General features: G+C 34.3%; 1 protein-coding gene and 1 pseudogene across 1 annotated transcript; both read right to left on the minus strand.

The window, feature by feature from the left end:
* Positions 1 to 11309: 11309 nt before the first annotated feature.
* On the minus strand, positions 11310 to 26808 carry LOC126704700 (sodium transporter HKT1-like; annotated as a pseudogene).
* Positions 26809 to 28984: 2176 nt separating this feature from the next.
* On the minus strand, positions 28985 to 33239 carry LOC126705754 (sodium transporter HKT1-like). The gene is made up of 3 exons (XM_050404934.1): positions 32104 to 33239; positions 30361 to 30594; positions 28985 to 29403 (listed from the first exon to the last, which is right to left on the minus strand). The coding sequence occupies exons 1-3, from the start codon at positions 33222 to 33224 to the stop codon at positions 29205 to 29207; spliced, it is 1554 nt and encodes a 517-aa protein (XP_050260891.1). The 5' UTR covers positions 33225 to 33239; the 3' UTR covers positions 28985 to 29204.
* Between the last annotated feature and the right edge of the window lie 38850 nt (positions 33240 to 72089).

The following is a 72089-nucleotide window of genomic DNA, read 5'->3' on the forward strand; positions in this document are numbered from 1 at the left end:
TATCAAGAATTACGAAATTAGAATTTCTAGTCTAATTTCACGCACATTTATGTGTATTTGCGTAGGGTTTCTTTTCTCACAACCCTAGACATATATAAAGATTATTTTAAGGGCTGTCACAGATGATGCAACTTGATGCAAAGTGAATATTCATGCATATTGTGACTGGAGACAATTTGCCCTAGTTCATTATATTCTCTATAGAAGCTATCGTGTCTTTGTGCCAAGGGTTTTGTAATCAAGGAGTTTCTTGATCTTCATTGTTGGATGAATTGAAGAACTTTGCAGCCAACATCTTCCTCAAGTTGGTGTGTTAGTCACGTACTAGGATCCGTGCATGGTTAGTCATGTACTGGGAGCCGTGCATGGAAAGGAGAGATTGTTGCTACATTACAAGTCCAATTAGGTATTGGAGTAAGGGCTCAATTGTAGGGTGATAATAGGTATTGAGATTCCTTTTACTTGTAATCGCTTGTTTAGATAATAGTAGATTCTCGGGAGTAGTGACCTTAAATTCACCCAGTGGAGTTTTGCTTCGGTGGTTTTCCTCATTTGTAAACAAATCACTTGTGTCAAATTTATTTTCCACTGTATTTAACTTAGTTTGTAATTTGTTTGTGCTACCACACTTATTGCATGAAATTGAATCTAATTAATTCACTTGGCTAATTAATTTATTAATTTCCCAAAAGGGTCAATACATTCTTGGTCTATCAAGTGGTATCAAAGCATACACACTCTGATTAGGTTTAATCTTTACTGTGTGATCCATTGACCATTGTTTGTCATGGATAGAGGACAATCTCTTATTATACCTCATTTATTTGATAGCACTAATTATGCATATTGGAAAGTACGCGTGAGAGCTTTCTTGCAGTCTTTAGATGAGAAGGTGTGGCAAGCTATGGAAATTGGCTGGACTAAGCCAAAGGAAGCATCGACTGATTGAGATGATACCAAGATCAAAACGGTAAACTTCAACAATAGAGCATTGAATGCATTATTTAGTGCGGTGACCAATGAGGAGTTCAAGAAGATATCCTCAACTAAAACTGCTAAGGAAGCATAGACTATCCTCCAAATAACCTATGAAGGGACTAAGGCTGTCAAGGATTCAAAGGACCAAAGGCTTACTGTTAGGACATATGTGATTCACCTGTTAGGAACATATGTCACTATTTTATATAATTGACTTATCTTTTGACAAAACATACTTTACTTGTATTTGGGTAGATTTAGGATGAATAAATCATGTTTTAAGATCACGTGTTGAAGCCTTCAAGTTTGTCTAAGAAAACAAGCTAAAAGTGCAAAATTACTAAAGCTCGACAGCTAGCATGTGTCAAGGTTTAAAAAGCTGTTTGATTCCCGTGGCTCGACAGCTAACTCGACAGATTCTCGACAACTTTTATCTGTCAAGGTTTACAAAAACATAATTTCTGTTATGTTTTTCTTGGAATCTGTGAATGTGTCTTTAGGCCTTCTTTTCTCCTAACCCTAGACATATAAAATAATTGCTTTAAGGGCCGTCAAAGAGTTCACAAGTTGCACAAGTATTGAGCAAACTCTGTTCAAGCAAATTGTGACCGGAAACGAAATTCTTACCTTAGTTCATCTCTTTCTCTTGAAGAAGTTGCTGTGTATGTGCACCGTAGGGTTTTGTGAACAAACATCTTCTTGATCTTTATCTTGTGGATGAATTGAAGAACTTTGCAGCCAACAACCTTTTTAGTTGGTGATTGAAGTCGCGTACTGGGATTCACGCAATTGGTTAGTCACATACTTGGGAGCCGTGCATCAAAAGGGGAAACTATCACTACAAAATAAGTCCAATTGGGTATTGGGGTAAGGGTTCAACTGTAGGTTGGTAAGGTACTTAGGATTCCTTACTTATAACCGCTTGTTGTAATAATAGTGAAGTTTCGAGAGTAGTAACCTGAAAATCACCTGGTGGGGTTTTTACCATTAGGTTTTCCCCATTCGTAAACAAATCACCGTGTTATTTATTTTCCACTATATAATTAGGTTATTGGCAATTTGTTTATGCTACCACGCATTTGTATGTTAATTAACTTAATTAATTCACTTAACTAAATTAATTGGTTAATTTATCACAAGGGGTCAATTTGTTTTTGACCTATCACTTACTACTAGCTTTGAGGAGATAAAAATGGCGGCAGATGAGTCATTTGATTGTGAGAGACTGCGCACCCGGCCCCTTTTTATGGAATGTTGGGCCAAACCCACATGAATGGGTGGAGTCGTGTTATTGCCTCTCAAAATGGAGGTTTGACTAATTATGTTTTCCCCCTTAGATTAAGAGTTTTACAATGAAGTTGCCACTTATTTAATTATTGGAAAAACAAGAAAACCATAATTGAAAAATTCCTCATTTTATTAATTTGAAATTGAATTTACATTGATCGTAAAAAAATTACGTGGCTTTAGTCCTAGATACAATCTAAGATAAAGTACATAACTTTGTTTTCTAGTTACAATCTAAAAATCGAAAATTACATGAATAAGTATTTGATCTACTAACCCTTGATCTAAACTCGAAGGCTATGTCACAAGGTGGGAAGGTGTTAAGCACCCACCTTGCCTGGTGAAACCGGTCTTCTAGACTATAGTGGCCAACATTCATATCACATCATCCAATATGATATCAATCAATTTGCATGTTGAATTTAAAGTGTGTGCATGTGATGACCCTAATTCAATTTATTAAGCATTGCATTTGGATTGAAAAATAAATTCTAGTGAATGTGTGTGTATAGTGATATCCTAAATTCAAGAATTTCAAAGAATTATTAAACAAACATGTTTTTCATATTTTTGATATGGATTTAAGATTAAATCTAGTGATATGCATGAACATGTGATGAACAACCAAGAACATGTGAAGAACACATAAAAACAATTAAAAACATTCAAGCATATTCAAGAGAATTATCATACTTTAATCTTAAATTCTTATCGTGGAAACATAAACAAACAGTTAGGGAAGAATATTATACCTTCATGCAAGATCCATATGGTGGAGGAGGGGACTCTTGATGGAGATTTTAAGGGTGGAGAAAAAGAAGAGTTAGGAGAGAGAGAGTGAGTCGCACTCAATACCTTGAGTCTCAGGAAGACCAAGATATGACAAAACTACTCAACTTCACTAGAACTCAAGAGAAGAGAAGAGAGGGGGGGGGGGTTTGTGTGCCTTGGAATGAAGGAGAGAGGGAGTTTATATAGTAGTGGTGGAGGAAATATGAATAGAAAACCATTTAATGAGGATTGAAAAAGAATCATGAACCTAGACCTCATTTTAGCTTTTGGGGAAATCTGGTGCATTAAATGTGGAGATTGATGAGAGTGAAGAGCAAGCAAAGTTCGGTTTTCTAGTAGCTGCTGTAACAGCCTGTAGAGCCAACTTCAAAAAATCATATCTGACTCAATTCGAATAAGAATTGTCTCATTCTTGTACTCAAATTGAAGCCCCGAATGTCTAGTTTCTGGAAAAATTAACCTCATTCATAGATTAAAAATATTCTGAGAGATATCGATGAAATGGTGAGCAGAGGTCATTTATTAGAAAATGGTTTCAGCACAATTAACATTAATAGATCCCAAATTAGCTCCCAATTAACATTAAATGGCTCCAATCACTCCCATTTTAGACTTAATTGGTTCCAAATTTACTCTAATTAAAAGATAATTTCACAAATTATTCATTGAATAGTTAATGTTTAACTATCTAGTTAATTAGGTGTATGCAACCCTACCATAAAATGTAGTCCTAACCAATCAAATTATGACACATCATCAATCTTAAATTGATTATACTTATAACCAATTGAAATCAATTGTTCATAATCACATATAGTCGGACTCAATTTGTGATATTGTATCTCAGCTATTAAAACTTGATTTGATGATAACTTTCAATCTGATGGTCCGATTAGGGCTCATGACTAGTCGATTTGATCATTACAATATCAAGATCATTTTGGTGAAATGAGATTAAGGATCTAATGACTAGAATCAAGATGCATATTTCTAAGGTGAAATTACCCTTTTACCCTTCATGTGAGGTTAAATGCGGGTTGCAAAATAGGTTGTCAACATTGATGAGTTCTATGCCAAGTTAAAGGACATAGTCAACTCAGCCTTTAATCTTGGGAAAGTCATTCCCGAACCTAAGGTTGTAAGAAATGTGCTAAGGTCTCTGCCTGAAAGATTTCATGCCAAGATCACTGCCATTGAAGAATCAAAGGATATTGAATCCATTCCTTTGATGGAGCTAGTTGGCAACTTGCAAACCTATGAATTGGGCTTGACTAGAATCGGGAAAGGAAGCAAAAGCAAGAGCAAGGCACTGAAGGCCAAAAGCAATGAGACTGATGAGTCTTCTGATGATAAAGATTCCAAAATGAAATCTTACATCACTAGGCAATTCAAGAAGTTCATGAAAAATGCCAATGCGGAAGAATTTGATAAGGACTGTAAGCAATCCAGTTCTTCTCATTTCAAGAGCCAAGACAGAGGAAAGAAGGATGTTAAGGATAGCGGTCAGTACACTATTCCCTCCGGACCAAAGTGCTTGAGATGTCAAGGTTTTGTACACATGAAACAAGAATGTCCAACATATCTCAAGTCAGTTGGAAAAAAGAAAGGCTTTTGTTGCTACCTTGAGTGACACCGAGCTAGAGATTGAGTCAGTTTACAGTGATGACAATAAAATTTTAAATGCCTTCACTACTACAGTTGATCCTACTGAAGGGGTTACAAAAATAGTAGATGATGAAGAGAACTTGGTAAATTCTAAATTTGAGAAAATGGATGATCAAGATGACATCCATATAACTTATGCAAAATTGTACAAGGTTTCTAAGAAACATGATAAACTGTATAGGATGGCTACCAAGAAGCTAAGTGATGTTGAGCTAAATTGAGAGGAGCTCTCTACGAAGGTTGATGAAGCAAATCAAACTATTGGAGTTTTGCGGTTTGAGAACAACTTCCTTGCTGAAAGGACAAAGAAGCTTGAAGCTGAACTGTTCCAGGTTAGAGTTCAACTGGAGAGGACTTCTAATGCAAAGCTCGATAAGGTGCTAAGCTTTCAGAAAGTTGCTTCTGATAAAACTGGTTTGGGGTATAATTTCTCTTCTCCTAATATTGCCTTATCTAGTACAAATGTGTTTGTCTCACCTGCTAATAATATTAATTCTGAGAACAATGAATGTAAAATTGAAATAGCTAGTGAGAATGTAGACAAGGGCAAATCTATTCTAGGAGCACCCCTAAAGGTTGAAAAGAAAGAGACTAAAAACCCTAGGACTAAGAAGGTTAATAACAAAAAGTCTCAATCGAAGAAGCCGCATTTTAGGGCATAATCGTCCAAATTGCTACAAGTGGTTAGCCACTCAACAAAACAATAGTATGCTCTCATCTGGAAACTAGAATCAGTTTCCATCTTCTTTTGCTCCCCTTGGAGATCTTCTTAATGCCCTAATATTCCTTTCGAACTTGAATGGTTTTAACTCTTCCCCCTCACCTCTGAAACAAAGGTTTGGTCAAAGGAAAGGTTCTTCCAAAGTGTGGAAGGAAAAAGGCTCAAAGTGTTTTAGTCACTCTCTCTCTCTCTCTCTCTCTCTTTCTCTCTCTCCTCTTACGGTTATGCATTACTTGTATGTTTTGCTTTCTTGTTTTTGAGTCAGTCTAGTTTTATGCTTTGTTTTGTTTAACATGTTTTTATTTGTTTTTTTTTTCAGATTTGCTTTATTTTGTTTTTCATTAAAAAAATTGAAAAATAAGAAAAATACAAAAACAGTGTGTGTTTGTGTACGTTGTTACTTGTGTACCTTGGATGGCCATTGTAACAAAGTTTCTAAACTTTGTATCTCTTGTAACTTAGATGAACATTTTAATGCCCAACTAAGCAAGTGAGCTTTGTGGCTCGTGTTTGTGATGAGCACGATTAAGTAATCTTTTATACTTAACACTCAAATCACTCTTTTTGACGGGAAGGACTAAAAAAACCTAAGAGAAATGCATAAATAACCACCTCGCTACTAAAGCCCGCCAATCATGAATAACATCTATATTCTTCGGCATAGGAAAATTGATGTTTAAGCTTACATAATTGGGTATTTCTTTTCTCTCTCCTGTATGCTCATGCATGATATGCTCAAAAAGAAAAATATGCAAAGAAAAACAAAAGCGAAAGGATTCAAAATATTTTTAAATATGGTTGCAAGCGTTTTTCTAGGAGATGTGGGAGTTATAATATGTACCTCGAATGTGATAGTTCCCATCAAGTAGTTATGATTGTGTGTGAGTATATTTGATTTTCTTATATCTCAAATCGTCATAATATGAGACACTTATGCACTCGTGCTATGTTTTCACACACAACACGCAAATTCTTTGCTACTTTTGATACATATGCAGGTACAATATGATTTGGCCATCACAACAAATACATGTGTTAATATATGCTCATTAAATTGTCATAACTGTTTTTGAAATATGAAATTGGTTAGACTTGTTTAGTTTGTGTGTGTGTGTTTTGGATCATGATTGCTTTGCATTTTTTTTTTCTTTGTTGAGAGATGTTTTTGAGAGCTTAACATGTTGATTGGATCTATGTTTGAGTAGCTTGCTTGTTGCATTCATCTCTATATGTTTTTCCTCTCTTGAAAAACTCCATTTCTTCAAGCTCGACAGATTCTCGACAGATTTGCATCTATCGAGCCCTCTTTCTTCTTTTCTCGACAGAACTTAGCGCAATTTCGATCCATCAAGCTTTCTGGATTTTGTCTTGATGGCTTTTCGATAGCTTATCGATCCATCAAAAAACTTTCTGTCGGGCCAATAGATTCTCGACAGCTTCTTGATCCATCGAAGTATTTTTGCCGTCAACAAATCCTTAACAGTACCTTGACAGATTCATTTCTGTCGAGATTTAGTGCTTGACAAATCTCGATAGCTCTTCGATCCATCAAGTTATGTTTTTCTATATATAGCTGAGGCGCAATCCGGTTTTCATTTTCTCACTTCTCCTATTGCTACCTAAACCACTAACATCTTATTGCTACTATTAGAACCGCAAGCTGGTTCAATAGGGTCAAGGGAATGTACTTATTTTTTTTCTTGAGACCTCTCCTCCATTTTAAGCACTAAGGTTGATAGGATGACCAATGGACTAGGGATGGAAATTTATATTCGACCTGTGGATACCCGACCCGACCTGGCCTTAATGGGTTAGATTTTACCCGGTCTGATAAATTATAGGGTCAAGTATGGGTTTTTTTTTTTTTTTAAATAACCGAAGTGGGTCTGGGTCGAGTTCGGGTTTTTGCAAAAACCAAGCCTGAACCCGGACCTAGACCCAACCCGACCCGTTTATATATATAAAAGTTTAAAATACTAAAATACCCCTATATATATATATATAAGTGTTAAAAAAAACCCCTAATCTCATTTCACACAACACAATCCCTCAGCCCCAACCGCCTGCTACTCACTTTCTCCTCTCCTACTCTCACTCGGTCACTCCCTCTCACTCACCCCCAACCTCCGATTTGTCACTGCCGGCCTGATTAGCCTAAAGCTGTTCATCGTCAGCCATCACTTGCACCTCCAACTGCCTCGCTTCCTCCATGTATCTCCACTGGACCACCTCGAATTTGGGCAACTCTTGAATTCGGGCGAACACATTCTCGAAAATAAAACTGCAACTTGTGGTTGTGTGTGTTTAACTGGTTTGGATCTGCACTTGTTGGTTTGTTCATTTTTTTTGTTGGGATTTGATTGATTTTGGACTTGGTACTTTGATTCTGAGCTCTCTCTTGCCATGTCCACAGTGGGTTTTTGTCATGGGTTTGGTTTTAATTGAAATGAAATGAATTTTCTCCCTTTTGTTTCTTTATTTTTAGAATCAATATAATTTTTTTCTTGTTTGTACTTATGGGTTCTCTCCCTCTCTTATGGCTCTATTTATGCTTATGGATTCTTATCATCCATTGCCAAGTGCAGAGCAGTGGGGTGTGAACAATGGATTTATTGCTGAAGAGTGTTGTTAGGGAAATGTTAACAAGCATTGGGGTGTATGTAGAATCTAGCAAACACATTTTCAAAAACAATGAATCTGGGCAACTGTTTTTTTTTTTTTTTTTTTTTTTTTTTTTTTTTTTTTAAATTATTGGGCCACGGCATAGCCATCAGGTAAATTTTTTTTTTTTGGGGATTGGGCCACGATTTAGGCCCAAATCGTGGCATGGCTAATGGGGCTCGCGGGTACCTGACGGGCCAGGTTTGTGGTTAAGAAAAAAATCCGTTTAATAAACGAGTCGAGTTCGAGTTTTTGGGGCAGACCCGCGGGTTGGGTCCCAGTATGAAAAAACCCGGCCTGTTGCCATTCCTACAAGGGACCAAGTAAAGGATTTGATAATTTACTAAAATTTTATTATTTATTTATGTTCAACAATAAATAGGTTTATGTCCTTAATTAGTATTTAGATTTTAATCTAACTTTTAGGTTACCACTTAGCTATGCGTGTGAGTATATTTTGTAGGAAAGAAAAAAAAATAGAAACTCAAAAATAATAATAATAACTAGTCACTAACCCATACGATGCACGGGATAGTTTTTCAAAAATTATATATATTTACTTTAAGCATGCTACAAAAGTATAATTACATTTGAAATATAATCAAACATTAAAGGAAAATTAAACAATTGTATACAATTACTGCAAAATATGTAGATGAAAAAAAAATTGTAATAAATGAATGCTTCCTCTATTCAAAACCTGATAGGCAAGTATATCATTTTTTATTTAATATATATATTTCTTATACTCTGTAATCTAGAATATTAGATGATACTTATATTCTACATGAGCACAAAGAAGTTAAAATATAAGAGACATGTTGATGAACATTATGGTTGTTTGTACTGGGTTCATACATAATTTAACATGAAAACCATATTGTAAGAGGTCAATCATAAAAGCTTTAAATATACAATGACAATTACTATATTTAAACTCTACTCATATGCAAATAATAAACTATAATAGGCCAACATTACTGGTTAGCAAATAATTTTAGATCTAAAACTGTTTATTTTGTATATGTTTGTACTTTGTAGCAATGGTCAACCACATAACAGATCAATTAAACCATTTTAAGCAGCCATTAAAACAAAATAATTTATCAAACTTCTATATACAAAGATTAATTTTAACCATAGAAAATTAATCATCATTCTAAACATCTTTCTATGTAAAATTTTCTCACTTTAAATATAGATTTGCAACACATGCAATAATTCTAAAATTGAAAATCCATCATCAAATTGAAATTTAAATTGCCCATGAATCATATAATTCGTACCTTGAATGTTTAAACATGAACATGACTTTCCACCCTCCTTGTATTTTGTCTTATTGACGAAGATGATTCACTCCTCCAAGTCTTGCTTTATCAACCGGCCTGAACAAAAAATAAAATAAAAATTCATATATATAAGACCACAAAAAATAAAAATTACATAGAGTTTTACACACAGCCACCTTGAAGATTCAAGACAAAGTGACATTAACAAAGCCTTACCAGTTAGAGCGAATGCTTCAAATACTAAAAAAGAATATTACTCTTGGTTCCTGAAATATATATGTATTAAACCATCAACATCTCATTATATTTTCAATTATATATATATGTGTGTGTGTGTGTGTGTGTGTGTGTGTGTGTACATGTTAAGTTGTTAACCATCAAAATAACAAAAAATTGTTTACCAAAAATCGGAGAAGCCATAATCTTGGTATATGAAAAAGATAGTGAAGCAAAAAGCATAGAAACCCCAAACATAGTGTAAACACAACTGCAATAAAACAAACTGCAAATTTAATATTTATTGCACATCATCTCACTTAATTGTGACTACAAAGCACGATTAAATATTTCATAGCTATATACTTATGTCAACTATGAGTCTTTAATGAACACCAAAAATAAGCAATAGGAATACTCTTCTATAATCAATTATTAAAAATAAATGAAGATTATATAATCAATTATTTCAGCATTAGTTTTGCTGAAAGAGTGTAAACTCTAAACCCAAATTCAAGTTGTAGTATCGACTTAAACAACCATGTAGAGTAAGGCAACGTGATTGGCTCTTTGTTCCTAACCTCAATCTTCTCCTCCTCCTCATGCATGGCTGTGAGGTTTTTCACTTTTTCTTTCTCTTCATCCATAGATTTGGAAAGAGTCGCTGAACTTTTTCTATAACTTTCGTCATCTTCAAACCCTAGTACCACACTCAGCGCAAAGAAAATTTAGAAAAGATAGGAATTCTTAAAACCGATTTTATAGTAAAATCAAAATTTTTGTTTTTTATTTATTTATTTCAGTAATGCTAATATGGAAAATTGTGGAGAGGTTAGAAGATTCGGTTATATATATATAGATGATGATGATAATAATAATAATAATGGTATTGCACATCATTGTACAATGGGCTTAACATTACATATATAATAGTCATTTGATAGGTCCACTCCCCTTTCCAACTTCTTGGACTCTTCTACTACAATGTCAATTTAATGGGTTACGTAAATAGGCAACTACCTAAGGTTCCCAATGAAAAAAGGCCCTCAAATTGTTACCAATAGAGATATTTTTGTATTGATAGAAGTATTAATTAAGCTCCAAATATTTACCAATAAATAACAAGTATTTTTTTAATCAAAGAATTAACTAGTTATAAAGAAAAATCTTTTCATTGGATGTGGCAATGATTATTTGTTTTTCTCAATTTTAGAGTGTAGAATTCATATAATCTTCCACACACAAATTTTGAAAGAACTCTTTAATCTTTCACTAGTAAATAAATTTATACTCAAATTTTATTTAGAGATCAAATATATAATTTTGTTAAATTTTACAATCATAATTGTTTAGTATCAGGTTGTTTCACTTAATAAATAGTGTTTATTTTGGTTGTATTGTCATTGAGTAATATGATAGAATCATTGTAATTTTTAATTTTGTATCTAAAAATGTAGATCTTAAATTATAAAAAAAAAAAAAAAGTTAAAATAAATCTTATATTAATATTCAAAATATAAAAATAGACTCCACTTAAAGTAGTTGCCTTAGACTCTACAATGCCTTGAGCCGGCCTATTCTAAAATGAAAGATTTTTCTCCATCAAATGAAATTTGTAAAAGATTTAGTTAAGTACAAAATACATAGTCAACTAAACTTGCTTGTGCATAAAGATTTAAAAGATTTAGTTAAGACCTCAGTTAGGACAGGTTCCAGGCTTGACCACCTTTCATACTGAATTTTTTAAGCCTTCCAAAGAACATGACAATGATGAGGATGAATTTCCCCTTGGTACTCCACCTTCCCACGAATCCATACCATGTGTCTACACAGAGGCTATCTGGTTTCAATTGCTGTTTGCAGCTGTATCCAGTGGTAAACCCAACATTCCCGTATGCACTAAACGTTACCAGAGAACCTTAGTTATTATTATTTGAACATTAATACAAGTGATCAACCAAACATGCAATTGAACTTCATATATGGTTTGCTACTACTAATTTTTAGGCCATTTGTTTACTAAAGATTCCCTTTTTTTTTTTTTTTTTTTTTTTTTAAATTTATATTTCCGTCAAACTCTGTCACATCAATAAGTAGGTATTGAAAAAAAAAATCTAATATAAAATATATCCCAAAATTATTGTTTTGGAATTTACTTTGTGTCACATCCGAATGATTTGGCATGCGCGCATAAGATCAGAAGATATGATTTTTTTTTTTTAGAGATACAGAAGATATGATTTTATTTAAGAGAAAAGTAAAGAAAGTGGGAAAAGAAGCTTACCTTATAACTTCTATGGTGACGTTCAAAACATTAAAGTTGAGTTGTCTTCTTTCATTTTCTCTCTGTGATACATATGAGAATAATGAAAATCGCTAAATAGGAGAGTTGGGAGAAAATTATACACTCTAAAAAAAGTCTTCTTTCGATTTTGGCTTTGTTTCCCATTTTCTGGGATCTCCTCATGCACATGAACTTTTGGTGGAATGAACGTACTATATGGTGGGAGATACCTGTAAAGAGAAAAGTAGACTTAATAAAGTTCATTCTAGCTGACTTGGTATGGTTGTGTGAAGAAAATTATTTTTTTCATAATGAATAGTCATCGAAGATATCCATGACATGCCTACTCTAAGAATATTAGTTTATTAAATATTTAAAAAAAAATTTTGGAAAATAATAATACAATTGATTTTTTTTTTTTAACAAATTTTATATTTCTCATAAAAATAGTTTTAAAACTTTCTTAAAGTAACCTGTTAACAAAAGTTATAAAAACAACCGTTAATAGGACACTTTTACTTAAGCATTTTGACCTTATAATTAAGTAGAAATAAGGGTAACAATGGCCTTAATTATGAAAATGTTCATTGTTCCTTAATTATTCCTACTATTCCCATAATGCATATTGGAATCACTTTGGAAACCTATGGCATGGATAACAATTGTGGGGTCAAAACTCAAAAGAACAATTGCACAATTTATGCTTGGGGAACCTTGACCCAAAAAACAACAAACATAATCCTTTTTGTTTTACTTGAGATGGAGGGTATCATTTCTTATGAATAACTATTCCTTATAATAGAAATACATGACATCTAGCATGCAATTGACACCTTTTCAATAATCTTAACTATCATTTTGCTGTGCAATCTTTGAAGAAAGAACTAAGAAGAGTTAAAAATAGTAGAGGAAGAACAAAGTTGATAAAAAAAGAAAAAAGAAGACAAAGTATGTGAGAGAATGAAGCCATATTTTGTTAGAGAGAGAGAAAGATAGAGTACGGTTGTGGGTCTTGGGGCTTTTAGGAAATTATAATTCTATAGCTATTAATCAGGTTAAAGAATAACTATTAAATCCATTTACTAAAGGGATGATTATTCTTCATTTAAAAAATACTTATTATTTATGAATAATTATTACTTATGAATAATTATTTCTTGTAATAGAAACATAATAGTTATTACATTACAAGATCTATTACAGTATACTAAACATGCCCTTAGTATACTCATTATATCTTACTATGAGAGGAGATAGGATGTATTTATTGTATTCCCAAAATATAATTACTACAATTTTTTGTAAAATTGTGATTTACAACTATGTATTTTGTTGGCTTTAATTTCATGTCAAATTTGATTGTAATTTTGTTCAATCATTTCCCTATATTTTTGTGGGATTTAATGTAAGGGTTATGTGTGAGAATTTGGTGAAGAATCTGTGAAGAAGTGGTTTTTGTGACTAGACTCGCGACTGATGACCCATGAAACAAACCACGTGAGAAACACATGCTGAAATCTGAAGAGTCATTGATAGGCTAGTTTTTGCGAGTGACTCGTGACTTAGGCCAAGTCGTGAGTGACTCATGAAGCCTGCTGCCTATTACTTTTTTAGTGTGACTTTTCCCATTCTTTACCAACACTATATAACTCTCATTACCACAAAATGTAAGAAAAATAAGGAGTATTTTCTAAATAAACTTTTGAGAGAGAAACCCACTTGAGAGCTAGAGATTGTTTTACCCACAATTTTCTACATCATTTCTCTAAAGTTTCCATCTACTCTCACCTCTCCATTTACACATCCTTGAGAGGTTCTTAACCTAAACACTTACCTCACCCATTCTGAGTGTTGAGAGAAGTTTTGGTGCCTTTGGAAAGTATTGGAAGAAGCCATTGAGTGGCGAATGCAACCGGGTGAAATTGCGGGATCTAGATAACTAGTGAAGACAAGACTCCAAGAATTCCATTGGTAGCAAGAGTTTGGAGAGCTCAAGTACATTGGGTAGAATAGACTTGGAGGGTCTTTTTGATATTCGTGTATTTCAACTTATTCACTAGTGGATCAATTTGGAGGGCTGCGAAGAGGTTTTTTGCCAAGTACTTCGATTTCCTCTTCGATAACACGTCTTAGTGTTATCTTGTGTTTGCATATCTTTTCCCTACTATTTAAGCTTTACATTTATTGCTTATTGTGCGTGCTTTATTCTTGTTCCGCACTTAGATAAGTTAGAGTAAAAACAATTAAACTTTAATTTAAAATTGGAGGTCTAGATAAGTATTATTGTTTTCACACTAATTGAGCTTTCATTTTTTATTTATTTTTCTTAAAATAACTACAAAATTTATTTGAGGGTTAAGTATTTGGAGTACTTTATCTTCTAATAAAACTTTCTTCACTTTATTTAATTTTTGTTCTGTGCTGGTCACAAAAAAAAAAAAAAAAAAAAAAAAAAAAAAGGGAGAAAAAACGTACTGTTAGGTTCTAAAGTTTAGGATTTTATGTATTTAGAACTCTAATGTGTATTGTTGGCAAACCATGATCAAAACAATGTGTTTAGAAGTGTTTAAGTCTAGCTCAAAGTTGTGATTTTATGTAAAGTTGGAATCGAGTTAAAGCAGGAAGCATTGTGCCTTTCGGCCTGGCTCGATCGATTGAAAGACAGGCTCAATCGATTGAAACTCGAGCAGAATGCTTTTCTGCAGATTCGTCCAACTCAGCCCTAGTTGTTTTAAAACGTTTTTAGGGTTTCTTATTTGTCCTAAGTATAAAAGGCAAACCCTAGCCACGTTTTAGTGTTGCTCATATTTGCGGTTTGTGTAAATCTCTTATGAGATCTAGAGGAGCTTTCCTTTACACAAACTTAGGGTTTTCAAGGAGAAGATTTATCTACGTCTTGATGATCAATTCAGTTGCTGCCATTGAAGTTTAAAGAAAATACAAGCGGGTGTACTTGTATCTGGTGGTGAATCCAAGAAAGAAGGAGTCTGTGGATTTGGAGCTTGCATGTGGTCGTGTCAGTAAGTTCTACTGGTTGGTAGCAATAAGAAGTCGAGCGTGGGAGCTTGTAAGTCTTATTATATGAACTTCGATTCTTTCAAGATAGTGGATTCAAGTTTCCCTTGAGGATAGCTATGTCAAATCCTCCCCAGGTTTTTATCGGTTTGGTTTCCTGGTTGATCATATCTTGTGTCATTTATTTTCCGCTGCTTTGCATGATTTGATCTTTTATATTGTGATAACCTAGACTTGTTTAATTAGACTAAGTAACAACTTGGCTAATTACCTAGGTTTAATCAATTGTTTAAAGGGTCTAAAAACTGTCAAGTGGTATCAGAGCAGGTTGCTCTTTTGTTGTTGATTTTTTGATCACTGAGCTGATCCTTGACCCCTGTTGTCATGGAATACGGACACTCTCTAGTTATTCCTCCTCATTTTGATGAGAATAATTATGCTTACTGGAAAGTAAGGATGAAAGCATTCCTGAAATCTATTGATGAGAGGGTGTGGAACTCCGTTGAATACGGATGGGAGAAGCCCACTGCTCCTGTTAGTGAGTGGGAAACTTCTCAAAAAGAAGCAGCTTCGTTTAATAGCAAGGCTCTGATGATGAATCTTTTGATGAATTCTATGTTAAATTGAATGATATTGTTAATTCTGCTTTTAACTTGGGTGAAATCTATGATCAACCTAAAATTGTTAGGAAGATTCTTAGATCTTTGACTGAAAACTTTAGACCCAAGGTGACTACCATTACTGAAAGCAAAGATGTGGACTCCATCCCTGTTGATGAACTTGTAGGATCTTTTCAATCTTATGAGTTGGATCTACCCAAAACTACCAAATCCAAATCAATAGCTCTTAAGTCAGTTGATGATGTTGAAGGTGGTGGATTTGATGATGAGCTCTCTGCTACAGAGATTGCCTATCTTGCCAAGAACTTTAGAAACTTTCTCAGGAATAGCAATAGAAAGGCAAGAGGCACAAACACTGCTGAACCTAGAAATTTTAGAAAGCATGATCCCACTAAGGTTAACAATAATGATAAACCTAGAGAAAGAGTAGGTCAATCTTCAAATAACTCCTTGGGCTCTCAGTGTTTTGGATGTCAAGGGTATGGACACATGAAATCTGAATGTCCAACCTATTTGAAGTCTAACGGTAAGGCTATGGCTATAACCCTTAGTGATGGTGAAGTTTCTGATCATGAGTCTGATTGTGATGAGGATGGAAACTTCATTGCTTTCACCGCTACTGCTGTAGTTGATGAGAGTATATCTGTTGAAGAGAACCCTTCTGATGGGGAACTCTCTGAAGATGCAGATCTTCAAGAAGCCTATAACAAATTTTGCAAAGTTGCTGTAAAGGATGCTATGAATGTTGAACTTGGCCTGAAGAAAATTGAATCTCTTGAACTGGATAAGAAAAATTTGCTTGTTAAACTATTTGATGCTAATGATCTTTTGAACAATGTGAAAACTGAAAATATGCTTTTGCTTGATAAAGTCAAATCTTTGGAACTTGATTTATTTGTTGCTAGATCTGCTAGTTCTAAACTTGATCAAATGCTGAGTGTTCAAAAGTCATCTTCTGACAAAACTGGATTAGGTTATGTTGATAGCATCTTTGTGTTCGCTCCTCATTCCACAAAGTTTGTTCCTTCATCTTCTTCCTCTGAACCTTTAGTGAGTGAGATAGTGAGTGAAACTGTCAAACCCCCTGTGAGTGAGGTTGTTAAACCCTTAGAAGGTTCATCATCTAGGAAGATTAGGGTTGATCCGAAAGAGTCTAAGCCTAAGAAGCCTACCCTATCTAAGGACAAGACACATGATAAGTCTGCATAGGTTTGTCACTTTTGTGGAAAGCCTGGACACATCCGTCCAAATTGCTACAAGTTGCAAGCTGCTAAGAGAGCAAACAAACCAAAAGTACCTGTGCTTCAAGCACTTGATCCTATGGTACTTATTGATGATTTGGTAAAAGTTTTAAACCTTTATTCCAATCCTGGAGTTGGTAATCATTCTCAAGTGAAAAAGAACTCCAATGCTCGTGGTGCATCTAAAAGGTTTTGGATGCAAAAGACTCAACCTAACTGAGTCTTTCTGACATGGTCCTTGTGCTTCATTTGCTCTACCCTTTGTGACCATTGTTCTTCGGTTTTGTTTTGTTTTGTTTTTTTTTTTTTCTAGGATTTGCATAGCATAACATTCATGCATTTCATTCTAGGTGTTTTTTTTTTTTAATTAAAATAAATAATAATAAAAAAGGAAGAAAAAGGAAGCACATTTTGTTTTGCACCATTCTTCTTGGTTTTTGAGAACAAGGTTGGTCAATTTATTTTCACATAACATGTCTTTTGTACCTTGTTTAGCCTTGATGGGCTTATTTATTGCATTTTACTAGTTGAAACTTTGTAGTGCATGTTGTGTGAGAAAGATGTTTATGGTTTTTGATTATTATGTCTTAATCTTGAAGTCACATGTTTTTAAATGTTGGACTTGAACTTTTAGAGAAAGGCATAAATAACCATCTCACCACTGTTCACTAGCCAATCATGAACACCTTAGTGCATATCATAAGATTTTGTACTCGAGAAAGTGTAGCACATGCAAAAAAAAAAAAATAATAAGGTGAAGTCTCGGGTTAAATTGCTTAATTCTTAAAATCAAAATTGGTGAGTACTATTAGGCTTGATGTCAAACTCACATAACATAAAATTGGAATGTATATTATGAGGCATAAATACAAGAAACTTACATGATTGCAAGCTTATGATCTAGGAGATGTGGGAGTTATATGATGTAACTCTTTAGGTGATAGTCTCTTTTAAATTTTTTGTGATGAATTTTGTAGAGATTGTGATTGATTGCTATTCACATATCACCTCAATGTATCTCAAGCTTTTGCTAGTTGCACACACTACACGAGTTACTCTTTGCTAAACATTGTACATGTTATTGTGTGTGTTTATGGTCTGACCAATCAAGTTTTGCAAATATTTTGAATTATGTGCAAACTTAATTTGTTGCTTGAAAATTTGTGGAGAATGCAAGAAATTTTGTTTTTGGGAATTTTGGGCTTAAAATCCTTGATTTGAAAATCATATCATCCCATACTTATGCATTTTTGTTCTTAAATTTCAATGCTTTGAGTTAAATCCACTTGTTTTTCAAAAATTGTGGTTTTCCTCAAAAATATGGTGAGTCTCTGCCTAATTTGATCGGTCCATTCTGTTTTTCGATCGATCGAAAATTTTTAAATTTGAGAGAGAGAGTCTCTGTCTATTTCGATCGATCGAGGCTGATTTTCGACCGATCGAAACTTGTGAATTAGGTTTTTAAAAAGACAGAATTGGACCTTTTCAAAGTTACTTTTCAAATAGTTTTCAGCTTTTCTCTCTCTCCGCGTTGGCTCTAGCCTCCACCATCCAATTTTTGTCATTTTCCTTCAAGATTTTTGCAAGGTTTTTGTCTTTGGAGGCCGGTAAGTCCCTTTTGCCCTTCCTTTTCAAGTTTATTTCTTAATTTCATGCATTATCATGGGTATTTTCGACACTTTCAACATATTGGGGTTTTTGATGATTTGAACCTATTTTTGTGAAATTGATCAATGGGTTTTTGTGCTATGATGCTATAATGATGTTCCCTATAGTTTAATTCGATCAATTTTGTGGTTTTTGAAAAATTGGAAATTCTAGGGTTTTGAATTTGATCCGAATTGGAGATTTTGTCTAATTGGGTTAAATTGATGAAATTGGCTTATCACATTGATGTATTTGGTCATTATTTTTGTTATTATATCATGTGTAATGATCAATTCATCAATATTTTTCAAATTGATCAAGTGGTTTTCCAAATTTTGGGGTTTTTGTGTTAAAACCTTAATGTTCAAGCCAATTTTGTAATTTGAACCTTTTGGACTTAATTCACTGCATTAGAACATGCATCACGTCATTCAAACTTGTTCATGCATTATATAGATTTTTATTCTATATTCTGTTTTTGTGCTAACTTGCAGTCTGCCATTAGTTTTGGTTTTGGTTTTGGTTTTGTGTTTTTGTTCTTTTGCTCTGTGTTTTGATCCTTATCTTAGCACCATGCCTAGGAAAACTAGAGCCAATAGGACCCCTTCCACTTCTTCTGTGTCTCCCTCTAGGGTTGAGGAGTTTAGGAATGATAAGTGTCGTGAGGTCTATGAGACTTTGAACCGTAAGCGTAAGATATGGTTTGAGCGAGCTGTTGTGTTAGATGAGCTTGATCCGGCCATTAGGGCCAATTTTGAGTCTAGAGGTTGGTTGCCTCTCTTAGAGATAGATCATCTACCCCTGACCGCCCTGATTAGAGAGTTCTTCTCGAACCTCTCTTGCCACGTCTATGATTCCAACACCCTTATTAGGAGTTGGATACGAGGTGTAGAGTTCACCATTACCCCTTGGGTAGTGGCTGAGGCTCTTGGGGTGCCAGTTGTTCGGGATGCTGACTATCCCTATGATGAGTCACCCTCATTAGACGTTATCATGTCTTACATCACTGGGTCATCTATTCAGTGGGGTTCTAATCCTCGGATCACGTCCGCTGAACTTACCGAGACGGCATATCTCTTCTTTAGGATAGCGTGTCATTCCTTGTGGCCTATCTCTCACTTCCACACCATCCCTTTAAAGCGATGTGTGTTTTTGTATGCCTTTGTTTCTAGAGCGTTTATCAGTTTTCCTCACTTGTTTCTTCGTTCTTTGAACGAGGTTCATAGGAGTTCTGCCATAGGGCATGCACTGATTCATCCTATTTTCATTCATAGAATTTTGCTCTTCCTAGGTCTAGATGGTTTTCCGTCTAGTGAGCCTGTTCATGTGATTGCTCCTATAGGTGCCACCTTTCTTCGTCAGAGGGTTGCTCAGTTGAGAGTTGCTCTTTCTCGTCCTAGAGGTGCGTCATCTAGTGGTGTTCCCCATCCTTCCTCTTCTACAGGTACAACTGCTGTTGAGACTTCAGGTGCTGCTGCTGATGCCGATGTTCCTCCACCGACTGCTTCGGATGATTCAGACATTCGTCGCATGTTGAATCATGTCTTGACCGTTCAGGCGGCTCAAGGACAAATTTTGGTGGACGTGCTTGATGAGATATGTGCCTTGCATGCAGAGTTGGCACAGTTTAGATCACCTCCCTTTTGATGATGGATATCTTGTTTGCCCTTTGGCATTCCGTCACAAAAAGGGGGAGTACTTTGTAGGGTTTTTTGTTTGGAGTTTATTTGTTTTTTATTGGAGCTTGTGGAGTTTTAGATTGTATCTAGGTGCTTCATTTTGTACTCATGCATTTTTAGCTCTTACATTGTTTTTGTTGGGATATTCTTGTTAGGGGGAGTTTTATGTTTTGTTGGTACTTTATTTGTTTCTTGTTTCAAACTGCTTATTGATTTATATTTATGAGTTATTCATTGATATATGTCTTTATTTGTGTGTTGTTTGAAATCAAGAAGTTATTTTGTTACTTGTATTATTTTCACACATGCGGTTATGCATTTTGTTTAGTGTTTCAGGAAATATACAGGTTGATTCAATTGAGCTGCTATCTACACTTGTAACTGATGGATAGTAGTTAGGATTGAATTTGTTTTATGAGCATTATTTTGTAAAGGGCTTTTTATTTTGTAAACTTTGAGTTTCTAGTTGTGTTTTGTCACGGATTGCCAAAGGGGGAGTTTGTTAGGTTCTAAAGTTTAGGATTTTATGTATTTAGAACTCTAATGTGTATTGTTGGCAAACCATGATCAAAACAATGTGTTTAGAAGTGTTTAAGTCTAGCTTAAAGTTGTGATTTTATGTAAAGTTGGAATCGAGTTAAAGCAGGAAGCATTGTGCCTTTCGGCTTGGCTCGATTGATCAAAAGACAGGCTTAATCGATCGAAAGACAAGCTCAATCGATCGAAAGACAAGCTCAATCGATCGAAACTCGGGCAGAATGCTTTTCTGCAGATTCGTCCAACTCAGCCCTAGTTGTTTTAAAACATTTTTAGGGTTTCTTATTTGTAAGTATAAAAGACAAACCCTAGCCACGTTTTAGTGTTGCTCATATTTGTGGTTTGTGTAAATCTCTTGTGAGATCTAGAGGAGTTTTTCTTTACACAAAATTAGGGTTTTCAAGAAGAAGATTTATCTACGTCTTGATGATCAATTCAGTTGCTACCATTGAAGTTTAAAGAAAACACAAGCGGGCGTGCTTGTATCTGGTGGTGAATCCAAGAAAGAAGGAGTCTGTGGATTCGGAGCTTGCACATGGTCGTGTCAGTAAGTTCTACTGGTTGGTAGCAATAAGAAGTCGAGCGTGGGGGCTTGTAAGTCTTATTGTATGAACTTCGATTCTTTCAAGATAGTGGATTCAAGTTTACCTTGAGGATAGTTAGGTCAAATCCTCCCCAGGTTTTTACCGGTTTGGTTTCCTGGGTGATCATATCTTGTGTCATTTATTTTCCGTTGCTTTGTATGATTTGATTTTTTATATTGTGATAACCTAGACTTGTTTAATTGGACTAAGTAACAACTTGGCTAATTACCTAAGTTTAATCAATTGTTTAAGGGGTCTAAAAACTGTCACGTACCATTTATATAGTGAGTAACATAATTAAAAGAAGAACAAAAAGAAAGCATTCCAGTATTAAGTAGTTTTTTTTTTTTTTTTTAAATGCATTCATAGTAATATAGGGTATTTCGTGTACATAACCTTTGTACATATATATAATATTTTCCCCATACTAATCTAATTTTATCAATTATAGGATTTTTAATTTAATTTTTTGAGATTCAAAAGTCTCCAGTAAAGTCAGTCCTATGGAAAATAAAATGGGATGAAAGTCTCTCCAGAAATATTTCATAGAAAATGTCAGTCCTATATATAGAAAAATCTCCCCTTTAAGGTTTCATCATTTTGATTGAGTCATAGAAAATTTTTTGAAGTGTCAAGTCTAATGATTGGAGATCATAATTTATAATCAAGTGAAATATTGACTGTTCACTGTTCAGTCCTATGCTGGGAAAATGTCTCAGTTAGCTAGAGTTTGCTAGTAAGAAAAGGTAAGTCAGAAGTGGCTAAGAGCAATTTTATTTGTTTGTGCAAATTTTTTTGTCTATTTTAACATAAGAACTCACTTTTTCTATTTTACACAACCACTTATCCAAAACTCTCATATCAGTTTATCTATTATACACACTCTTTTCTTTAAATAATCATTTTATAGTCTTTTTATTATTATTTCAACAACCTAGTCAAACCCACTTTCTCTCTTTTCTTTTTTGAACACTATTCTCTCTCTCTCTCTCTCTCTCTCTCTCTCTCTCTCTCTGGATTTTTCTTTTTCTTCTTTCGCTCATCTTTCTTCATCGGTCAAGTTTTCTTCTTTTGCCCCTTTCTTCACAAGAAAATTCCATTAATAAACCAGAAAACTCCATAAACAAACCAAATAAGTTCACTACGACACAAACCATGTCAATGTAAGTCCATTTGAGTTGGATCTGGCGATGGCAGCAAGGCAGATGCGGCAGCAGTAGCAAGGTAGATCCGGCGGATCTGACTAATTTCTGTTGGGTTTTTCATGTGGGTTTCTATTGGACTTTTCATATAGGTTTTCCGTTGGATTTAGTTTTTATTGATTTTGGTTTGGATTTGGAATGAGTTTTTCGGTGGGTTTGGGTTGTGGTGGTGATGGTTGGGTTGTGCCAAGTTAGTGGTTGGATATTTGTCTTCTTCTTCTTTGCTCAGTTGTTGTGACCGTTGGGAAAGAGAGGGAACCCGAATGGTGAGTGAGGCAGCGGCGATTAGCATGAGCAGCGACGAGTGAGATGGTCGGCAGTGGCATGGCTGTGGTGAGACTTGAGAGAGCGGCGGAGATCAATGGAAGAAAAGAGAGCATGAGGTGATAGTCAGACCAGAGAGAAAAGGAGAGAGTGAGGTGGAGAGAGAAAAAATAATAAAATATTAAATGCAAGAGCTACAGTAACCGTGCATATATGCATGGTTACTATAGCAATTGTGCATTTATGCTTAATTTTACACTCATAAATATGAGTGTTTTTTTGGTTAAAATGTGTAAAATAAAGTATTTTTTGTATTTTGCAAGATTTTGCATCTACTGATGCGGATGTTCTATGCAAATAAAAATTGTAAAAGGATCAGCCAAAACTTCTGGAGTGACCAGCCATAGAGAACCATTTACTTGTAATCTTTAACTTTCTTATCCCAATCATGCATTTACAGTGACCCTCCCTAGGGCACAGAATAGGATCTTCTCTATTTCACTCTAAAATGAAGAAAGTCTATTTTACGGCTAAGAGTTTATTTAATATGAACTGCGAAATGAGTTTTTTTTCAAATGGAGAAAATCTCGATACACTTGGTATTGAAATAAAGAACAATTAGAGTAATTACCGAGAGAGAATGTAAGTAAGACACATACATCATAACGACAAAGAGAACCGGAATTGCTGCGGAGATGCTGGAGAGATCAACAACTGATTCACCAGTATGCCGTGAGTTCACAGTTTGAAACAACGAGCCAACGACTTTCTGATACGAATTCAGACCATCCATGACTTGTGAATTCCACTCCATGGAGCAAAACAGTATAAACTGTATCAATATGAACCCGAAAACAGTCATAGCTAGAAGCAAAGCGTGAGGACCAGAGAGCTAATGACCATAGCCCATATCTCCATAATTCATCAATATATATCTGAATTCCTCACGCTTGGTTGTTTTCTTTAAGACCCAGATCATGAATAACAAGCATGGGGGATACAAAGTGTTCCCCATAAGGATTTGTGGAATGAGAAGTAGTAGGAGACCTTAATTCTGCTTGAAAACTATCATGTTCTCATTTGTTGGGACGAACCCACAATTTGTGAAAGTAGAAATAGTTGTGAAGACAGAAAAGGTCAGCGTTTCTAGGCCCTTGTCTTTGAGTACCTTCCTTGCACTTGGAACAAGATTTACATACAATGAAACAAGACCAGAACCAATTAGATGAACTACAAATAGATAACCCAAAACCACATATCCCGAAACATAAATAGAGCTATAAATAAGACGGATTATTCTCTTCTTCTAAATCAATTTGGTTGTCAGAATTAGTATGGTTTGGAAAATTGTGATTGAGGTTAGCAAGAGTGACACTATTTTGGTCACTACTTAGATAATTTTTGGAGAACTTGGACCTTGCAAATTGGAGTCCAAGAAAGGAAGCGAATACCTCTCCACCAAAACACATTAAGATTGTCATAATAATGAGTTGGATGTTGGAAAAAACCTCCATTTCGATTGTTGACATGCTTGAAACTGGCAGAGACGGACGTGAAGAACAGGTCAAAGTCCTTAGGCCTAAACCAAGAAGTTCCTGGCTTTGAGACCATCAAAGCTAGATGACCAAAAATAGAGACAATATAATTTGTTGTCAGAGAATTATATTTATATTTATGGATCATAGTGTAAGAAGAAAAAGCCATCCCTAGTTAATATACATTTTCCCTCAAAAAAAGAAAAAAAAGAAAAGAAAAAAAAGTTAATATACATTGACCTAACTGTTAGCTCAGCTGTAGACTCCTAAAGTTGGACCTTTCCCACTTGTATAAAAAGTTAGAAGTATGCAAATTTCCCAATATAAAGTACATACAAATGCACGGCCTAGAGAAATTGTTTTTGTTTTTGTTTAATGGATGATTGTTTGGATTGTTTTGTTTCTACATAGATATACATATATCTATATGCCATTTATTTTTTTCAACATCAAATATACGTGGTAGTCACCCACAATAATCAAGAATCAAGATATCACTTAATGATACTACCGCGCACCATTAACGTGATTGTTATTCTACAAGTATAAGTGTTTGTGCGTGTATGGGGTAAGAGCCAGAGTTCTAGTCTTCAGGAGAGTTTCACAAACATATATGCTTAGATTAGGTTAGAGTAAAATTTCTATCTTGTATAAAAAATATATATAATAAAATAAAATAAAATAAGAAAAGATATCACTTAATGATACTTCTTTTATTAACGCAATAATGAAACATTTTTGTATCATTTATTGACATTTTGTGCAATATACAATTAGTGTAACCTAGTTTTTTATTGAAAGAATTAGATTACACATAATAAAAAAAACTGGACAACTCAATTAAAAAACCTACTGAGCAAAATTCTCTCTCTCTCTCTCTCTCTCTCTCCATTACCATAAGAAAGAATCCTAAGCTCAACCCAAATTCAATGCCTTTTCATTTTCGATGCTCTTACCTAAGAGAATTGTTGAAGGAGGTGTGAACACAAAAAGAGAGATTTAAAAAGTTTTGTTAGTTGTTTATGAAACTTTGTTGGATTTATTAATAGATGTGGCTTAATTTTATTATAATAGTTGGACTAAATTGTAAGGGATTTTACTCCCCAAGATACAAATCTCCTATGATTAAGGAACATTTACTTATTTGGTCTAACCAAAAAACTACTGTATCCATTTAAACAAAACTTATTGGACTCTCATTCTCTTTTGTTAACTCTTCGGCCCCTCATTCCCTTTTCTTTTTAAACTCAATCCTAGTCATCCATTCCTCTTCTTCTCCTCTACCAATACCAAAAACTCTTTGCCTCCTTCTCTACCCCAAACGATGTCTTATTAGGAGTAGCTTAAAATTCACACTAAAATTGCAGTTAGAGACAGAGTGATGGAGCGAAGGAGATAAGGACACATGGTTATGGTGGTAGTGGCAACAATAATATCAAATCTTTTAATTTTATTTAATGTTTTTCTGTTAATTTAAGTGCCTAGGAAAAGAGTAGCGCTGAGTTTGGCAATGTTGTCCATTTTATGTTTTTCGAAAGAACTTATTGATGTACAATCTTGTACTTATGAAATTGTGTGGTTTAACACATTGGGGCAGTAGCTGTTAAGTTGAATTTGGATAAAGCTTATGATTGACTTGAATAGGGATTTATTGGAAATACACCTGGGCCTTTTCAGTTTCGAAAAAACATTATCAACTTTATTATAAATATGTTATCTTCATTGACCTTTTCAATTACATGTAATTTTTTTCCTTATCATATTTCATCCCAAAGAAAGGTATATGTTAAGGTGATCTACTATCACTTTATTTATTTATTTTATTCATCAATAGACTATTGATGATATTGGAGCAGGCCACTAAAGCTATTAAATCTTTCCTTTAAGTTGAGTTTGTAAATTTTGGCAAGTCCTTTTTGTCAATTTTGTCTTCCTTTTCTTTTGATATTTTGATAGTTGGGGTGAGAGAATTTGAACCCTGGATGTCTCGTTTGAAAATACCAAGATGTGCCAACTGGTCGAGTTACAAGACTCTTGATCTTTTTTTTTTTTCTAGAACTAAGAGTAGAGATTGCCAAAATTTGAATAACATAATCCAGAAATTTCATGGAAATTCAGGACAAATCATAAGCAACCACAAATAAATCCAAAGTGTTTTTTTCTTCCCTCAACACAAATAGGCACATATAGTAAATGATCATGGATCTACTCAATTTGTCACTGTTAACAACATATTTTGTTCAATCTTAATTTACATGCAAAATCAAACCTTAAAATTCTCCAAAATCATGTTTTCACACTAGGATAATGAGAATTCTAGATATTAATTAATTTATTCAATTCGAACATCGGATCACTTAATTTTTCGGTCCAAAGTTAAAATGAGCAAAATGCCCTTTGTGGGCCAAACTCTAACTAAGCTGACCAATGGTCAAACAAGCTCAAAAGCTCACCTGAACACCAATATTTTACCCAAGTTTGACCAAGGCCAACCTGAGTTTAAATGCGATTTGACCAAAATCTGACAGTTTGATTGGAATAAATTTATGTGTGTGCGTGCGCATGCGTGTGTGAGCATGAGATCCTACCATGTGACACTTTGAGAATTTGTTCATTAGCATTTCATGCAAGCAAATGAATTAATGACCTATTAAATTTTTATTATTTATCTTGTTAGGTTCTAAAATTTTAAAACAATTGGCAAACCTTGAGCACAGATTTGTCTAGATATGAATCTTAGACTCTATAGGGTATATTAAACAATACTTAAGGTACTGCAAGTCAGAATACAAGAATAAGGAAGATGCAAATTGAGAAATTCAAAACATGCAAGGCTCGACCGATCGAGAAGATAATTCGACTAATCGAATTATGAATCTGTAGAATTTAATTTCGGCCTAATAGCCCATTGGCTCATCAAGTGATTAGGGTTTCAGATCTACTTCATTAAGTATTTGAAGGAAACTCTAAGGCATGTTTTGTTGAGACTTTGGAGTACATTTCTCTTTTGAGATCCAAAAAGGTTCTGTGCTTTCTCATTTCGAAGTTACTACTAGAAATCAATTTACATACCATTAGAACCGGTAGATTTGAAGTTGCTACATACCAGTCATCAATGGTGTTAGATCTAAACCTTCAATGGAGGTCTTGGAGTTATAGACTAGAGGTCTATGTTGGAGATCTAAAGACTTGAACTAGAGGTTCATGTTGGAGCAAGTCCACATCAAAGAAGCCTGAAGGGTTCAAAGCTCAGTTTTGTAACTATAGTTAGATTTACTACGAATTGGTATTCTTGATTGTAAATCTCAATTTGATATAGTGGATTGTTCTCTTGGGATCGTTCCCTTCAAGTTTTTTTTTACCTTAAAACTAGTTTGTTTCATTAGTTTTCCTGGGTCATCACATCTTGTGTTATTTAGATTTTCGCAATGCAAGTTATGTGTGATGAATGTTTAACCTAAATCTGAATAATTAACCTATGTAACTACTTGGCTAATAAATTTGGTTAAACATACTATGTTTTCAGGGGTCTAAAAACTAATATATTTATATTCAACAATAAGTCGGTTTATGTCCTTAGTATTTAAATTTTAATCAAACTTTTGGGCAACCACTTAGCTGTGTATGGGTTTCTATTTTGTAGGGAAAAAAAAAAAGAATAATAATAGTATTGTGCATCATTATACAATGGACTTAACATTACATATATCATTGTCATATAGTTCCATTCCCTTTTCCAACTTCTTGAACTCTTCTACTCCTAATTAACTTCTATGTTTTCTAAAATGAAAAATTTTTCTCCATAAAATGAAAGCTTTGCAAGTAGTAACACAGGTTTATTCCCCTACCATAGCAAATATTTTATATATTTTTGTTTCCTTTGTATTGAAAAATTAACCTTCTATACTTTGTCTTGCAATATGTTGGCTTCCCTTTCTGAAAGGTACATTATATATTTTGTTGTTTTGAAATATTTTGTGAAGATATATTATCACCCAATTTTGCCATATTGTTTGTGAAAAATAGTCAATGGAAAAAGAGAGGCAAAAGTTTTGAATTGTTCATCCACAAGAACATAACAGCATGTCTTCAAAAGATATTTCATTTAAAAAGACGTGTTTTTAAGCCCCAAATTGGTTGTTTCAAACAAGGACAAAGTCCTCTAATACTTTGAGTAGAGTATTTGAGGGGAAAAAAAAAAAAGTAGAAAATGGAGGTGGTAAGGCTTGCACGCCAAAGGACTAGGAGGCATATGATTGTATCAAGAAAAGGATAATGGTCAAGAAAATGTGTTCTATATACGTGGAATCCTTGATTATATTTGATTGTGGAAGTAGTGGGGGTAACAAGTCTAATGACACACCACTTATTTGTGATCTGTGATACAGAGAGTTGTAAGAGAGCAGGACTTCACATGCAAATGCTATTGAATAGTTCTCAGGAAAGAAGTTCATATGCTCAACGATTATGGCAAGCAACTCCTCCACTAATAAATGCTATTTCTCACTTGGTTGTTGGGCTCAATGGTGATGTTGCTACTACAACTACTGTGAAAAAATTTGAGTCATCTTCATTCTAAATTGTCCACAAATGTCAGTAATTAACTAGGGTAGGCAGACGCATCGGCATATGCCTACGTCTAAGTTCGCAGGTACTAGCAGTGTACTACAAAAATTTGAGTTGTAGTTTTGTTTTGTTTTTTCTTGATGTTTTTAATATGGGAGATATGAAAAGAATCTGAATATTCTTCCAAAAACCACCAAAACCTAAGTTAATCACACATCATAGTTTAATTATCCACATGTTGCCAAGGAAACTACACGGTAGTTTTTGCAAATTATTACTTGGTACTCATGAGGAAGCTTAAGTACTTCATATTACAAGACTTAGTACAAACCTTGTACTTTACTTTATAGTAGTACAAATTAAATACTTAGTCAACTAAACTTCTTGCATGAAGAAGTTAAAGATTTAGTTAAGACCTCAGTTAGGAAAGGTTCCAGGCTTGACCACCTTTCATACTGAATTTTTTAAGCCTTCCAAAGAACATGACAATGATGAGGATGAATTTTCCCTTAGTACTCCACCTTCCAACGAATCCATACCATGTGTCTACACAGAGGCTATCTGGTTTCAATTGCCGTTTGCAGCTGTATCCAGTGGTGAACCCAACATTCCCGTATGCACTAAACGTAACCAGAGAATCTTAATTAGTTATTATATACAGCCTACAGGTGATTGAAAAAACAATGGAACTTCGTATATTGTTTGCTACTACTATAATTCCAAGGCCACTCTGTTTACAAAAGATTCCAATTCTACCTTCAAATTTTTTTTACCGCTAAATTGTAAACTACACCCCCTAAAGTTTGGGGTGTTTAGATTTTAAATCTGAAAATTTCAGAATTTGGATTTTATCTTTGAAATTTGGGGGTATTTGGATTTTACATCATGACGTTTTAGAATTTGGATTTTACCCGTTAAAGTTTGGGAAAATTATATCATAAAGTTTAGGGATATTTGGATTTTACATACTGAAATTTTAGAATTTAGATTTTATCTCTTAAAGTTCTATTCTATTTGCATCAACAATCCCTTCATCCATATTTTCCGTTAAATACCACATAAACTTGTCATGCATGTTTAGCTCATCCAATAAAATAATGTCGCATCATTTTTATTATGTCTTGTATGGCAAGTTTTTGTGGCCCTTAACGGAAAATATGAATGGAGGAATTACTAATGCAAATGAAATAAAATTTCAGGAGGTAAAATCAAAATTCTGAAACTTAAAGAAGTAAAAAATCCAAACATTCTCAAATTTTAGAATGTAAAATCCAAATTTTAAAACTTTACAGTGTAAAATTCAAACAACCTCAAACTTTAAGAAGTAAAATCCAAATTTTGAAATTTCAATGTGTAAAATCCAAAAACCTATAAACTTTAGGATATACACTGTATAGTTTACAATTTATTTTTTTTTTTTAATTTTTTTTTTTTACATATATGTTTCCGTGATACTTTGTCACATCAATTTTCTAATATACTTTGTGTCTCATCCGACTGATAACATGCATAAGATCAGAAGATATGATATAATAAGAGAATAGTAAAAAAAGTGGGGGGAAAAAAAACTTATATACCTTATTACTTCTATGGTGACGTTCAAAACATTGAAGTTGAGGGGGTCTTCTTCCATTTTTTGTCTCTCTGTGATACATATGAGAATAATGAAAAAGGCTAGATAGGAGAGTTGTGAGAAGATTAGACACTCCATAAAAGTCTTCTTTCGATTTTGGCTTTGCTTCCCATTTTCTGGGAACTCCTCATGGACATGAACGTTTGGTGGAATGAACGTAGTATATGGTGGGAGATACCTGTAAGATAAAAGTAAACTTAGCTGGTACCATATTAAAGGTTTTTTTTTTTTTTTTTTTTTTTGGAGTAACTTTAATTAAGTTCATTCTAGCTGACTTGGTATGCATGTGTGGAGAAAATTGTTTTCGTCATGAATAGTTACTGAAGATACCCATGTTATAATGGCCACATAAGTAACTCTGAAACAAATCTTTTCACTTAAGCAATTATAAGTGGAAATAAGGGTAATTAATAATGCATGTTGGAGTCACCATTGGAACCCTATGGCATGGATAACAATTGTGGGGTCAAAACTCAAGAGCACAATTGCGAAGGAGAAAGTATACCATATTTCAGTAATACCAACTCAGCATCTGTTTTGGTATTTCCTACCTAATAAATAAGTGACACATGTTTCAAAAAACTATATTAGACTACTCTAATAAATTAATCACAATCTTCTATACTATCGGGAAAATAAATTAATCGTTTACTGGAATAGTTTGATGTGGTTTTTTGAAACATGTGTCACTTATTTATTAAGTAAGAAATACTAAAACAGATGTTGAGTTGGTATTACTAAAACATAGTATACTTTTTCATTGGGAAGAGCCAAAGACTGACTTTAATGAAGTGACAACTTATGCTTCGGGAACGTCAGCCCAAAAAACAACGAACATGACATTGTCATTCCAAAAGGGATACTTAAATAAGGAATTGTAGTCTAATCTTTGCTGTTAAAGTTTGATATTATTATAATTTGAATTTTGTTAATGGATGTCCAAAAAACATATATTTATAAAATATTTTTAAAAGCTTTTTAAGGATAGAAAAAAAAAAAAAATTAACAGTATTTTATATTTTAATGTGGTAACCAATTAATATCAGAAAAATTATATAACACTTCAAAAATACAATAAATGTGTAGTATCTCTTTATGAATAATGAAATCTAATATAAATTTAATTAGTAAGATTCATTATTATATGAGATGATAAAGTATACATTTATTATATTCTTAAAAAATAATTACTATAATTTTTTTTTTTCCTGAGAAGAACTCCAAAATTGATTTTGAGGGTAAGTATTTGGGGTACAATAAACTTTTGTATAATTGTCAAATCTAATGAATGGAGATCATAATTTATAATCAAGTGGAATATTGATTCTTTAGTCAAAAGTGGCTTAGCCAATAAAAGTTATAAGAGGGTACATGCCAAAACTTCTGGCGGGACTAGCCACTAAGAACCATTTCCTTGTAATCTCTTAACTTTGTTATCCCAATCATGCTTTTACAGTCTCTGAACTTTCTTATCCCAATCATGCGTTTACAGTGACACTCTCTAGGCTCAGAATAGGATCTTCTCTATTTCATTTGAAATGGAGAGAGTCTATTTTACAGTTAAGAGATTATTTAATCTGAATGGTGAAATCAGTTCATTTCAAATGGAGAAGATCTCAATACCCTTGAAATGGAAATAAAGAACAATTAGAGTAACCGAGAGAGAATGTAAGACAGACTCACATACATCATTACGACGAAGAGAACCAGAATTGCTGAGGAGACGCTGGAGAGATCAAATACTGATTCACCAGTATGCCGCGAGTTCACAGTTTGAAACAAAGAGCCAACGACTTTCTGATACAAATTCAGACCATCCATGACCTGTGAATTCCACTCCATGGAGCAAAACAGTATAAACTGTATCAATATGAATCCGAAAACAGTCATAGCTAGAAGCAAAGCGTGATGACCAGAGAGCAAATGACCATAGCCCATATCTCTGTAATTCATCAATATATATCTGAATTCCTCACGCTTGGTGGTTTTCTTTAAGACCCAGATCATGGCTAACAAGCATGGGGGGTACAAAGTGTTCCCCATAAGGATTTGTGGAATGAGTAGTAGTAGGAGAGCTGAATTCTTCTTGAAAACTATCATGTTCTCATTTGTTGGGACAAAACCACAATTTGTGAAAGTTGAAACAGTTGTGAAGACAGAAAAGGTCAGTGTTTCTAGTTCCTTGTCTTTGAGTACCTTCCTCGCACTCGGAACAAGATTTACATACAATGAAACAAGACTAGAACCAATTAGATGAACCACAAATAGATAACCCAAAACCACATATCCCAAAACCTTAATAGAGCTATAATTAAGACTACCATTCTCAATAATATTATTGATGTCTGGTTTCTCTTTTTCTACATCAAGTTCAATTTGATTGTCAGAATTAGTGTGGTCAGGAAAATTGTGACCTAGGTTAACACTGTTTTGGTCACTACTTGGACAATTTTTGGAGAACTTGGACCTTGTAAATTGGAGTCCAAGAAAGGAAGTGAATACCTCTCCACCAACAAACATTAAGATTGTCGTAATAACGAGTTGGGTATTGGAAAAAACCTCCACTTCGATTGTTGACATGCTTGAAACTGTGGTGGCAGAGACGGACGTGAAGAACACGTCAAAGTCCTTAGGCCTAAACCGAGCAGTTCTTGGCTTTGAGACCATCAAAGCTAGATGACCAAAAATAGAGACAATTATGAAGTAACTGAGCTGGATCCAAAAAGGGTTGACATGGAAGAGGAAGAAACGAAAAAACGAGCGAATTTGACGAGAGAAGGATTGGTTGAAACAAGAAAAATTAATCATCTTTACTGAGGTAAGATTTGCATAACCATGCTTAAAGTGGATATATGGGGCTTATTTATAAAGAGGCAGTACGTGCCGTACAAACTCTATAATTTAGGGTTTATTTGGATTGAGCCTATTTTTGTTGAAACTAAAACTGAAAATATTGTAGCGAAATAATTTTTAAATGTGTAAATAGTGCTGTGGGACTTATTTTTAATAAAAAAGTTGCTGAAATGTGAAATTTGTAAGTCCGTAAACAATGCACGGATGCATTATTTACCGTGAAAAAATCAACTTTTGCGGCCACATTACTCCCTGAAACGCGTGAAAACAAACAAAAAAAACAAAAAAACAAAATAAGCGCCAGATTAAGTGCAATCCAAACAGATACTTAGTGGGATACATGAGATTATTTATTCATCTATAGCTAATGCACTGAAATGACACTACATAAAAAGGAACCTGCGGCATCAGAATTATTTTTTCTCTGCTTAAGGATATTCTGAGGGAAAAAAAACATATGAGAAAATTATTTTGTTATAATAATATGGTTAAATGATTAAGTTCGTAATTTTGTCGATAATTTATCAGTTAATTGTTATTCTAATAATTATCAATTTAGTTTCTAAAATTATAATGCAATCAAAGATTTTATTTATTGTTAATGTAATTGTTTGACTCAAATTCTTTAATCTTACTCTCGATAAATGTTAGGTAATGTAAAAAGATCGTGAGACGCATTATTTAATAACCAAAGTTATGAATACCATACCGGTTGATCATATGGTCAGAATTTATTTTATTAGTAACCAATCTGATATATTTATCAATTTTTTTAGACCGGTAGATAGAGAGAATGGAGAGTAATCTGTCCTTATTTTTTCGGATTGTGCCAAATTAAACACTTTTAATTTATACCAAAGAATCAAAAAATTATGAAAAGTAAACACTTTTAATTTATTCCAACGAATCACAAAATTATGGATCCTCTTTTTTTTTTTATAATCATGAAATGTTTATACTTTTTACTAAACGACGTCATTTATATATATCACATGACATTTAATAGAAGTAGGATTAATAAATTAATATGACCAGAAAAACTACATTATCAAAACAACATAGCTTCAAAAATTAAATGAAATAAATTAAAATTTCAAAAGCCAAATTTCCAAAAAAAAAATAAAACTTAGAGGTACATAAATATATTTTAGCCTAAAATTTTTGGATGCGGACAAATTGGGTTAGGGTTGGGTTGCGGTAGGGATGTAACTCGCCTTTGCAGTTTGCAGCTATAAATTGCAACCCTATTTTGCATGCATGAATTGTTGGGGGGAAAAATCTTAATCTCCTCTGTGTCTATGTGTGAATTAAAATATATAATTATCAAGTAATAACAATATTATATTCAGCAAAAAAAAAAAGCAATAACAATATTATGGAAACAAAAAATTCCAACAAGCACCACATAAATACATTCACACAAAAATACCAAATCTTACGTGAAAAATCCTTTGGTGTAAAGAAAAAAATCACAAGAATAGCTCCAAAAAATATCCACAGTGAAATAAAAATTACAACTTCAAGTTTATGCTAAACTTGAGTCCACAATAAATTGGATAATCTCAAAGAGTAAATACAATCTCACCACAAAACTAGTAGTAAAATCTTCTTCTAAATACTCCAATTCTCCATAGTTGTTACACTCAAAAACTCTACGAGTACTCCACTAATTTATCTTCTTTTTGGATAACTTGAGTAAAAAAAATATCTTTTTTTTTTTCTTTTTTTGCTCTCACACTGTGTTTCTCTCTATTGTTCACCACAAGGCCGAATGGCCTCAGTTTTCTTTCTTTTGTTCTTTTCAGTTTCAGCGTATCTCACACGCCAAAGTCGCTGTCCAAGGAATGGATGCTGACTTTGGAACCTTGAGGAAGCAAGCTCATTTAATGAGCTTTGACGGAATCATGTGGGCTGGACCCACACGATGCTTGCACCCAACATGAATCTATCCCACGTAATTATCACATCTAAGCACAAATCCTTCTGGTTAAGAGGAAATTCTAGGCAAAGTCCCTTAGATTAGTTTCTCTACTTTCATTTAAAAAAAAAAAAAAAAGACTTTGTCACGGAAGGTTCTGTTTGGTAGAGTTGTTAAACAACTCTTTTTCAGTTTTTAAATAATATTACACACATTTCTACACACTTTTTTACTCACATATATTTCAAAAATTACAAACAACATTATTCAAATTTCTCTACCAAACGAACCCTTAAGATCGAATAGGTCATACCCACCTTCTTGATTTACTATATTTGAGTATTTGGATTACTTAGGCATTATATTCTGATTGAAATTCAGTGCAATAGCATTACATCTTGCAATACTCTTTAAATGGCTTAAATCAAAAATTAACTTTTTAACTTTTGATATTGACCATTGGATCAAGAAAATTAAAAGAGTAAAATAGTTTTTTTTTTTTTTTAAGATAATAAAAAATTGAAATCTTGTGTGGAAAATTAGCTATTGCATTGGATTTCAATTCCTACTTGCAAATATTGTACTTTTGTGATGAAAAACTTTTCCCATTCATTTTTATTTTTTTTAATATAAACTTTCCCCTTCATGTACTTTATATAGGTAATAGAGGTTTATAGATTGACTTGTCGCAGTGAAAAAAATCTCAAAAATGGCAATGACTACTGAGTCATGTAAACTTAATGTTGATGGTGAAAATGCCAATGGCATTACTTAATGACTACTGAGTCATCTCAAAAATGCCAATGACTACTGAGCCAAATCCCACTTGCTCAAGTTGTTTCCTAATTTCTCCACTTTGAGCACCCAAGCGAGCAAGCAATTCTCCAATGATGGAGAACCAAATTCCTTTCGGTTAGTGCACTTCACATCACGCTTGGCTTTTATTCATCATTGGCCCTACAGACCACTTTCATTTTTTATTTATACGAGTCTTTCTTTTAAGGTTTGTAACATATTCTGTACACCATTTCAATCGCATTGCTTAGAATCAAGAACCTTATAGCTCAACTGATTAGTATTTCTTGGTGATTTCAATAAAGACATCTAGGATTCAAATTCCTCAATTTCTCAACTATCAAATTTATAAAATAAAAATAAAAAAAGAATCGTGTAACAATATTGTAGCAATAGGGTTGTGTGTGCAAGCTACATGTATGCAGAGCTTTATTCTTTACAAGCATGCATATAGAACGTATCGGATCCAAAAAAATGACATGCAGAAATTGGATTGTTTGCTTGATAGAAGTCATTTCCGCAAATACTAGTATTTCAAGTCACTTTAAACCCCTTGAAACATAGGAATTCTTACTCTATATGAAGCTATATATAGACTAATGCATCTGAAAGATGTGAGCTAACTCGATCGCCATTATAAGGTCTGCCAGTGGCACTGTCATGTACGTGTGTTCATCTTAATTATGAGCCTGAAAATTTGCACCATGTATCCCCATATTGCTGGAAATAGATTATTGCAAGCCTGACTTGTTAGAATTTCCTGTAAAGAACAACTAATATTCAACTACGGCTGCTTTGTTAACCTAATGAAACAAGGAATTGACTTTAGTTATTATTGTCAGGAAGTAATTTTAGGTTTATTTGGTTTAAATATTATATGATTTTCCTTTCAAAAAAAAAAATATATTATATGATTTCTGATACATCACCAACAAATAATTAGGTCCAGGAACTTAAGTCATTACTCATTAGTTGGGTTATAAGAGAGATGAATTTCAAGTGGCAATGTTATAAATGCAACTTCGTGCCTAATCATATAAAATAGTCTTTTACTCTTTTATATGAATGAATGTTTTTGAGCATGGACTAATGCAGTTCTTTTTTGTGGGTTATAAAGGCGCACTACAAGAAAACTGGGCTATTGCGGTGGGCCAAAAGCACCGCTAAAGGTACATATGACCTATAGCGGTGGGTGCCATTGCGGCGGGCCGTCCCGTCAGTGCTGCAGTGCCGCTATAGGTTAATTGCGGCGGTCGCTAAAAGCGCCGCAATAGATCTATCATTTAGCAGTGCTTTTTGGTCTATTGCGGCGGGCTAAAAACCGCCGCCATATGAGGTTGCCATTCTGGTCAAGTGGCCTTTAGCGGCAGGATAAGCTCGCCGCTATAGGGCTCCATGGAGAACATACCCTATGTACCTTTTAGCGGCGGGCGATAAACGCCACTATAGGTCTTCAATTATTTCATAATCTTAGTCCTTTAGCGGCGGTTTTTGCCCGCCGCTATAGGTTTTTTTTTTTTTTTTTTTTTTCCTGATTCCTCCTGGGTTCTAAAACCACATTTCTATTACAAATAACCTGTAATAATTTTCACTCCACTAAAACATTACCACAAATGTCTCCAAACTAACATTATATTAACATAAAAACATATTATCAAATACATAACATTGTCTATAACCATCATCATAAGATTAACAAAAGAAAGATGTGATCTTTTGAATAAAACCACCACTTAAATTAAGCTAATACATTAATCAAAGTTTCAAAGTGTTTAAAAATATCCCCCAACACTTGCAAAAAAATATCCTCCATTCTAGTACCATATTTTAATTTGATACTACCTACACAATATATCTAAGCCCACTACATCATTATAAAAACATAATCATGCCTTTCGAACGAAAAAGAAAAGTTATCATGAAAAGCTACTTTCATGTCAAGCACAGGATTTGTACATCTTAACTTCAAGAAAGATATATAATAAAAACCCCTTCAAGCATTCAAAAACAATTACTAACCATCAGGACTTCCCAAAGGAGGTACACCATGTCCACCAGCACCCATGTGAAGTATAATTGTAATACCAGGATTAATGAATGCATGCTGACTCCTTCGTATCTTCATAAAAAAAATAAAAATAAAAAACTCATAACTCAGCATTACATATCATTCAACAAGGTGGTCAAGTGTGTGAAGAGCGAGAGAGCACATACCTCATCTATATCTTCAAACGATACAACCACGTATTAAATTTATAAGGAAATCAATGAATAATTTAAAATTCTAATAATAACAATTAAAATCCTAAAATTACCTTCAACAAAATGTTCCATGGAAAGGTTTTTTTTTTTTTTTTTTTTTTTTAAATCACTCTAATTATGTGTATCCATGAATTTATGGAAAAACTTACAATTTACACACAGACTTTGTCACAGAATTAGCCAACACTACAAATGTTATATTTACCCGCTTAAGAGAGAAAAAAAAGGTACTAGGAAAGGAGTGCAAGAAAGATGGGCTTGATAGCTATGTTGTCCAAAAACCTCATAGGAGGACACTACAAATTTATGACCAACAATACCAAAGATGTAGACACAACTAACCAGAAATTCCAGCATATGCTTTCCTGCAAAAAATTTAGGAAAAATTACAATTTATTATTTACTCTGCGTCCCTCACTTTTAAATATTAACTGGTTTGGATTAAACTATATATTTTGGTGAATCAATCAATTATCTACTTTAAATCATGTTACACAAAATCTTTCTTCATTCTTTCCTTCAAACCTTGCTTCCAAAATGTATTAATGAATCCACTCCACAAGAACACCATTATAATTGAGGATAATAATGGGAAAAAGGTTGTTAACAACTAGGATGTCAATTAGAGGATGTTGATGTGATATCACTTGAGGGTTCATCAAAACATACCAATTTAATCCAAATTGTAAGGAGGTTTTGCTTTGTTTATCTAAGAGTAAAGTAAAGTGTAATAGACCTAACCTCAGGGAGATGAATTTCAATTTGCACAAATTTTTAACTTCTCATGCTATCAAACATGAAACATTTAAAGGAAGTATACAGCACTAATTACAAAAATAATAATAGTTTTTTCTTCTCAAAAAACTAGTATTATAAACAAGAGAGCCTAACAAATATGAAATTAAAAACATGATAATTGAGAAACTCCCACTCACATAGCTAAGCAGTGGTGAAACGACAAAGAACATGAATCCCATAAGTGTTATCTGACAAAATATAAAGATTACTGTCAGTGAATAGGCATGAGTATATTACATCAAAGCAAAAGTTACAAATGAATGCAACGATACAAAGAAGGAGCCAAGATTACAATACCATGTTTGGACTGATAAAAGATCCCGAATGCAACACCAAAAATCAAAGAAAAAGATAAAAGTCAGCATATCTCAATAAAATAAAATACTAAAACTTGCCTGGAGAAAAATCATTAACAAATCATACATAGTCAGACTGATAGAAGTTCCTAATAAGGAGAAACTTTAAAATATTAAAGCCATAAATAAATCACACACACAAAGGCAGGCATAAATAAATCTAATGAAGCTCCCACCACCCCCCAACCCAATAAAGTTTCAGAATTGAACATACCCAACTGACCCCTTTCAACCACAAAACAAATATAACAATATCAATACATGACAAGATCAAAACAATAAAAAAAGATCCAAAAGACAAAACCCACATCACATATGAAGTCACAAACACCAAAAATCAAATCTTTACCCAGAACCCAATTCAAAACAACCAAAAACAATAACTTTTCACAACAAGAATCAAAACCCATGTTTTATATAATGAATAGAATTGAACCAAAAAAATCCAAATCCAAAAAACAAAGATTTGGGATTAAAGGTACAACCTTGACAAAGAAAGTAGAAGGAGCACCACCGTGAGGCTGAAGGAGTGGGAGATCGGAGGTAAAAGAACCAAAAGTAGGGGCTGAATTGGTAGAAGAAGTATCAAAGCGAGGACCAAGGAATCTGCTACCACGACCACCACCACGTCTCAAGCTCAGCACCGTCTGATCACCGATGAAGCTTAACAGCGACGCCTCAGCGTCGCGATCGGCGAGCTGAGTGTCGCGTTCGCGACGCTGAAGCGTCGCCGTTCAGCTTCAGCTCGCAAGCTGAATGGCGACGCTTCAGCGTCGCGATCGGCGAGTTGAGCTCGCGATCGCGACGCTGAAGCGTCGCCGCCAATGAAGCTCAACGGCGACGCTTCAGTGTTGCAATCGGCGAGCTGAGCGTCGCCATTGAGCTTCAGCTCGCCGTTGAAGATTAACGGCGACGCTTCAGCGTCGCGATCGACGAGCTGAGTGTCGCGATCGCGACGCTTTAGCTCGTCGATCGCGACGCTGAAGCGTCGCCGTTAGCTTCAACTCGCCGATGAAGCTCAACGGCGACAATTTAGCTTGCTGAAGCGTCGCCATTGAGCTTCATCGGCGACGGTTTTAACCACTAAGGCAACATACGTTTCAGTTGTCCACTATTATTATCTATATATAATATAAAACTAAAAATTTTGACTTTCTTTAAAATTAGGATTAAAAAAAAATAATAATTTTTTTTAATTAGATCTCACATTATAATTTTTTAATATATAAAAAAAAGACTCACTTTAAGTTTCAATACAAAGAAAAATAAAAAAAAGGAAGACTCACGTAAAAAAAAAAAAGTTACACCAACCAATAACTTATTGCTGATTTCATATTTTGAAAATCCAACCGTTGGATCACATTTTCTATATGTTCTTAACGGGTATGTCAATTTTCATGTAGATCGGGTGTAATTTACCATTTGATTTTTAAACTCATCTTTTATGCGTTATTTTAAACTACAAAAACTTGAATTTAAACAATTGATTGATAACATGGTTATTAATCTTTAATCACCTTGAAATTTGGTAAGCAAGAAAAATATATGAAGATAATGTAATCTAACGGTAGATTTATCAAAATTCACATCGAATTAAGAAATATAGCGTTGGATTCAAGTTACACTTGATGTAACTCTAAAAAATGTCACACAAACTAATAACTTATTGTTGAATTCATATTTTGAAAATCCAACCGTTGGATCACATTTTCTATATGTTCTTAACGTGCATGTCAATTTTCATGCCAATTAGATGTAATTTACCCTTTGATCTTTAAACTCATCTTTTATGCGTTATTTTAAACTACAAAAACTTGAATTTAAACAATTGATTGATAACATGGTTATTAATCTTTAATCACCTTGAAATTTGGTAAGCAAGAAAAATATATGAAGATAATGTAATCTAACGGTAGATTTGTCAAAATTCACATCGAATTAAGAAATATAAGATTGGGTTCAAGTTACACTTGATGTAACTCTAAAAAATGTCACAAAAACTAATAACTTATTATTGAATTCATATTTTGAAAATCCAACCGTTGGATCACATTTTCTATATGTTTTTAACGTGCATGTCAATTTTGTTGCCAATCGGATGTAATTTACCCTTTGATCTTTAAACTCATCTTTTATGCGTTATTTTAAACTACAAAAACTTGAATTAAAACAATTGATTGATGACATAGCTATTAATCTTTGATCACCTTGAAATTTTGTAAGCATGAAAAATATGTGAAGATAATGTAATCTAACGGTAGATTTGTCAAAATTCACATCGAATTAAGAAATATAAGATTGGGTTCAAGTTACACTTGATGTAACTCTAAAAAATGTCACACAAACTAATAACTTATTGTTGAATTCATATTTTGAAAATCCAACCGTTGGATTACATTTTCTATATGTTGTTAACATGCATGCCAATTTTCTTGCCAATCGGATGTAATTTACCCTAAGATCTTTAAACTCATCTTTTATGCGTTATTTTAAACTACGAAAACTTGAATTTAAATAATTGATTGATGGCATAGCTATTAATCTTTGATCACCTTGAAATTCTGTAAGCATGAAAAATATATGAAGATAATGTAATCTAACGGTAGATTTGTCAAAATTCACATCGAATTAAGAAATATAAGATTGGGTTCAAGTTACACTTGATGTAACTCTAAAAAATGTCACACAAACTAATAACTTATTTTTGAATTCATATTTTGAAAATCCAACCGTTTGATCACATTTTCTATATGTTCTTAATGTGCATGCCAATTTTCTTGCCAATCGGATGTAATTTACCCAAAGATCTTTAAACTCATCTTTTATGCGTTATTTGAAACTACGAAAACTTGAATTTAAACAATTGATTGATGGCATAGCTATTAATCTTTGATCACCTTGAAATTTTGTAAGCATGAAACATATATGAAGATAATGTAATCTAACGGTAGATTTGTCAAAATTCACATCGAATTAAGAAATATAAGATTGGGTTCAAGTTACACTTGATGTAACTCTAAAAAATGTCACACAAACTAATAACTTATTGTTGAATTCATATTTTGAAAATCCAACCGTTGGATCACATTTTCTATATGTTCTTAACGTGCATGCCAATTTCCTTACCAATCGGATGTAATTTACCCTAAGATCTTTAAACTAATCTTTTATGCGTTATTTGAAACTACGAAAACTTGAATTTAAACAATTGATTGATGGCATAGCTATTAATCTTTGATCACCTTGAAATTTTGTAAGCATGAAAAATATATGAAGATAATGTAATCTAACGGTAGATTTATCAAAATTCACATCGAATTAAGAAATATAAGATTGGGTTCAAGTTACACTTGATGTAACTCTAAAAAATGTCACACAAACTAATAACTTATTGTTGAATTCATATTTTGAAAATCCAACCGTTGGATCACATTTTCTATATGTTCTTAACGTGCATGCCAATTTTCTTGCCAATCGGATGTAATTTACCCTAAGATCTTTAAACTCATCTTTTATGTGTTATTTGAAACTACGAAAACTTGAATTTAAACAATTGATTGATGACATAGCTATTAATCTTTGATCACCTTGAAATTTTGTAAGCATGAAAAATATATGAAGATAATGTAATCTAACGGTAGATTTGTCAAAATTCACATCGAATTAAGAAATATAAGATTGGGTTCAAGTTACACTTGATGTAACTCTAAAAAATGTCACACAAACTAATAACTTATTGTTGAATTCATATTTTGAAAATCCAACCGTTGGATCTCATTTTCTATATGTTCTTAACGTGCATGCCTATTTTCATGCCAATCGGATGTAATTTACCATTTGATCTTTAAACTCATCTTTTATGTGTTATTTTAAAGTACGAAAACTTGAATTAAAACAATTGATTGATGACATAGCTATTAATCTTTGATCACCTTGAAATTTTGTAAGCATGAAAAATATATGAATATAATGTAATCTAACGGTAGATTTGTCGAAATTCACATTGAATTAAGAAATATAAGATTGGGTTCAAGTTACACTTGATGTAACTCTAAAAAATGTCACACAAACTAATAACTTATTGTTGAATTCATATTTTGGAAATCCAACCGTTGGATCACATTTTCTATATGTTCTTAATGTGCATGCCAATTTTCATACCAATCGGATATAATTTACCCTTTGATCTTTAAACTCATCTTTTGTGCGTTATTTTAAATTACGAAAACTTGAATTAAAACGATTGATTGATGACACAGCTATTAATCTTTGATCACCTTGAAATTTTGTAAGAATGAAAAATATATGAAGATAATGTAATCTAACGGTAGATTTGCCAAAATTCACATCGAATTAAGAAATATAAGATTGGGTTCAAGTTACACTTGATGTAACTCTAAAAAATGTCACACAAACTAATAACTTATTTTTGATTTCATATTTTGAAAATCCAACCGTTGGATCACATTTTCTATATGTTTTTAACATGCATGCCAATTTTCTTGCCAATCGGATGTAATTTACCATTTGATCTTTAAACTCATCTTTTATCCGTTATTTTAAACTACGAAAACTTGAATTTAAACAATTGATTGATGGCATAGCTATTAATTTTTGATCACCTTGAAATTTCGTAAGCATGAAAAATATATGAAGATAATGTAATCTAACGGTAGATTTGTCAAAATTCACAACGAATTAAGAAATATAAGATTGGGTTCAAGTTACACTTGATGTAACTCTAAAAAATGTTACACAAACCAATAACTTATTGTTGAATTTAAATTTTGAAAATCCAATCGTTGGATCACATTTTCTATATGTTCTTAATATACATGTCAATTTTCATGTCAATCGGGTATAATTTACTATTTGATCTTTAAGTGGGAAGACGAAAAAATAGATTGAAATTTAAATGTCTATTGCGGTGGTCCAACTCGCTGCAAAAAGGAGTACATATTGCGGCGGGTCATTGACCCGCCGCTATATCTAGGCTTAATGCCACTAAAACAGGTTTATTGCGGCGAGTCATTAGCCCGCCGCTATAGTATGCCGCAAAATATTTGAGCTATTGCGGCGGGTCGATAACCCGCCACTATATGTAAGTTGAATGCCGCTAAAACAGGTATATTGCGGCGGGTTATTGGCCCGCCGCTATAGAACAACGCAAAATACTTGAGCTATTGCGGCGGTCATATAGAACGCCGCAATAGATCTCATATACAGCGACGGGCCAAAAATGCTCCGCAATAGGCGACCTATAGCGGCAGTTTTTGCACCCACCGCAGTAGGCCCGCCGCAACAGCTCAGTTTTCTTGTAGTGGCGACTGCTTAATGTTTACCATTGGAAAAAGGCACCAAAATTTTAGTAGTATAATACTAAACTTATACGACAATATAAAACAAAATATATATCTTATCCATTGACCTTTTTTAGAAAATGGTCAATATTTGATGGGCTCTCTTTCTCGATAAAAAATAGCTTTTGCACGCAATTTATCATCGTAATCATCATAAAACCGCTCATACTTATATCTATCTCTAAAAGTATCTATTGTCAACAAATTATCATCAAACTATTCTTTCCCTCTCTTACCCTTAAGCTTATTCTCACGGGTCACATTTGAAATAAACAAGGTTATATACAATTGATGTGAGAAAAAAAGTTATTAGAAAATGTAAATTAGTAATTTTTTTTACAAAATAGTAATAAAAATATCTCCATTTATATGCAAAAAGAGAAGTATATAGAATACTAAATATTAGAAAATGTTAAAAGTTACCACAAAATTTTACTATAAAAAATTTATAAATTGATGTGACAATAAATGTAATTGGTATTACCTCAGAAACAAAGTAAATAAATGGTGGATTATTTTTTGTGATTAGTGACACATCATTTTGTAAGATTTGTGTAATTAAATTTGTACTATTCCTACAATCACTCCTATATATTTTACTACAAAATTGTTACAAGCTAATTCTAGTTTTTGAATTTTTAAACTAAAATGTATTAGACTAATTTAGCTAATGAATTTGGGCAACTCTGATATGTAACTTACTTTCACCATATACATGACCTCATTCATTTCTAGCTAAATCAATGTATCTAACATCACTTATAAAGTAATGCAATAGCGAATCCTTACAAGGAGAAGAGGGAGTAATAATTATACAATATTTTAAGGAGAAAAATGCTAACACATCCCCTAAACTTTCAGGTAGTGGCCAAGACTAGGGTTGTCCACGGGTTGGGTAGGCCCAAGTTTGGGCCTAACCCACACTCGACCTGATTGGGTTGGGTCGCTGGAAAATTGACCCACACTCACCCGAAATATGAGTTGGACCCGCCGAGTCGGGTCATTGGTTGGGGCGGGTCGGATTCAACAGTTTGGCGAGTTTGGACCACATATTGGGCCAAATTTTTAGATTTTCATGGATTTAATTTTTTTGGCCCTTTTTGGCCAATATTATTGGGCTTTCTAAATTACAAGAATTTAAAAAGTTTTTCAATCTTATCATATCAGATTGGGCTTCTTTTTTACTTCATTTCTTTTAGAATGGGCCTTGAAGAGCTTGAATCTATCCAAATTAATAATTCTTAGTAGGCCAGTACCCTTTAAAATGGGCCTTCAAGCTTTGCTTGAAGCATATCAGTCCAAATTTATACTTCCCAGAACCCATATATTGACATTTGGGAACAAAAAAAATACAAAGTAAAACTTGGGCACAATAGCAAAGAAATAAAAACACACAAAATACCATTTTTTATAACATGTTTAACATCAATAGCATGTAAAACCTGGGCATTAATCAAACAAATAAAAATACACAAAATACCATTTTTTTACCACCTATTAATCATCCACACATTACAACAAATATTTTTCAAATTGCCTAAGCCTAAAGGCCTAGGCACTGGGCAGTACCTCAAAATTGCCTCAAGAAAATTCAAGCATATAAAAGTCAATCTGAACACATTAAACTTGCCAACCATTCCACATAGCAGCAAGCGTTGCTACAAATAGCTTTCGCAAACCAATAAAGAACTACTATAACTTTCCCAAGGCAGTAGGCAATATTCCAAGCAGTATATATAATTAGTTATAATTATGGAATACTATAAGTATTTCCAAAAAATGGCTTTCCTAAAGCAGTAAAGAACTACTCTATTATCTATAGTTAACAAGTCCATAACTTATAGAAAGGAAAGCCTACATAGATGCTAAGTTTTCCTTCCTATAAGTAAGAGTTCATGTATAGTTAGAAAAGCTATACATCTGTCCAAAAAAGCTTCCAAAATATATCCAAAAAATTGCCTTCTATACAAAATCCGACCTTCCTTCCTCCTACAATACAAGGGAAAAAAATATTTATCAATAATATATAGAGACAAAGAACAAAAACTACAAAATGACCAAAAGAGAAGTAACCAACATCAACAAAAATTACAAGGGCAGAAACATACTTGGTCAGTGATCATTCATCAATACTAACTTTGGTACGGGGACCACCTTTGCTTGAGCAAGAACTAGAACTTGTTGCTGTTATTGCTTGATTCAAAACTAGAAAAGAAAAAATTGAGGCAATAGATTAAATTTTGCTCAAGTATATGACACATTTAATAACACTTAATAGACAAGTTTGGAAGTTAAATATATTATCTAAGTCATGAAATTCATCCTCTAAGGCATCCATCTCGTCCTTTGACTTGCGAAAAGAAATTGGGACATGGGCTTGCGGCCAGTTTTGAGCACAAACAAAATTTTGAACTATGAGAGGAGAGAGTGAACTTCGAAATGGATCAAGTATGCGCCCTCTAGTACTAAATGCTTATTCAGAAGCAACTATAGAAATAGGTACAGCCAGCACATCCTTGGCCATTTTGGACAACACTTGGTACCTATTTGAATTGGCTTTTCACCACCCCAAAATCTCAAATTTCACATCCCTTCTACTCTCACAATTTTCAGGCAAATATTTTTCTATCTCATTGCTACACCCTATAGACTTCTTAGCCTCTATGAAAAGCTCATATCGAGAATTAACCATCGTATATGAATCAGTACAACCAATTGTATCACCTTCTATGTGTGTCCTCTCACTCTCACTTGGTATTGCCACATTTGGTGAATCAACACAAGAGTAATATTCATACAACCTATCCATGGTCTTTATCACCAAATCAACCATCTCATCAGCCAATTCATCCCCATAAATTTCAGAAAAAGAAAATTTCAAAAACTTCATTTTCTTTCTTGGACAAGAACCACAGCCACATACAAAAGCTGATTAATTTTATCCCCTTTCTCCCAATATTTTTCAAATTTAGCTTCCATTTTAGTTGCCATATTTTTCAAGAGATGATTTTGAGATTTAATTAAATGAGCAATATTCTCATGAATCACAAATATCTCATCAAAGAAGGTATTTGAAGTTACATACAAAGAACCGGAGAACTTCTTTTTTGTATTGTAAAAAAGTTTCAAGAAACCCACAAACGTTCTACAATTTTGAAAATCAACCCCATAAGGAGATCCCAAAACCACCACTATTTTCCTTGTTCATAAAGTATGAAGAATAGCTATCATCCTCAAAGTCCACTCTTAGGAACACTTTCTCAAAATTTTCAGCAATATCTAACATGAGATAGGTAGAGTTCCACCTAGTAGGTACGTCTAGACTTAGTAAATACTTGGATTCAATACCTAATCTCTCCATTAAACTCCTGAAAATTTGATTTCTATTTGGTGAAGACTTCACATACCTCACTGCTTCACGCACCCTAGCAATGGACTCATCAATTTCTTTCAAACCATCCCCCATAATCAGATTTAAGATATGTGCACAACACCTCATGTGCAAGAAATCATGTTCTAAAACAATCCCCTTCCAATCTTTAGTTATTGTTTGTAAAATTTTAAGGGTAGCACCATTAGAGGAAGCATTATCCATTGTTAAGGTGAATATGCCATCAACACCCCACTCACGCAAACACATCTCAATCTTTCTACCTATAGTCTCCCCCCTATGGTCTTCAACTTGACAAAAATTTAGAATTCTCTTATGCAAGTTCCAATCATCATCAATAAAATGACATGTGAGGAACATATAATTTAGATTTTGAATACTAGTCCATGTGTCCATAGTAAGACACACCCTACGACCTTTCAAGGCTTCCCTTAGTTTCTCTCTCTCAACACCATAAACATCCCTAGCTATAGTTTGACGAGATGGGATATCCCTAATTTGCAACTTAGGTTGTAAGGTAGTTGAATATCTTTGAAACCCATACCCTTCAATAAACCTAAAAGGCAACTCATCTATTATTATCATTTCAGCAAGTGCCTTCCTAGAAGTCTCAACAGTAAAGGTTGTTGGTACAAACTGAAATCCTTCCTCTCCATTCATTTTGGGTTTAAATGCTAAGGTTTGTTGCCCTTTAAGTGCATCTCTATTATAACACAGTTTGGCACATGATTCAATAAATTAGTAGTACCATACCCCTTACTATTAGCACGATAAGTTTTTTGGCAATAATGACAAACAGCCTTAAATTGACCCTTAATAATCTTTATTTTTTCAAAATGATCCCAAGCAGTAAACTTTTTCCTATTATTACCACAATCAGCAGCTATCTCACTCATCTTGGCTTTATCATTAGATTTAGGTGGAAGTGCCTCAGCATTAGTTGGAGTAGCAGCAGGTTCAGCTTGGGAAGGGGGTGCATCACTAGAGGGTTCCATAACCTAAAGACATCAAATTTAAGTATTAGCAAACTACCACAACAATGATACTACTAACCCAATAACAAGAACACACACAAGTGACACAACAAGAAGAAGAAGTCAAAGCGGCAACAAAAACAACGACAAAAGTAACAAAAAAACAATAAGAAGAAGTTAAAAGAGAAACAACAGAAGAGAAATGATACCTCAGAGAACTCTTAGTTGTTAGGGATTCGACCTTGAAAAGGAAGCAAAAGGAGTAGCCTACTTGAACAACTTTCAACTCCTATATAAAATTAGGATTTCAAATTTTTAAGTTTGGAAAGACAAATGAATCAAACAAACGAGCAATAAAATACAATCATATAAGAAAATAAGAATGTGTTTGGATTTCATCTTTTTAAAATAGGGGTTCATCTTTTTCTTTTTCTTTTTCTTTTTTTTATTATTATTTTTTTTTTTACAGTGAAGATACAAGTATATTGAAAAAAAAAACAAAAAACAAAAATAAATAAATAAAACAAAACAAAACAAGGAATAAAACAGGCAGATAAGAAAATAAAAATGTGTTTGGATTTCATCTTTTTTAAAATAGGGGTTCATCTTCTACTTCTTTTTTACAGTGAAGATACATGTATATTGATCATAGGAAAAAAAAAACAAAACAAGGAATAAAACAGAGAAGATACAAATCACACTTAGAGCACACTAAAATAATGAATCAAACTAACTATAATGTTTGTCTGTAAAGAGTAAACACGAAAATAAACACAAAGCACACTCAGAAAAGTGATAACTCAAGTCTTTGAAAAATGATAACACAAACAAGCATACTCAAATTAGGGGTTCCATCTTTGAAAAGTGATAAATCAAGTCTTTAACCAACAAATCAAATCAAAAAAATTAGGGTTTCATCTTTGAATCCAATCTCTAGGTCAGTTTTGGTCCCTAATCTTCATTTATCTACCTTTTATAATATCTGGATTGCCTCAACTATCTTTCTGACTCAAATGGTCTTTAATACTCTATTATGCGGCCTTCGGCAACAGAAAATGACCCTTATGACTATACAAGAAGTGGAAATCCTACACGGGATGCTCTAGAAAGGTGAGTTTTTTTTTTTTTTTTTGGGTGTACAAATGCGGTTGAATTAGTTCTCTCAATTTATTTTGTGCCTTTTCTATTTTATTTCTGATAAGCTTCACGTCTCTGTATTCTCAGCCTTCTAGCAAAGCTTGACAAAGCAGATCGAGCTTTTAAGTTTTATCATTTGAACAAGATCCTTTAAGTTGCTTTTCATATGATTCTTATTACTTACAAAAAAAAATAATTAAAAAAAAAACATTTGAACAAAATGATAAAACCATATTACAAACACAAAATATAGAAAAAGAGGGATGAAAAAGGAAGAAAATTTACCTAATCTGAGACTAGGAAGCCGAGACTAAGAGGTTAAGAAGACCAATGGTGGAAACAAAGTGAAGCGGTGATGTCAGGTGTGGTGTGAGTATGAGGCGGTGGTAGCAGCAACCAGGGTTTGATTCGGTGGAGTGAAGAAATGTTTTGATGTAAAGGACTTTGTTTTGTTTCAAAATAAAAAAGAGGGATTTTGAAATCAACCCTTGAGACTAGAGAGCAAAGAGAATGAAGAGAACTCAGAGAAAACAAATTTATAAAAGAGAGAGATGAGGGTTGAGAGTCTTGAAACCTTGAGGCTGATCCAAGTAAGGAGTAAGGAGGACTCATCATGGCCATGGGCATGGGGAAGTGAAAATTTGATTTTGATTTGAAGTGTAGCCGTTCTAAATCTTTTGATGAAGATTTTCTTTTCCATGGAAACTGTGTAAGTTTTGTGCTTTTAGCCTTTTAGTCCCATCGCTCTTAGCAACTCAGGGATTTTGATTTGAAACTTAGCGTGTAGCACTAAACAAGTTAGTGCTTAGTCCAATCAGTACTCTTCTCTCTTCAGTCTTCACGTGTTCTAGAAATAACCAATATATATATATATATATATATATATAAATATATATTAGCTGAAACCATTGGTCGGGTTGGGTAATATGGGTTTTTAATTCCTTAACCTGTTACCCGACCCGAATAGTTAGTTTTTTTAAGAGAAAGATCCGAATCCGACCGACCATGGATTTCAGGTCAACTCGCTGGGCTTTGGGTCGATCAGGCGTGATTGGTTTGGGCGGGTCAGTAAACCGCTGGACAACCCTAGTCAAGACACCTCCTGAACTTTTAATTTAGTTAATTTACTCCACAAACTTTATACACTTGCCAAATCAATACCTCTGTTAGTTTGGTGTTAAAAACTAATAGAAACTCAATCTCCCATGAGAGACACGTGAGCATAAAAATGACCAAAGGAGTCTGAATTAGTTCAATTGAGATGGAGAAGGAAAGCTTTAGAGAGAGACTGTAGAACCAGAAGTCCAGAACCACGTGTCTCTTTCATTCTTTTCCGTTGTTTTGTTCGCTTCTATTTTTTTTTTTTTTTTTGTTTCATTATATTGTTTCTATTTGGCTTTTGGCAAAAACTTTTTTTTCACCAGTTTTCTTTTCTTAGGAAAGTTTTTCTCTGACGATGGTTGTTGAACACACACACACACACACACACACATATATATGGATTTAGATCTTTCAGATTTCTTAGGTACTTTACCAATAGAATTCCTTAAATCCTAACCACTCTTTTAGGATTTAAGGGTTTAGATTCTGCCATGTCAGCATTCCATTAACAATACTCTTAAAATAATAAAATAATGTTGCAAACAAAACAATTAAGATTGTTGTTAGTAGAATGCTGACATAGTAAAATCTAGACCATTAAATCATTAAAGAATGGTTAAGATTTAAAGAAATCTATTTGGTAGAGTACCCTAAGAAATCTGAATCCACATATATATATATATATATATTTATTTATATATATTCAACAGAGTGGTTTTTGAGAGTAGCAATGGAAGGGAATAAGAAAATGGCATCATCTTCTTCCTTGACTTTTGAACTTTTTAGGTCCAAAAAATCTTCTTCGTCATTTGGGATTTTTGGGTCAATCTTTGTGCCTTCAACCAAGGTATTGGTTTTATTCTCAATTCAACTCTGTTGTTTTAAGCTAATGATTAGAATCTATAAATATGTGATGCATTTTCTTCGATTGTTTCGATTTTATTTTCATTGCTTTTATTGTGTTATGTTCGTCTGTTTTTTGCATTTTATGGTATTGGTACCAATTTTGTTTTTACAACAGGAGCCTTCTACGGTTTGTCTATCTCTCTCTCTAAAGCTTTCTCTCTCCATCTCAATTGAACTGATTCATACTACCTTGTCATTTTATGTTCACGTGTGTTTCCATTAGTTTTTTAACACCGAACTAACAGAGGTATTAATTTCACAAGTGTATAAAGTTTGTGGAGTAAATTAGCCAAATTAAAAGTTCAGGAAGTATTTTGGCCACTACCTCAAAGTTCAGTGGGTGTGTGAGCATTTTTCACTATTTCAAGAATACAATAATATATGTGATAGTGATACTCCCTTATGTCATATATAATTAATATTGAATTACACTGACTAAATTCATGGCAAGGTCCAACGTGACGTGATACACTCCTTTTATTAATCAATGCAATACCTACTATCTTAATTTTTGTTAAAGACTTTCCTCAAAAAAAAAAAAAAAAATGTTAAAGACCTTATTTCACCTTTTTATTTTATTTATTTGCTTACAATACAAATAGAGAACAAGGATTTTGAACTCAATTTCTCCTATAAAGTAGGTAATGCCATTGCCCACTGAGCTAATAAAGCTCTTGATAAAGGTATACACGTGTTTAAAATCAATCGTTCAGAAGAAAAAACAAAGACGAACTACAACATAAAATATATTTTTAGTTAGTTCATTGTCTGTTACTTGTATCTTATAACTTTTTTTTTTCCACATTTTCTCTCTTCATTTATAAAACCTTATTGTAAGGTTGAATTTATTCAACCATCTAATTGGCTTTATTCCGTGCCAAATTTGCTTGTAATTCAGCATTTAGTAACCCTGTATTTAGGTGGGATTGTTGTAAGGGTAGTGAGTGAGATAGTGTGAAGATTGCTCAAGAGTGTGCAAGAAAACAGAGTGTCGCGGCTGGGACTCGCGGCTGGACTCGCGGCTTCAACCCGCCAGAAGATGCACACGTGCCAAGCATGCTGGAAGATGAACAGTCATGCTAGCTGGAGCACTACAGGACAAAACAGGACAACTGGCCATACGGTTAACTCGCGACTGGAACTCGCGACTTAGTCAAGCCGCGAGGTCAAGCCGCGAGCCACCCCTGTTTTGGAAAAACCTGACGTTTCGCATTCCACTCCACTTCAGTATAAATACCCTTTTAACCCACGATTGAAAGAGAGCTTCCAGAGAGAATTTTGAGAGAGAAACCCTAAAGAAAAACCAGATTGTTTCACCCACAATCTCTACCTTAGAGTCTCATCAAAATCCCTCACTCTCTTCCTCTCCATTGTCAAATCCTTGAGAGGCCTTTATACCAAACCTGGTTCTCACCATTATCATCTCTGTGAGACAGTCGTTTGGAGTTCTGGGAAGCAGTTAGGAAGGAGCCAATATTCATTGGTTGATGCTACGGTGTAGTAGCGGAATCCGGAAAGCTAGAAAAGAAAAAGGTTCGGCGCAACCTCGTTGGAGCAAGAAGCTTGGAGGGCTTAGGTGCATTGGGTAGATTAGGCTTGGAGGGTCTATTGCTGTCCTTGTATCCCAACTGTATTTTCTAGTGGATTGATTACCGCTTGGAGGGCGGCGGAGAGGTTTTTCGCCGAGGTCTTCGGTTTCCTCTTCGATAACATATCTGGTGTTATCGCTGTGTTTGCATCTTCCTTCCTCTCTATCTCTGCCTTTACATTATCTGCTGTGGTTTATATTGTTGTGGCTTAGATAGTTGTTTAATCAATTCCATGTTATAGCATATGTTAAGTTTCCGCACACTAGTTGTTTAACATATTGCGTGTGTTGATTAATTTGGTTTTTGGGGGTCTAAACGTTCAAAAGTGTTTTTGTACACGTTTTTGAACTTTCAATTGGTATCAGAGCGGGTACACATCTGTTTGGTTTCATTACCATTGTGTGATCCTTGACTCCCTTTCTTTTTGAGATGGATAGGTCTCAATCCCTTAATGCACCTCCATATTTTGATGGAAGTAATTATGCATTTTGGAAGGTTCGTATGAGAGCCTTTTTGTGCTCTATTGATGAATCCGTGTGGGATGCTGTTGAGATTGGTTGGACCAAACCTGAGGCAGCCAAATCCACATGGGATAAGACAGCACTTGCTGCATCTAATGCTAACAGTAAAGCACTAAATGCTATTTTCTGTGGTGTGTCTCCAGATGAATTTCACAGGATTTCTCACATTACCATTGCCAAAGTTGCATGGGAGATTCTGGAAACAACTTATGAAGGCACGAAGAAAGTAAAAGATACCAAGTTACAAATGCTGACCACTCGGTTTGAGGAGCTCAAGATGAGTGAGGATGAGTCTTTCGACTCTTTTTATGGGAAGTTAAATGAAGTGGTTGTCAGTAAGTTTAACTTGGGGGAGAAGATGGAGGACTCTAAGATTGTAAGGAAGATCCTTCGATCATTGCCGGAAAGTTTCCGTGCTAAGGTGACAGCTATTGAAGAGAGCAAGGATCTTGACGACATCAAGGTGCAGGAGCTGGTTGGTTCTCTACAGACCTATGAAATGTCGCTGCCAAATCAACGGAAGGGCAAATCCCTTGCTCTAAAGACCACTAATGAGAAGGTGGAAGATCAAGGCTCGTCGGGAGAAGATATGGTGGATAAGGATGTAGCCTATCTTGTTAAAATTTCAAGAAGTTTTTGAAATTCAAAAACAATGGGAAATTTGATGATAAGAGAAATTTCCAAAATTCTGGAAGGGAGAAGAGGGATTTCAAAAGGAAAGATGGAAAAGAATCCCAATCCACACAAGGTGTTACTTGTTTTGAATGCAACGGGCATGGACACTTCAAGAAGGAATGTCCTAATTATTTGAAATCAAAAGGCAAGGTGTATGCCACGACCTTGAGTGATTCAGACTCATCCGACTCAGAATCTGAAGAGAGCTGTGATGGAGAAGGGAACTATTCAGCTTTCATGACTATTGCTCATGTTGAGTCTTCGGATGAATTGAATTTGCTTGTTCAAGACCTTGGAGAACATAGTGAGGATGACTCACTAGGATTTGTTGAAGAATCGGAAGCTGAAGAGGAAGAAAGCACAGCTACTCTTCAAGAAAATTACAACTCACTTTTGGAGAAATCTGGTGAATACACAAGGGTGGCCAAGGCTGCTGTGAGAAAGATGAAGAAGGCTGAGGAGGACTACAAAAGTCTCCTAATCCGGTATAGGGAGGCCAAATGCGAGATTGAAACTTTGAATGGTGAGCTCTCCGAAGCTTACACTAAAGTGAGATTTCTTGAAAGTGAGGTTGTTCAAGCAAATGCAAAAATAGAGAGGGTCACCACCAAGAAGCTTGACGATGTTATATCTTCTCAAAAGAGCTTCTCAGACAAATCCGGACTGGGATATAGCGGAGGAAGTAGTTCAACTGGAAATGTCACCAAAGAAGTGAAGTTTGTCAAAGCCAAAGATCCAGTTGTAGCTGACCCTACTGATGTGAAGCTCGAGGTGGAGGAGAAGAAGAATGTGGTGAACCAACGGATGCTGAATCACCGTAATCAGTATGTGGGCAGGTCTGAGTCTCGTGCCAAGTCACGTCCTCGACCACAAAAAGGTCCTAGAGGAATGTATGTGTGCCATTATTGCGGGCTTCAAGGGCACACTCGACCAAATTGCCAAAAGCTGAGAGCAAAGAACAGTGTTACTCCTCAAAGGTCAGGAGGACCAAGAATTGATAGGAGAACTTGGGCAGGGGATCAACCTAGAGAGCAAAATGGAGATACCAGAATGATGGACGTGATGAAGATGATTGGTGCATTCACCAACTGTTTGGAAAGCTTCTCACGAAGGTTTGAAAGCCCTAACTCCCGTACCCAATCCTTTAAGGAAATCACCCCAAACGCAAGTGACGTGTGGGTGAAAAGGGGTACTCATGCATAAGCATTACAACATGTCCATGCATTAATACTTCCTATGCTTTGTGACTATGTTTGTTTGGTATGCTTGTTGTGTTTGTTCTTGGTTGTTTGATTATTCTTCTTGTGAATATTTCTTTATTGTGTTTTATCAATCTTTTTGTTTCTTGAGTCAAAAATCCAAAAATTACATAAAAATTTGAAAATCAAAAAGCTTGATCGACTTTGTTGAGTTTTGTCTTAAGACTCGTTTTGCCTTGTACCTTTGTGCTAATGGCTTTGTGCATTTTCGAGCATTGCTTGTCTTCATGCACTCATATCACCATGGGAAAAATCTTGAAATCTATGTGATTGTTGTAAATAGATCTTCGAACTTGTCATGAATGATTAGTGAATGGTTATGTTGATCTTGAAACATGCATAGACTTGTGTCTATATCTCTTCCCACTTTTTATTTTTTTGCTAAAAAGAGCTCACTAAATGTAAATCTCCAAATGAAAAGAGATATTGAGCTGCAAAAGCCTGTCGCACATTCTAGTATTTGACTAGGAAAAAGGGTAAGCGACCTTATATCAAAAGTGAAATTTCTTTCAAAAAGGCCAAAGGCCTGTTCTTCAAAGAAAAGTGTTGTCTATCCCTCTCACAATGAGAGATGATTGCCTTAAAAGATCAAATGTTATGGCTGTAAGTGGAGTCAAATGAAAGGCTCCAAGTTATGTTATCAAGTTGTGTGGGAAGTCATATATTCATATTTCTATAATTGAGACTGGTCACATGATCTAGTGCTAATTGTGTATGCCTTGGTTGAATCGATCATTGAAGCTTCACATTAGACAAAGGACTATCTCATTGTTGATATCCACACACAACACACAAGTTTATGTTCGATAAATGCCATATTCATTTGTGTGATTGTACTTGATAAAATGTGTTTTCACATGCTCAATCTTTGTTAATTCAAGCACAAAAAGATTTTTGAGTGTTTTAGGTGTTTTTGGAAAGTGTTTTGTTGGAAAAATCTGAAAATTTCAAAAATACAGTTTTGCCCTGTTTTGGCGGCTCAGTCGCGGGTGTGTCAAGTCGTGAGACTCAGTCGCATCTTCGCTGGTCAGTTTTGGCGACTTGTTCGCGAGTGGAAGGTCCAGTCGCGAGATTCACTCAGAGATTTTCGCGGCTTAGCTCGCGACTTACTCGCGGGTAGACCTTCTAGTCGCGAAAAACACTTAGAAAAATTTTTCAAAATTTTCCTCTTGAGTGCTTTGGCGGCTTGAGCTGGCGACTGTGTGGCGACTTGAACCAGTCGCGAAAATCGCGTGTTTTGCAGAAACAGGAGCAGTTTTTAAACCTCTTTCAGTTTTCCCTCGAACTTTTGTAACTGTTCATTTTCTTTTAAAACTGTTGTTTCCTCCCAAAACTCTTCGTGAATCCTTTTCTCAAACCCCTTTTGGTGCTTCGTTTCTTCTCCAAATCATCAAGAAAAGGTATGGGTTTTGTCTTCTCAATCTCATTTTCTTTTTCCTGCATATTTCTGTTGCTGTTTGGACTGGTATTGTATTCGTTATACTTATCTCTATGTGTAATGGGTATGGAGTGTCCTGTTTGATATTGTTCTCACCTGTTTTCATGCTGAGCAATCACAATGTGTTTTTCATTGTTCTGTTTTTGCTTATTATTGAATCTGAGAATCTTTTCTGAAATGGGTTTGGTGTCTTTGTGACTTACTCATTACACTTGCCTGAATATTGATGTTGGTGTTTGGTTTTGGTTACTGAGTTGTTATGATAACATAATGTGTGTTTCTCAACCACGTGCTCCAGTGTGGATGTTTGGTTTCTTCATGTTTGAAATTTTTTTTCCATGTTCATGTCTCTGATGGAGTGATTTATGTTATCTGCTCTAAATGTTCATATGCTGTTTCTTATTGCATATCATGGTCATGTTAACCTGTCTCAATGACAGTTGTGATGTCTTTCTTTGTCTTGGTGCACTTTCACCAAGTTTGATGCACGTATTAGTTTGTGCCTCTGTGTTTTGTTGAAAGGATTGGTTGGGTCTGCACTATATTCAGTCTGGGTTTTTATATTGAAATATTGTTTATACTGAATCTTGTTGACAATTTTTTGTGGGATATTGTTTCTGTTGCTTGGTTCTTTTCTGTTGGCCTGTTCTCTTGCAGATGTCTCGTCGATCTTCCAGGGGTAAAGACATTGTTTCTGACGAACCAGCAACCCCAGTTGCTAAAAGGACTCGTCTTTCATCTCAAGCATCTCAAGATCCCAATGAGGATAGATTCAGAGTTCCCCTGAACTCACACGCCTACTCAAATGTGTTTGACAAGTCAACAACTATAGTGGAGCGGGTAGTAGAGTTCAACACCTTAGGGACTACTTTCATCCCTCGAATCTTTGAGAAACGAGACTGGGCAAACTTGTTCGGAAACTTTGTTGATCCAATGGATGAGCTGGTCAAAGAATGCTTTTCCAATGCATCTGATCTTGGACCTGTCCTCGTTTTCTGGGTCAGAGGAACAGAGTTTAGTGTTACCCCAAACTCCATCGCAGATCTTCTCGGCATCACCAGACCTCAGAATGTGAATTTAACTCCCTATGATGAACGAAATCCAGAGGTTGGGGAAATTCTACAAATCCTAGGACACGATCATGAGGTGTCTAGTGCAGGAACTTCCATCAGCACCGCAAAGTTTGCACCTGAGTTGACCACACTGAAGTTGATCATGTTCACCAATCTCTACCCACTGTCCAACACTACATTCATCAATCTTGGGAGAGCTATATTTCTGTGTGATCTCATTACCGGAGCCCCCATTGATATATGTGCTCACATCTACTACAACTTGAGGAAGACCGCATGTCGATCTACAGCTCGAGGAATCATTCCATTTTGCAGTCTCGTCATGAAGCTCATCCTTAGTGCAGGCATTACTCCTCCTGCAGATGGTAAAATGTTGACTCGTCAACGTCCCATTTCTTTGCTCACTCTTCAAGCGAGCAGAAGTCACTCCTCCAAATCACCAAGAAGTGCTCACATCTCTCCGGTTCCTTCATTTGCTCCTGACTCAGAGACACCTGCACATACCACATCTGCATCTCGTGATGTTCCTGAAGCTTCACCGGCTGGTATTCCGCAAGCACAAACTGCTTCTCATACTGACAGAGTTGGCAGTGCTCTTGAGCATATTCAGAAACGCGTTGATGAGCTTGTGGCACTTCTCTACTCCACAAACAACCATGTCCAAATGCGCCTCGAGACTATGGAGAATCAGCTAGATGAGATTCAACGAAAGTTGGACGAGAGTCTTTAGCTATTCGTGACAAAAAGGGGGAGAGCATTCAGTAAGGGGGAGAAAAGTTCAAAGGGAAGTGTGCATAGTGATAGGGGGAGTACACACACACACACATACTTTTGTTTTTCGTCTTATCTTCTAAACTTATGGTTCTTTTGGTTTTGATACACTGTGTTTTGGTGTATAACTGTTTCTAACTCTCTTCATATACTCTTGGATAAACTTTTATATATGTTTGATGATGTTATTCAGGTTTTTGTTGGTTTGTACCCATATGCTTTTGTAAGCTTTTAGGGTTATGGCTTTATGCATAGTTTGTAGGCCTTGTGGTTTGTACCATGCTTAAGTGCAGCCTTTATGCTATGTTGAAATCAGTACTTTAATCTAAATGTTCTGCATTTTGGTTTATGTACTGTCACTCTTGTGCCCTTGTAGGATTGTTCCTAGATGCATATGCCATGTGTGCTATGCATTGGTTGAGTGTTGTGCATACAAGTGTCTTGCCTTGTGCTTGTTAACTTGTATGTCTTTGTGTTCATTCCAAGTGTGAATGAGCACTGTGATCACTACCTTGTGGTGTTCACTTGATTGATCAAGCCATGGTCTGTTTATTAACTCCATATTATGCTTGATCTCATATTGCCTGTTTCATATGCATTTATAATTTTCTGCTTACAATGATCAAGGTGTATTGTTGTGTTTCAGGAGTTTATGTTCATATGATTCAAGTGCTTCACAGCTTCTAGAATTAGGTGTGAGTGAGTTTTGATCAACTGTTCCCAACTCACATGTTAAGTCTAGAGTCTGTTTTAGGGTTTTGTCACGGAATAGCCAAAGGGGGAGATTGTAAGGTTGAATTTATTCAACCATCTAATTGGCTTTATTCCGTGCCAAATTTGCTTGTAATTCAGCATTTAGTAACCCTGTATTTAGGTGGGATTGTTGTAAGGGTAGTGAGTGAGATAGTGTGAAGATTGCTCAAGAGTGTGCAAGAAAACAGAGTGTCGCGGCTGGGACTCGCGGCTGGACTCGCGGCTTCAACCCGCCAGAAGATGCACACGTGCCAAGCATGCTGGAAGATGAACAGTCATGCTAGCTGGAGCACTACAGGACAAAACAGGACAACTGGCCATACGGTTAACTCGCGACTGGAACTCGCGACTTAGTCAAGCCGCGAGGTCAAGCCGCGAGCCACCCCTGTTTTGGAAAAACCTGACGTTTCGCATTCCACTCCACTTCAGTATAAATACCCTTTTAACCCACGATTGAAAGAAAGCTTCCAGAGAGAATTTTGAGAGAGAAACCCTAAAGAAAAACCAGATTGTTTCACCCACAATCTCTACCTTAGAGTCTCATCAAAATCCCTCACTCTCTTCCTCTCCATTGTCAAATCCTTGAGAGGCCTTTATACCAAACCTGGTTCTCACCATTATCATCTCTGTGAGACAGTCGTTTGGAGTTCTGGGAAGCAGTTAGGAAGGAGCCAATATTCATTGGTTGATGCTACGGTGTAGTAGCGGAATCCGGAAAGCTAGAAAAGAAAAAGGTTCGGCGCAACCTCGTTGGAGCAAGAAGCTTGGAGGGCTTAGGTGCATTGGGTAGATTAGGCTTGGAGGGTCTATTGCTGTCCTTGTATCCCAACTGTATTTTCTAGTGGATTGATTACCGCTTGGAGGGCGGCGGAGAGGTTTTTCGCCGAGGTCTTCGGTTTCCTCTTCGATAACATATCTGGTGTTATCGCTGTGTTTGCATCTTCCTGCCTCTCTATCTCTGCCTTTACATTATCTGCTGTGGTTTATATTGTTGTGGCTTAGATAGTTGTTTAATCAATTCCATGTTATAGCATATGTTAAGTTTCCGCACACTAGTTGTTTAACATATTGCGTGTGTTGATTAATTTGGTTTTTGGGGGTCTAAACGTTCAAAAGTGTTTTTGTACACGTTTTTGAACTTTCAATTATTTTAGTTTCCCGAAAAAGAAAACCTTATTTACGTTTTAAGTATATTTAAAATTATTTTCTTTTATGGAGAATATTTTTAGGAAATTTAATCTTCATTTCTTTTATCCAAAATAACTTGAGAAAATCGCCTTCTTCTATTCCTAAAAATAACGTTAATGACTTTTTTGTTTTTGCCCACTTACAACAAGTGGAGAGGAAGGTTTAAGTTCATATTTCTTCTTGTAGGCAAAACCAAACAATACAACTAGGTCACAAGAGTCCTGGTAATAATATCAATGGCCTTTGGCTCAAATGACTCTTCCACTTCTCACGTGTATTGTATAAAATAGGTATATGTAATATTACTCTCATATGCACATAAGATTCCCGTGTATAATTTCATCAAAAAAAAAAAAGATAAGAAAAAGATCCCCATGTATAAGATACACATATATGATATATGAAAGCGGAGTACTATATATGCAAAAATGAACAAAATTTGAGCTTGTAATCTAGTTTCTTGATAAGCTTGAGTTTGGATTGTGTATGAAATAAAATCAAATGGACAATCTTGAATTTTTAATAATTGGCCCAATTTGTTTACTACTCTTTTTTACATCATGACTCACGGGTGGAACCACGAGATGAGATATGCAATTGCCCTTGGTCCTACCATAGTATAATTTATTTTTTATTTCCAGAAGATGTTTAATGTTTTCTTGTTTAATTTATAATTAATTTTATATGTCAATCTTCTTCTCTCCTCCCCCCTCCCCCTCAAACAAAAAAGAAAAAAAAAAAAACACTTTCTTATAAGGTTCAAAATTTTTAAAAAGAAAATAATAGTAGAGAATAAAAAAAAAAGAAATAAAAGTTTCAGTTCAAGAGAAAAAAAGATACATTTTCAAAATTTATAAATAACTATAAAGGATCTCAAATTCTTTATATAATCATTTTTCCTGCATAAAAATTTGAGTATAAGCAATAAAATATAGAGATAGCATAATAAATTTCAGAATTTGATATTATTTTTAAGTTAAACTCTAAATTTTTTGGTACATAAAATGTTCATAGTATATGTGGGAGCCAGTTAGCCAGAAGGTACTATTAAAATTGTACAAACTGGGCCTATGACCCAATCCGAGGATATTTACTAGTCCGGGGATGGTCAAATAAGGTTATTATGAGAATGGTAGAAGAAGAAGAAATAAGGATTGTATGTGATAAGTCCAAAATATGTCCGAGGAGAGAAGTCATCTCGAAAATAGAGATCCGAGATCAGTAGGAATGTCCTGTCGTCCTGAACATTCTTCAAGGTTGCGTTACGATTAGAAGTCAGGCATTGGATAAGGAAGGAGTAGAGGGAGGTAACAAATATCTACAAAAGCTGCTACCTCCACATTAAATGCATCCCAGCTAACTCTCTGGCCGCATTAATGTGGAGTTGATACCTAAACAGTGGTGAAGCAGCCTTACAATTACTAGTTGAAGGTTCTGGGAGGTGTTGGATGAGACAAGAAGGAGTTCCAAGAACCTAACCTACACTTGTATGGTAGGGATGATACCAATGTTATAGTATATAGCATGGAAAGGTGGACTAAAAGAGGGACGAAAGAAAAAACCAAGAAATCTTTGTAATAATCTTTTGAACTCTTGTAACCTTGATCATCAACTTGGCATTATAACATAGCTCCTCGAACTGTGCCGAGGACAGATTTTCTCACTTTACTTGTGTTTGATTCTCTTAAATAAACAACTGTTATTGTCTTTCTTACCGAATAGAACTAGTTCTTTCATCCACGCTCTACAAATTCATTGTTTAGGCTTGTTGGGTTAAAACACAATCCTATATTGGGTCCAATCCAAATTCAGCCCTTACAGTATAATTTTAAATTTTAAATTTGAATATATTATAGGTCTATATTAATCAAAAAAAAAAAAAAAAAAATTTATATAAGTCTCACTTTGTGTCTAACTAATAAATATCTTTCAATGTTTATATGGCATTTTTGAAGAAGAAAAAGGATTAATTATGTAAAACATTCTAATCATAATATTATGAATATGATATCTTTTTGTGGGTTTGTTGCATTAAAATATTACTTAGCATTCTTAGCAGTAAATTCTAGAATATATTTTGTTGCATGTTTATAAAAAAATTATATGTATATATATGTGTGTGTGTGTGCGCGCGCGCACGCGCATGTGCTCGCGTTGCATTAAAGCTATAGTGAAAAAAAAAAAAGAGGAGGGGGTGGGGGGAGGGTTAATAATTCTTGCCAAGTATATGCCTATTTGGTTTTGTGATCACAATGTCTATGTTTAGTCTCTCTAGATATTTCAAACACAAATTTATTCTATCTTCATACTTTCAAAACAGGTTAATGGCAAATTTTGTTAGAATAATTGAAATAGTTAATGAAATACATCTGAAAGTTCAAATAGTGTAAAAACACCCTTGAAAGTTTAGACCCCCAATTTACAAATTAACCAATTCAAGATTTATGTCAAACAACTAGTGTGCGAAAAATGAACTAAAGTTATAAAATAGAATTGGTAAACAATCTAAGCCAATTTAAAATCACAACCCATAGTAGATAATAAAAGGCAAAGATAAAAGGGAAGGAAAATGCAAACATAAGGACAACACGCGATGTGTTATGAAAGAGGAAACCGAAGCCCTCGGCATAAAACCTCTCCACCGCCCTCCAAGCAGTAAGTAATCCACTAGAAAATGTAGTTGGGATACATGGACAGCAATAGACCTTCCAAGTCTAATCTACCCAGTGCACCTAAGCCCTTCAAGCTTCTTGCTTCAACGAGGTTGCGCCAAACCTATTTCTTTTCTAACTTCCCGGATTCCGCTACTTGACCATAGCATTAACCAATGTAAATTGGTTCATTCCTAACTGCTTCCCAGAACACCAAACAACCCTCTCATAGTAATGGATATGGTGAGAAAAGGTTTTGGTAAAATGCCTCTCAAGGGTTTAACAATGGAGAGGAAGAGAGTTGAGGAATTTGAAGAGACTCTTATGTAAAGATTGTAGATGAATCAATCTTGTTTTACTCTAGGGTTTCTCTCTCAAAATTCTCTCTGGAAGCTCTCTTTCTTTTGTGAGTATAAGAGATATTTATACTAGGATGAGAAGAGAATGTGAAACGTCAGGTTTTTCAAAACAGGGGTGGCTCGCGGCTTGGCCTCGCGGCTTGACTGAGTCGCGAGATCCAGCCGCGCGATAACAGAACGGCCAGTTGTCCTATTTTGTCCTGTAGTGCTCCAACTAGCATGACGCTTCAACTTCTGGCATGCTTGGCACGTGTGCTGCTTCTGGCGGCTTGTAGCCACGAGTCACCCGCGAGATCCAGCCGCGAGACTCTGTTTTCTTGCACACTCTTGAGCATTCAACACTTTATCTCACTCACTACTCTTACAACAAACCCACCTAAATACAAGGTTACTAATTGCTAAAATACAAGCAAATTTGGCACAGAATAAAACCAACAAGATGATTGATTAAATTCAACCTTACAACATCTAACCCTCAATTTCTTTTCAAAAGGTCTCTATACTAAATTTGGTATAATAATTTAGTTCAATGTATCGTTTAGAATACATATTCATCATCCAAAATATTGTTTAATTCATGAGTTTGTGGTATATTGCACTTACATTATTTGAAAAAAGCATAAGTTTTGATTGTGACTGATTAAAAGTCACCGAAAATAATTGCCCAACAAAAAGAGAGGTTTGGGCACGTGCATACTGCATAGTATTAGGTGTCATTAGTTCAAGAAGCATTTCTTTTGACTATTATTCTAAAAATTCTAATTATAATTATATTGACTTCTCAAAAATCAACCAACTAACAATCAAATTAGAAGCTAGCTATGTAGAAAATAGATGATAATTATCGAATACCAGCTTCATCACACGTGCTCAAAAAGCTTTTCTTTTTTTGGTTTAATGTCAAAACCTTCATGTCAACCTAATTAAGGTATATGCACTTGTCATATGCATTTCCCAAATCACTGATATTACTAGGAGTGTGATAATACATAGCACCACTCAGCACTCACCCATACAAATTAAAGATTTCAATGCTATTTTAATTTTAATTTTTTGGTATCACGTATCATCACATCCCTAGCTATATTGATGACTGCCAAATGCATAAATATTATTGGACAAACACATAAGTCTCGAAGAATGAAGAAAAAGTTGACATTAAAACAAAAAAATAAAGCTTCAAAGCACGTGCTATAACCTCATCGCACGTGCAAAGAAACTAATATGTATAACATAAATATGTATTCATGGGGAGGGGACAAAACCTATACCTAACATGCATATGTCTTCATACAGTTGCAAACATGTATCCATAGATACACACATATTGTGCTGGCACACAATGCACGCACCCATATCCACTACTGATTAAAAAAAGGGACAAATGGGTGTATGATTGAGGGATGTCTAACATGTGTTCACCTCACTATGTTCACTACAATTTTATCCAAGTGTTCTTTGATGTTCTGGTCCCCTATTCTTTTGTTTGGTCAAGTAATTACAATTCCTATAAACCCAAAACCAGTCAATCCCACATCTTCCATTAGACCATTTCAGCCTTCATTTGATGAAGAATGTGTTGAAGCAACAATCTGATGTCAAGAGTGGGCACATTACTCTTGACATCAGATTTTCTGGGGATTGAAAAGCTCTTCAAATCTCCTTAATAGATTTGACATTTGGCTTTTTGGGTGATGGAAAACTGTTCACAGTTTTTTTTCTCTAGTGTTTTTTCAAAACTTCCAACTAGAACTAATTACTGTTTACATTTCTTTTATAATTGCCTGATAATCCATTTCACGATTTTCAATAAAAAAAATTATTTTATTAAGCACTAATAGGCAATAGCTACATTTTTTGTCCACCCTTTGTGGCCACAAATTTAATATGTGACTGTGACCTATTGGGATCCAAAAGTCCTTTCAAATCTCTTCGGAAGATAAATATATAAAACCATTCATATCGACAGTTTTAAAATTTTTAACATTTAGTATCTAATAAATCAACTATCTAATAGGCAATAGCTACTTTTTTTGTCCACCCTTTGTGGCCACAAATTTAATATGTGACTGTGACCTATTGGGATCCAAAAGCTCTTTCAAATCTCTTCGGAAGATAAATATATAAAACCACTCATATCAACAGTTTTAAAATTTTTAACATTTAGTATCTAATAAATCAACTATCTTATACGCAATAGCTACTTTTTTTGTCCACCCTTTGTGGCCACAAATTTAATATGTGACTGTGACCTATTGGGATCCAAAAGCTCTTTCAAATCTCTTCAGAAGATAAATATATAAAACCATTCATACCGACAGTTTTAAAATCTTTAACATTTAGTATCTAATAAATCACAAGTAACTTTATAATTCACTTAACACCAAATCTTTCATTTTTTTTCTCACTTTATTTAAATATTTTTTTAATTTTTTTATTCTTCCTCTCTCTCTTTCTCCCCCTCTGTCTCTCTTTCTTTCTCATTTTTCAAGCATTGCCAGCCACATCCACCAGCCACAAAATCACAATATCAATTCACAACAGAGACAACGAACCCACCAAATCACAAAACCAGATCACCCCGCAGAAATCAAACCACAAAACCCACCAAAATCAGATCACACCCGCCAAAATCAAATCCCAAAATCAGCCACACTTGCCAAACTACTGTTGCCCAGACCCACACTCGTCGAACCACCGCAGCCACACTCGTCGAAACCCAGCTAAAATCAATTCACAACAGAGACCCATGAACCCACCAAATCACAAAATTAGATCAACTCATCAAAATCAAACCACAAAACCCACCAAAATCAAATCATACTGCAGCCCACACTTGCCGAACCATGAAATCAACCCAGACCCACGAAATCACGAACAAGGATGATCCACCATCACCCACGAAATCAACTCGTCCAACGGAGAAAGATTAATAGTCAAAGAAAGAGAGTGAGAATCAGAAAGAAAGAGAGAGGAGACACGGAGAGAGATGAAGAGGCAGAGTGAAAGAGAAAGAGAGAAGAAATAGAAAAGAGAAGAGGCACGGCAAAACAGAGAAAAAGTGATAAAAAAGAAAAATAATAATAAAAAATAGTAGCAGGTGCTACTAGTAACACCTTCCTGTAGCAAGTTGCTAAAACCTTTTAGTTTCTATATCTTTGATATAGAGCATATTTTAGGGTTTTAAGCTATAAAATAGCATTTTAATATTTTTCACATCTTTAATGTGAATGCTCTAATAGACCTAGCAAATTAACTTGGAATGACTTGTATTTTTTTCACGTAACAGAAAAAGAAAATTTTAACATATTTTTCTTTCAATAAAAATAAAAGGGAAGAAGTGTGCTCTAGGATTGAATTTTTGTTGCAAGTTTATTTATATATTTGTTAAAAATTGGCAAAATTATCAATGGCGGCTCTAGGAATTTTTTCTAGGAAAGTCATTAAGAAACTTAAATAAAAAAAAATTTTAATTAAGAAAAAAGAACTTGAATGAGTTATTGAAAAAAAATACACACAAATACATGAAATTTTACAAATTTTTTTTACAAGTTTTCATATTTTGAAATCACCTCATGATAGTTTATTATTTGTTTTTATTATCTATTGTCAATGTAAGTATGACCATTTTATTTTGTTAAGTTTGTATATATAGTATTTTTGTTTTTATGAAATTGTGGTTATATATTTGTCATTTTTTTATAAAAATATTTTAAACTAAATGAAAAAACTCAACTCCACTTGCACTATATAATTATTAATTCACATAACCACACTCATCCATACATAAATAATACACTAAATTGTTGTTTGATTGTGGGATAATCTGATATGTGATTAGAGTATGCAAATTTTAAAACATAATTTAAATTAGCAAAGCAATATGTATGTATGTGTATATATATATATATATATATATATATGTATGTATGTGTGTGTATATTCAAGTAAAGGGGTTCATTTGAACCCCCTGAAATGTATGTGCAGTCGCCCCCTGAAAATTATAGTTTTTGCATAAAAAATTGTACATAAACAAATAAATTAAAAAGTTAAAAGAAAAAAATTAATCCAAATTCATTTAATATATACAACTTTAAGAGTAGAACACAACATGTTAGTTAAAGAAAGAGATAAATAATTAAGAATAAAATCTACAATAAACTTACAGAAAAACTATGCATTGTTAGTTATATATTCGACAGTGAAAATATTTATTTTTGAGAATTGCTTATCAAGTTGATGAGTAATGTCATTAAGTGGTTTTATCCACAATATAGAGAATTTAAAATATGTAAATAAAAGATTAAGTTTAAAAATTTTATAATAAAGGCTTGATGAGCCATACCCTATATATATATATATATATGTGTGTGTGTGTATATATATATATATATATATATATATATATTTGGTTCAAATTCAAGCGAGTTATTAGGTCTAGGTCCAATTTTTCCATGTCTAACATGATACGAGTAAGATTTGGGATACAAAAATTTTCATAATTTTTTATGTGATAAATTGTAATAGAATAAGTAATATCATTTTCTATGGATCTATTATTAACACCATTTTTATTAGCACCAATCACAACATATTACCTTAATATATAGTTAAAAGAAAAAAAAAATCTTGTAGACTATTCCCCAATATATATTCTAGAATTTGTTAGATTTAGAACAAACTTTCCTCAAATAGCTTCGGTGACATGAGAAAGAACTTGAGAAGAAGAGAAGAAGAAGAAGAGAAAGAGAAGTTGATATCAAGGCAATTATACTTCTCTTTTTTGTTGTGTTAGACTACAAGCCCTACGGGCCTAAACTCATTATACTTAGTGCAAGTTATTCATTAATTTACATTGTATTATCAATGAAAGATTTACATTGTAGACTAAACAAATTTATACAACATTGTACACTTTTTTGTACACATTTATTTAATCTACAATATAAATCTTACATTGATAATACGATGTAAATTAATAATTATCCTATACTTTATTTCTCTTCTATCTATAATCATAACATTTGCATTGTGACCCCTTCATGCCCCGGGAAGGCGGGGGTGTGTTCATTGTTAATTCTAATGTGTTTATATAAGGGATTCCTCAATCCAAACACAATGCTATTTTCAACAACACAAGATGTTTTCTTATTTTATATATGAAAAGATTGGATATTCAATTATTCAATACAACAAATGGCATTCCCTGCTAAAAAATACAACAAATGGCATTCCCAGCTAAAAAAATACAATATATGGCATTCCCAGCAAAAAAAAATGATAGCAAATGGCATCAATGCACTTATTCAAACTTAAAAAAAGAATAGATGAACTATTGGTTAATAAATGTATTTCAGATCACACGTGCACAATCTCCTGCTTCACATATCATTACCTCTTTGTCGTTTATTTGGCTAGCAAACTTTGGTTGAACCTTGCGATACTCCTCCCTGACAAATGAAGCAACTTCATCGGCACGATCAGCATCTACAAATGCAAGACAGCAGCCTCTAAATCCGGCCCCACTAAACCGTGTCCCAAACACGCCAGGAGCCCTCAAAAGGATTTCGTACAATTGAATTAGTAGTTCACAACCTCCGGGTCAAAATTGGGAATTAATTCTATTTGTCAAACAATATAATTAGTAGACACTGTTATAAAATTATATTTTTTACTAACATCTCGATTTAAAAGATTTGATTTAGAGCTTATAAATCGAGTCTTAAAGACTCGGTTTCAGTGTTTTAAACATATTTGATTTGGCATTTTTTCTAGGTAACATCCACCTAAAAATCAAGCCTCTAAAACTTGATTTATGAGCGGACCCAATTTAATTCCCAATTTGGGCTGAAAATGAAGATACAAAAGAGACCCTGTCCCATAAAATAAAATAAAATAAAGAAGGAAAGAAAGAGCCCTGTGAACATGACCCTTCCATCCAAGCCAACTGGCCATAATAGACTAAGCCTAGAATTATTGAGTCCTGGTCTTACCTACTCCAATAAATATGCCTGACTAAAGCAAACGTCAAGCATAGAAAAAGAGAGAAGTTTTGAGCATCTTCAACCCGTGACTCTGCAAACTTAGGCTATGTTTGTTTGGAGTGATTTTAGGGAGGATGGAAAATGAAGGAGAGAAAAGTGGAGAGAAAATGATGTTTTTGGTTGTTTGGTTGAGGGTGGAAAAGAGGAGAGATTTTGGTGGGACCCACTAGTTTTCTCTCCTCCCCTCCAAAACACAATCTCTCCAAATTGGAGAGAAAATGAGAGTGAAAGTTGGACAAAAATATTTGGACAAAATTGCCCACATTTTCTTTTTATTATTACTATTTTTTTTTTTTTTGGGCAACCTCAACCTGGCGTAATAAATGTGGCTTGCCTACTATTTTTTTTTTTCCTTTTTTTCTTTTGGGTTTCACAGTTTCACTGGACGTTGATTTTTTTTTTTTTTTTTTTTTTTTTTTTTTTTTTAATATGATGATGTGCATCAGTGCATGAACCTGTGATTCACCATAGTACCAATGCCTTTTTTTTTTTGAACGTTTTTTCTTTTTAATTTTGTAAATTTATTTCTTATATTTTATTGGACATGAATTTTCATTTTTAATAAACTTTGGATGATTGCATTTTTTTTGTGGTTGTTTGCCTTATTTTTTCTTAATTGAACATTATTTTTAATAAGGACATATGAGTAAATTTATACAAACTCCATTTTCTATCCTCCCATTTCTCTTTCCAACCAAATAAAAAAGTTTTTCATCTCTTCACTTTTCCACCCTTCCAACCAAACACAAATGAGGAAAACTAAAATCTTTTCTATCCTCCCACTTTTCCATCCTCTCCCCATTTTCTATCCTCCCACTTTTCCATCCTCTGAACCAAACGGACCCTTAGAAAAAATAAATTATGTACTTTGAAATATTTTTTTCCTACCTACTCTTTTAAATTCAACAAGACAAACCAATAGCATTCACTCTAATTTTTTTCCCTATCCACTGTAGCTTTGCTATCTACTAGGATGATACTGTTCAATGTCAGAGATGCTTTCTGTTCAGTGTTCACCCATTGATGACTGAACTGCTCAATTGCTTTGCCGAACTTTTGTGTGGAAATAGGATAGGAAAATAATTAATTGAACCTTCTTGGGTAGAGCAATTGAAGACTCCAGACACTTGAAAATCATTGTAAACGTTTTACAGATATAAATAATTAATTGAACCTTCTTGGGCAAAGCAATTGAAGACTCTAGACACATGAAAATTACTGTAGATATAAAGTGACTCAATTTCTAGGTGGACGTGACGTGAAAAAGCACTAACTCAGATTTGATCAGAACAAGGAAATCGAGTTTTTGAAACTCGGTTTATAGACCCAAAATCAAGTTTTTAAGACTCGAGACGTTAGTATGAAATATAGTTTGAAAACAATGCCAACTAATTATATTGTTTGAAAAACAGTGTTAGTTTCTAATTTTGGCCCAACCTACAACAATCATGACAGTTTGGTTGGTCATCAATTACTTTGATGCTGCAAAAGCATTTCAAGG

The sequence above is a fragment of the Quercus robur genome, chromosome 11 (genome assembly GCF_932294415.1).
Source record: "Quercus robur chromosome 11, dhQueRobu3.1, whole genome shotgun sequence".
In the NCBI taxonomy this organism is placed as follows: domain Eukaryota; kingdom Viridiplantae; phylum Streptophyta; class Magnoliopsida; order Fagales; family Fagaceae; genus Quercus; species Quercus robur.

What these genes read in the sequence shown, in the direction of transcription:
- LOC126705754 (XM_050404934.1), bottom strand. Translation starts at nt 33,224, where the DNA reads ATGATTAATTTTTCTTGTTTCAACCAATCCTTCTCTCGTCAAATTCGC. An exon ending in GTTCTCTTCGTCGTAATGAT is followed by an intron (nt 30,595 to 32,103) that starts GTATGTGAGTCT and finishes TTTATCTTACAG; the next exon opens with GTATCTCCCACCATATACTA. An exon ending in GTCACCATAGAAGTAATAAG is followed by an intron (nt 29,404 to 30,360) that starts GTATATAAGTTT and finishes GGTTACGTTTAG; the next exon opens with TGCATACGGGAATGTTGGGT.